The 58960-nt window shown below is 31.9% G+C and overlaps 11 protein-coding genes across 15 annotated transcripts; 8 read left to right on the plus strand and 3 right to left on the minus strand.

Annotated features, from left to right (window-relative positions):
• The first annotated feature begins 819 nt into the window (after window positions 1-819).
• LOC105636038 (sodium transporter HKT1) lies at window positions 820-4456 on the plus strand. Its single transcript, XM_012219214.4, has 3 exons — window positions 820-2024; window positions 3767-3994; window positions 4123-4456. Exons 1-3 carry the CDS (start codon window positions 820-822, stop codon window positions 4319-4321), a joined length of 1632 nt encoding a protein of 543 aa, XP_012074604.1. The 3' UTR covers window positions 4322-4456.
• Window positions 4457-6747: 2291 nt separating this feature from the next.
• LOC105635989 (sodium transporter HKT1) lies at window positions 6748-11605 on the plus strand. Its single transcript, XM_012219145.4, has 3 exons — window positions 6748-8017; window positions 10640-10867; window positions 11061-11605. The coding sequence occupies exons 1-3, from the start codon at window positions 6807-6809 to the stop codon at window positions 11266-11268; spliced, it is 1647 nt and encodes a 548-aa protein (XP_012074535.1). The 5' UTR covers window positions 6748-6806; the 3' UTR covers window positions 11269-11605.
• A 743-nt stretch (window positions 11606-12348) lies between these two features.
• On the plus strand, window positions 12349-14244 carry ABCI17 (non-intrinsic ABC protein 3). Its single transcript, XM_012219144.3, has 4 exons — window positions 12349-12619; window positions 12696-13031; window positions 13522-13709; window positions 13857-14244. Exons 1-4 carry the CDS (start codon window positions 12565-12567, stop codon window positions 14109-14111), a joined length of 834 nt encoding a protein of 277 aa, XP_012074534.1. The 5' UTR covers window positions 12349-12564; the 3' UTR covers window positions 14112-14244.
• Window positions 14245-15161: 917 nt separating this feature from the next.
• Window positions 15162-18599, minus strand: LOC105635987 (neurofilament heavy protein). Its single transcript, XM_012219143.4, has 10 exons — window positions 18309-18599; window positions 17948-18012; window positions 17800-17861; window positions 16778-17701; window positions 16609-16684; window positions 16409-16531; window positions 16161-16280; window positions 15978-16073; window positions 15673-15875; window positions 15162-15591 (listed from the first exon to the last, which is right to left on the minus strand). Exons 1-10 carry the CDS (start codon window positions 18463-18465, stop codon window positions 15333-15335), a joined length of 2085 nt encoding a protein of 694 aa, XP_012074533.1. The 5' UTR covers window positions 18466-18599; the 3' UTR covers window positions 15162-15332.
• Window positions 18600-20005: 1406 nt separating this feature from the next.
• On the plus strand, window positions 20006-23341 carry LOC105635986 (uncharacterized). 2 transcript variants are annotated; one of them, XM_012219141.4, is made up of 2 exons: window positions 20006-20183; window positions 21191-23341. In XM_012219141.4, the coding sequence occupies exon 2, from the start codon at window positions 21389-21391 to the stop codon at window positions 23141-23143; it is 1755 nt and encodes a 584-aa protein (XP_012074531.1). In that variant the 5' UTR covers window positions 20006-20183; window positions 21191-21388; the 3' UTR covers window positions 23144-23341. The 2 variants fall into 2 exon arrangements, with proteins under 2 accessions (XP_012074531.1, XP_012074532.1); XM_012219142.4 differs by having other exon boundaries at window positions 21237-23341.
• Window positions 23342-23567: 226 nt separating this feature from the next.
• AGD2 (Pyridoxal phosphate (PLP)-dependent transferases superfamily protein) lies at window positions 23568-29362 on the minus strand. The gene is made up of 10 exons (XM_012219139.4): window positions 29129-29362; window positions 28964-29040; window positions 28746-28813; window positions 28351-28467; window positions 27982-28044; window positions 27492-27596; window positions 27352-27402; window positions 26603-26923; window positions 24110-24316; window positions 23568-23992 (listed from the first exon to the last, which is right to left on the minus strand). Exons 1-10 carry the CDS (start codon window positions 29206-29208, stop codon window positions 23699-23701), a joined length of 1383 nt encoding a protein of 460 aa, XP_012074529.1. The 5' UTR covers window positions 29209-29362; the 3' UTR covers window positions 23568-23698.
• A 1835-nt stretch (window positions 29363-31197) lies between these two features.
• On the plus strand, window positions 31198-34942 carry LOC105635984 (G patch domain protein). The gene is made up of 4 exons (XM_012219138.4): window positions 31198-31448; window positions 33088-33304; window positions 33840-34113; window positions 34462-34942. Exons 2-4 carry the CDS (start codon window positions 33136-33138, stop codon window positions 34766-34768), a joined length of 750 nt encoding a protein of 249 aa, XP_012074528.1. The 5' UTR covers window positions 31198-31448; window positions 33088-33135; the 3' UTR covers window positions 34769-34942.
• Window positions 34943-35463: 521 nt separating this feature from the next.
• Window positions 35464-42076, minus strand: LOC105635982 (CBS domain protein (DUF21)). Of its 3 annotated transcripts, XM_012219137.4 has the most exons (11): window positions 41315-42074; window positions 39817-39893; window positions 39655-39738; window positions 39162-39275; window positions 38990-39076; window positions 38582-38721; window positions 38400-38487; window positions 37552-37625; window positions 37312-37436; window positions 36219-36484; window positions 35464-35706 (listed from the first exon to the last, which is right to left on the minus strand). In XM_012219137.4, exons 1-11 carry the CDS (start codon window positions 41490-41492, stop codon window positions 35662-35664), a joined length of 1278 nt encoding a protein of 425 aa, XP_012074527.1. In that variant the 5' UTR covers window positions 41493-42074; the 3' UTR covers window positions 35464-35661. The 3 variants fall into 3 exon arrangements, with proteins under 3 accessions (XP_012074527.1, XP_012074526.1, XP_037491139.1); XM_012219136.4 differs by having other exon boundaries at window positions 39655-39893; window positions 41315-42076; XM_037635211.2 differs by lacking the exon at window positions 39817-39893 and having other exon boundaries at window positions 41315-41478.
• Window positions 42077-44936: 2860 nt separating this feature from the next.
• LOC105635981 (putative pectin methylesterase CGR3) lies at window positions 44937-49395 on the plus strand. Its single transcript, XM_012219134.4, has 7 exons — window positions 44937-45109; window positions 45490-45618; window positions 45830-45869; window positions 46109-46150; window positions 47781-48152; window positions 48585-48640; window positions 49085-49395. Exons 2-7 carry the CDS (start codon window positions 45496-45498, stop codon window positions 49235-49237), a joined length of 786 nt encoding a protein of 261 aa, XP_012074524.1. The 5' UTR covers window positions 44937-45109; window positions 45490-45495; the 3' UTR covers window positions 49238-49395.
• A 1422-nt stretch (window positions 49396-50817) lies between these two features.
• TBL13 (TRICHOME BIREFRINGENCE-LIKE 13) lies at window positions 50818-54524 on the plus strand. 2 transcript variants are annotated; one of them, XM_089722860.1, is made up of 6 exons: window positions 50818-51252; window positions 51684-51861; window positions 52445-52585; window positions 52824-52944; window positions 53615-53749; window positions 54177-54524. In XM_089722860.1, exons 1-6 carry the CDS (start codon window positions 50865-50867, stop codon window positions 54438-54440), a joined length of 1227 nt encoding a protein of 408 aa, XP_089578986.1. In that variant the 5' UTR covers window positions 50818-50864; the 3' UTR covers window positions 54441-54524. The 2 variants fall into 2 exon arrangements, with proteins under 2 accessions (XP_089578986.1, XP_089578987.1); XM_089722861.1 differs by having other exon boundaries at window positions 51113-51252; window positions 51679-51861.
• A 150-nt stretch (window positions 54525-54674) lies between these two features.
• Window positions 54675-56820, plus strand: LOC149495364 (basic form of pathogenesis-related protein 1-like). The gene has a single exon (XM_089722862.1). The coding sequence runs from the start codon at window positions 56204-56206 to the stop codon at window positions 56684-56686; it is 483 nt and encodes a 160-aa protein (XP_089578988.1). The 5' UTR covers window positions 54675-56203; the 3' UTR covers window positions 56687-56820.
• The last annotated feature ends 2140 nt before the right edge of the window (window positions 56821-58960 follow it).

Genomic DNA, 58960 nt, shown 5'->3' on the forward strand with positions numbered 1-58960 from the left:
GTTTCACTAATAGTGGTGTCATTTCCTTATAATTGAACAATATTTAAAAATTATTATAAGATATAAATTGATAAAATTAAAATAATTATTCACAATTATTGAAATGGTTATAATTCAAATATTTTTTCCGTCATCAGGCTTAAAAAATATAACTTAACATAAATTGATATTTAGATTTATTTCAAGTTAATTTTTGTTATTCGTTAGGAGGTCGAATAGGGTAAAATAATACAATAAACTATATAATAGGGATCGTCTCTTTTGAATTTATAAAATTGGTGAAATTCTTATAGTCAAAAAGACTCGAACTCAAAATATCACACCCCTCGCATTAGTTAGAACATCAATAAGACGTATCTAATTGACTTTTGTTTAATAAATTTAATATTTGAATAATGCTAAAATTAATGCCTATACATGGAAATAAAGATGGTGTCGTTTTATTAATTTTTTTGGATAAAAACTTTCACAAAAATATGGGAATTCCAATGATTTAGATTCGAGTTTTTTTAAATATTACTATTATCAAATAGATAATTAATTATTCAATTATTAAATTAAATAATAATAAAAGCTGTTAATCGCCATGATCTCTAAAATTATTTATACGATTAATTTATTTTAACAGAATTTATAAGACCAAAAAAAAAAAAAATCATAGGCCCTCTATTAGGGAGCTGGTCCTCCCCTTGCCACTATATTTAATGCATTTGATGAAGACAGGCAAACTAGCACTGAAACTACTATTACATTATATAAACACCATCAACCTCATAATAATAAGACAGACTGAGGCTCAAGCAATTAGGAATAATAAAGATGGAGAGCTTTTCTTATTTTCGTAAGATCAAATCAAAGCCTTTTTGTAAATTCTCAAGCAGCAGATTATGTTGCCCCTATGTGTCTAGCAAGACTATAATCGAGTCATCTTTCCATATCTTGCTCTTTCAAGTAAACCCATTTTGGATTGAATTATCCTATTTTACAATCATTTCTCTTTTTGGGTTTCTGGCTTTGAAAGCTTCAAAGCCAAGAAATACTGCTACTTCCTCGTTTAAACCGAGCAGTCTTGATATCTTCTTCACATCAGTTTCCTCTACCACAGTTTCAAGCATGTCAACAGTAGAAATGGAGTTTTTCTCTGATACCCAACTTGTTATTATGACTTTTTTGATGTTTATAGGTGGTGAGGTCTTTACTTCTTTGCTTCGACTTCATTTCCAAAGATATATCCATAAAAAAGACCTAATAGTTACCAATACTAACCCTAAAGAATTGGTTGTTTTTTCTGGTTCTGTTGGGGTAGAAGAGAATGAGAAACCAATAGAAAAGAATGACCTAGAAAGTAATAATAATAATAGTAACCTAAACAACTCTTTATGTAGTGATGGTTTAAAGTATGACTCTGTAATTAAGAGTTTGAGTCATGTGGTTCTTGGCTTTCTTGTAGTGGTTCACTTGTTGGGTATTGCGCTAGTTGCTTTATATATAAGCATAGTTTCAAGTGCAAGAGAGGTATTAAAAAAGAAAGGCATTCACCTACAAACATTTGCATTTTTTACTGCAGTTTCAACTTTTGTAAATGCTGGTTATGTACCCACAAATGAGAATATGATTGTTTTCAAGAAAAATTCTGGCCTTCTTCTTCTTCTAATCCCTCAAACACTATTAGGAAATACATTATGTGCACCAAGCTTGAGATTTGTGATATGGGTTTTGGAGAAGATTACAAAAAAAGTGGAGTATAGGTATATATTGAGGAATAATACAGAAATAGGTTATAGCCATTTGCTTTCTGGTGTACATTGTTGGTGTTTGGTTGGTACGGTTCTGGGGTTTATAGTAATACAATTTGTATTGTTTTGCTCTATGGAGTGGAACTCAAAAGTGATGGATGGCCTAAGTGCCTTCGAGAAGGTGATTGGTGCTCTCTTCCTCGTGGTGAATGCAAGACATGCTGGAGAATCCGCTTTTGATATCAGTCTTATCTCTCCAGCAATTTTGGTTCTCTTTGTGGTGATGATGTGAGTCCCTCTCTCTCTCTCTCTCTCTCTCTGAATTATACTTCAAAATGAACTGTTCGTATAGATAGGAACTTGAAGGATTGACTTGGAAAATGATTTAGAAAGAAGTAGCTCCATATAAAAGATAAATGTACATCTTCAATCACATCAATGTTAAATCCATTTTTAGTACATTCCGAGGAATTTCAATATTGTTTATAACCCATAAATATTTTTTTTTTATAGACTAATTTTGTTTTGAGAAATGTATTTCTCTCTTCGAAAGTGATTTTTCACAAATTGATTCTTTATAGGAATTATTCGCCGAATTCAAATATTTCTTACCATTTGAACCACTTTTTATAAAATAATAAATTTCACATTTTATGAATATTAAGTGTATTATTTTATTTTAATGCATCTAGTGCATATGCATTAAATAATTTTCAGGCCTAATATAATTAAAAATAATGTATTATCCACTCAAATTCATGCGAGTCAAATAGTATTGACATTGTAAAGATTTTTAAATTAGAGTTAATTTTGAAAATTTGAAATTAACCCAATCATTAAAATCATACCACTTCAAGCATGATGTTATAAAATTTCAATTTATTTAATGAAAATCACTATTAAAAACCCAAAAAACCTTATCTATAGTAAATATTTTATCCTTACAAATAAGAGTGAAATTAAAAAGAAAAACAATTATAGTCCCTTGATATTTAAATTGCATTCCATTATCACTTTAAAATTCATATTTTCATGTGATTTATCCATGATAGTCTAATGATTTAGCTAGGGAAGTGATAGCAATGAAAGAAAGAGAAGAAGACAAATAAATGTGAGATGATAATAATGATCCATTGGCATTTCTAATAAAAATTAGGGAAACGAAGATGTCCAATTATATGACTCCATATTCATAGATATTGGGATCCATTTAACTCTGAATGTGTTGGTCGTTGGAACTCAACTTTTCTTAGATGCCCACAACTTGATCAATGAGGCTGCGTATATTAGTACAGATTCATCATCAAATGACTCTGATAACATTTGTTAAAGAGGAATATACTCTTCCTCAACAAGAATTAAAAAAAAAAAAATGATAAAATATAAAATAATTATTGAATAACAATGTTTTAGACGTAGTGGGGAAACCACTTGTAACAGAAGGAGGATTGCCTCTCTTCTCTTTTATGATTATTATTATTATTATGATGATGATGATGTTTGAAAAAGATAGTTTGAGAAATAAAGTGTTTTAATAGCTTGTTTTAGTAGTTTTAGCTATTATGTTGAGAATCTGAGCCCTAGGAGCAATTAATCAAATTAAATTCAATTATATGTTTAATGTTGGGCTTATAATGAGTTGAGCTTACCTTTAACACAAAATGATCTAAGCCATTTTGGTTAGTTCACCTTTCACATGATATGCCCTTTAGTTAGTTATATTTATCTGATGTGGGATTACCCACATACTTCAACATAGTAATTGTTTTAGTAACTTTTTATAAAACGCTAAAAGCTAAACATTATCTTAACCTCTAAAAATTAGTTCAAATGCTATATATGTCATCAAATACTATAAAAAATAGGGTTAAAACGCTAAAATTACTTAAAAAGCTGTTACCGACTCCGGTGAAAATAAAATTCATTATAATAAGTAATCTCCACAAATTTCATAAATATCTTTTAATTATTTGTCCCCCTTAAATTTAGTTATCAATCCTTCATGCCGAATTTAACTTGCTGATTTGTAGGTATCTTCCACCATATTTTTCATTTATACCTACAAAGCTACAAACAGAAGTTCCAAAAGGTGGAAAAGAAAGCAGAAGCCATGGAAAGACAGTAGTGGACTGCTTGTTGTTCTCACAACTGACATATCCTGTTATCTTTATCATCCTTATTTGCATAGTGGAGAGAGAGAGAATGAAGACAGACCCTCTTAACTTCAATGTCTTGAATATCACCCTAGAAGTGATAAGGTATAACTCTTTTATTTTCTTTCCAGATTTATCAAATCCTTAATCAACTGTAGACAAATTAAATATCTCATTTTTTATAAGTGGCTAAGCTACTGATAGCTAACAAAAACACCATTTTTGGGGTGTAGTGCATATGGAAATGTTGGGTTCTCAACTGGGTATAGCTGTGAAAGACAAATGAAGGCAGAAAGTTCATGCAAAGATGCATGGTATGGATTTGCAGGAAAATGGAGCAATTTGGCTAAGTTCATTCTCATTATTGTCATGTTCTTTGGAAGGCTAAAGAAATACAGCACCGATGTTGGTAAAGCTTGGAAGATCACTTGACATGCGTAAGTAAGCTCATGCACACACAAACCCTAGCTAGCTTCCCATAACACAACAAGAAGATAAGGTTTAGTTATATAGTGTTGAATCCAGTGTTTGTAGCTTTTTTGTGTGAATATCCTTCGTATTTCCATAGATCCAACTTCTAATTTTTCCATAGTTAACCTTTTTTTTAGGAAAAAAAGGGTAAACTTTTTTCTTTTTGCTATGTATAGAGTACCATGTGTAATGTTTAATATGTAATTCGTATTTTGTGTAAATGGAAAAAGTATCTTAAATATTTAACAATAGTCTATATGTCTTTTTTCCTTTTTTTTTTTTTTTCTTTAAGTAATGGAGATCAAAATGAGCCGCATAATAACATAATTCTTCCTTTTTTCATAAATTTCCTTGCCTCATAAATGTTTAAATATGAGCTTAATAAAAATCTCTAACTAGTCTCTTTAAAAACTAAGAGTGTATTTACTTATTGAATTTTTTTTCTAAAAAAATAATTTTTAAAAAAATTAAAAATAAAAACAGAAAATGGAAAACACATTCACATTTAAATAATAAAAATAATATTTCAATTAAAAATTAAACAATATCATAACTTACATAATTAATAAATATCGTCGGTTTGCAAGTTAGGGATGTTTGGGTTAGGGGAAAAGTAGCAAAAATAGTGAATTTTTGGTTTATTGGGTTAAGTTAATCCAAGGTAAATCAATGGGCCTCAATAAATATCACTTAAGTCCTTTTATAGTTTAATTTTTAAATTAGAGTGTCAATATTTCAAATAGGAATGTTTGGATACAAAGGTCGTTTTAGAGTAATGTTGCAATAAGTCGTAGTTGGGCTGATTTTGATAGTTTAAGCCATTAATTATTTTATGAACTATAGAATAATATTAATATAAAATATTTTACTCTATGATCTACAAATAGGATTTATGGTTTAACTTGTATTATAAACCGTATATTGTTGTATATATATTATATTATTACAAATTAAACTATTTTTTGAAAAGTCAAATTGAATAGAAATCATCTAATTGGAGTTATAGTTTTATTCCAGTACAAATAATTCACATATGTTAATTGAGTTTAAAATGAATTAAGTTATTTTTGACATAAAATGACTTAAGTCATTTTGATTAGTTTACGTTCTCTATTTCATATAGTAAAATATAAAAATTTTGGAGTTAGAAGACGTAGCCCAAAATTATTCTAAAAGGCATATGTTGAGGTGATTCAAATTCCAAAATGACTAACCAACCCAACCCAACCCATTTGCAGCTTCTTTTATAACCAAATATTAAGAAATTTTAATAAGGATTTAGTTAATTAGAAATTATTAATTATCATTATGGTTATGGAGATTGACTAGTCCAAAACTCAAGTACCATATTTGATCCACTCGTCGAGTGGAATTATTAATTGCCTGCTAATCCTACAGAATTTTCTGATGGAATCGTCGACCAGGTAGATGGTAGGAAATTGGAATCAACGACTTTGATAATGGTGGTTGTAGCAGGCAGAAAAATGGAGAGAGGTGGTACGGGTGTCACGGTATTTATGTGTGTTTTGGAAGGAAATAGCAAAGTTTTGTCTATAAAGATCGTTCAATCTCAATTTTTGGTATCAAATACCCAAATAATCATAATGGAATCAAGAATTCCTTGTCATGTAATATGCTTCAGAATAAATTTAATTCCCTTGACAGGGAATTCAATTCCCATTCCTCTCTGTACTATTATATACGTCCATCCATCCAACACCTTCTTATACTTGTGAAATAATATATTGTGTTGTGGTGTATTTGATAGGAGAGGTGCTATAGTGGGATTCCCAATCAACTGCTATGGTATTAGGAGGTGGGACTCGTTAATAGACACGTCAGCTTGATTCTAAGCTGTTTGTGATGGACGTCACAATTTTTAATAAACAATTAAAAGAATCGATTAAAATTTTATAAATTCAGAATTTATTTGGACATTGGACCTATTTTTTTCTATCAGCAAATTGAATAATTTTATTATAATAGAACCATAAATAACTTAGCATTTTCAAACATCTAAATTTAAATCAGTAATTTTCCATATACACTCAAACCTAACCTGAAATTCTAAATACAATAGAATTCATTAACTTTTCTTGAGGCAGGAAAAGTAATACATTCCAATGAAATCGAAACAGAAATACTGTGCTTACCAATATTTATTGATATAATATTATGGATTACAGAATTAATTCTCTTTTTTATTCATTTGAAGGCCTGAAGAACCTGAATATAATTGTGATGGATAAATACTGTACATGGATGATAATTGTAGTCAAAGTAACACGGTAACTACACGGAGTTCTTTTTTTTTTTTTTTTTTTTTTTTTTTTTTTTTTTTTTCTCTCTCTCTCTCTCTCCCCTTTATAAACACCATCAATCTCATAACTCGAAGGCATGCTCAATTTCATGCTCTAAGCAATTCTTTTTCTTGGGAATTATAAAGATGAAGAGCTTAGCTTATTTTGGTAAGAAATTAGTGCATCTTTGTAAATTCTCATGCACCAAAGTAAGTAATTTCTACATATCCTGCAAAATTTTAATCAAGTCATATTTTCATATCTTGCTCTTTGAAGTAAACCCAGTTTGGATTCAATTATCCTATTTTTCCACAATTTCTCTTTTTGGGTATTTGGCTTTGAAGCTTTCACAGCCAAGAACTATTACCCCTAATAGTACTAGTGCTTCCCCATTCACACCCAACAATATTGATATCCTCTTCACTTCCATATCTGCTGCTACTGTTTCAAGCATGGCAACAGTGGAAATGGAATTTTTCTCCAATACCCAACTCATTTTTATGACCATTTTGATGTTAATGGGAGGTGAAGTCTTCACTTCTCTGTTTCGACTTAATTTGAAAACGTTTTTCCATAGAAATGAATTAATTACCAATACCAACACGAAAGAGTTAGTTTCTTTTTCTGGTTCTGTTGGCGTAGAAGAGAATGAGAAACCAAAAGAGAATGACTTAGAAAGTAATACTAATTATTACCTCCGCAACTTTTCCGTACGCAGTGATGGTTTAAATTATGACTCAGTAATAAAGAGTTTGGGGTATGTGGTTCTTGTGTATTTTTTAGTGGTTCAAATGGTGGGTGTTATCTTAGTTGCTTCATATACAAGTCTAGTTTCAAGTGCAAGGGAGGTACTAACCAAAAAAGGCATTTCAATACAGACATTTTCTATATTCGTTACAGTATCAACCTTTTCAAATACTGGTTTTGTACCCACAAATGAGAATATGATAGTTTTCAAGAAAAATTCAGGCCTGCTTCTTCTTTTAATACCTCAAACACTTTTAGGAAATACACTTTTTGCACCAAGCTTGAGATTTTTGATATGGGTATTGGAAAAATTGACAAAAAGAGAGGATTATAGGTACATGTTGAAGAATAGCAAAGAGATGGGTTATGGGCATTTGATTTCTAGCGTTAAATGTCAGTTCTTGGCTATGACAGTTTTGGGGTTTATAGTGATACAGTTTGTATTGCTTTGTGCTATGGAATGGAACTCACAAGTGATGGATGGTCTAAGTTGGTTTGAGAAATTGGTTGCTGCTTTCTTCCAAGTGGTGAATACAAGGCATTCAGGGGAAGCTGTTTTTGATCTCTCTATTGTCTCTTCTGCAATCTTAGTTCTCTTTGTGGCTATGATGTGAGTCTCTCTCTCTCTCTCTCTCTCTACCTTCCTTTTTTTTTTTTCTTTTAATTATTTGAAAATGGGATGATTGGTATAGGCAGACATTTGAATGATTAGTTGGAAAATAATTCAGAAATTGGGACCACACTTGATTTTTTTGTGACATTATTGTTCATGTTCTGTTACTTCATAGGAAAAAATTATTCAGCATAATCAACCTTTCTCACATTCATATGAGGCTGACCACTCTTCAAACTTTCATGTTAGTCTCACATGGATATGAGTATATATTCATGTTATAATTATTATATATCATTTAGAATTTATCGTGTTACCTTACAATTTATTGTCTTATTGCATATGAATTTCAAACTTAATATAGTTTAAGGGCATGTTCGACGAAATAAACTACTAACTGTTTTAATAGCAATTAGATACTTGAGTAGCTAGTAACTGTTTGAGTAGTTTTTCATAAAATGTTAAACGTTATAGAGTTAACAATTTCTAAAACGTTACATTAATATTTAAAAGTTAGTTCAAACAATATATTATCGAACATTATAATAAATATCGTTTAGCGTTTTGACCTATCAAAATACTCAAAGTTATTTAAAAAATTGTTTCTAACACAGACTAATTCAATCTAAAACAAATTGTCTAATTTAATAATTAACTCTAAGCAGCTTAGGATACGCATTTTGGAAAAGAGAATGAAATTGTACCCACAATAATTACAAAATTGTCTAATTCTTGTCCTTATATATGCTAATTGATGTGAAAGGATTTTTTTTTTTTTTTTTTTTTTTGGAAAATAAATTGATGTGAAAGGATTAATTGATAGTGTCTGATTTTGATCATATAAATAATGTTTATGAAAATGTGCTCCATTGAAATTTCAACTCATGCGTGGACCATACGTCTGAACATAGCAACATGTGGTAGGTTTGTTGCCTCGCGTCGATATCAAGTTCATTAAGTGTTAATATGTGAAATTTAATGAAATATCAAAACTAAAGGTCATATAACTGAATGACATAAAAATTATTTTCGTGTGATTTGATTGGTCTTTTCATTTATGTGAATATTAAAAATTTTAAAATCTCTAAATTACAAGAGTTTTCGTCGATTTAATGAACAATTAATAAATATGAACGCTACTTCCTAATTTTAACAGTTCTTTAATCATATCCTTTTATGTTGGAACTTACGTTGAGTAATTGATGAAAGTGATGGGTTAGCCTCCATTATAATCGTCTTTGATCCACATTTTTTTCCCCCCTTTACGGCATTATCCCACCATCGCCACTAAGGTAGAGCTTACGTTTTTGCGTTGCATACTTTTGTTACTGACTCTATTTTCTTTTTTCTTTTTTTTTTTTTTTTTTAATTTCCTTTCTTTTTCCATTGAGTGAATAGAGATGAGAAATTCTATTCTTCAGATTTCTTCTTTTTGGATACAAAACTAACATCATTTTAACATCTTCCTGTAAGTGTTTTCCTAAAGATTAAATTTCTGGGGTTGCAGAGATCTTCTGTTCAACTCAAATATACTGTATCGTTTGAGATGCTCTTTATAAATTTAGCACTTGAGTGACGCTTTATAGTTTTCTTTTTCTTTTCTATAGAATGAAGGGATGGAAAGGTGGGAATTAATTATACTTTTCAAATTCTTTTTTCCACTTGTTTTCTTTCTCTAGAGGAATATTCATTGCCACGTGATAGAAAACTCATTTGACTTACCTTTGACAGTTTTGAATAACGATTTTTGAGATAATTTTTTTATATTTGAATAAATAATTTTTTTTTTTCAATTGCTGTCTTTAAAAACCGCACTTAATCTCTCTTATTGTTTTTATAACTTTTAAAAATCATTGAAAAGTACTTTATTTAATTAAATTATTTTAGTGTTAAACTTTGAATAAAGTCATTTTAACTTTTATATGTATTAAGGATTAGCCAAATATATGAATCTGATTCTAAACTTTCCACGATTTTCGTTGTTTGCGGCTACGCAATCACGATCTTATATTTTTAACATTTCGGTAATGACTACATTTTTCGCCAAAATAAAATAATTTTATGGGATTCAATTATAATCTACACTTTCATATTTCATTTTGCCAAGTGGTATAGTTATTACTGAAATGTGAATATGTAACGTCGTGATGGACCTCCGTAGTTTAAAAGCTGCAAGGATAATCACTAAAAATATATAATCAAATTTATGAGTTAGGTCATTAAAGACATGCATCTTCCCACTCTTAAAATATATCATCCCAATTGCATTGGATGAGTTTTTCAATCTTATGATTCTACTAATTTATTTATTCTTATCATATTGAGTTTAAAAATAATTTAATACTTTCATTTTATTGATTGAGTTTTTTTTTTCTTATAATAATTTACTTTTTTAATTAACATCGGTAAAAGAAAAATAAATAATTAATTTATATCTAAATTATACATATGCATTTATCGTTAAATTATGTTCAGGTATGCGTAATAATTAGAATTTTGAAAATTCCTCATGCATGGAAAAATAAAATTTTATCTTATTGTGCTAATAATTCAAAGTGCCTATTTCAATATTTTTTTTTTTTTTTTTTTGGTTTTTAGTAATATATAAATGTTTTACAGGTATCTCCCACAATATTTTTCATTCATGCCCATAAAGCCAGAAGAAGAAGTAACAAAAAGTGGGAAAGGACACAAAAATGAAGGAAGGACAGCAATGCAGTGCATATTGTTCTCACAACTGTCATATCTTGTCATTTTTATCGTTCTCATTTGTATTTTGGAGAGAGAGAAGATGAAGACGGACCCACTAAACTTCAATGTCTTAAGCATCACCCTAGAAGTGATAAGGTAACCCTTTTCCCCCTTAAATTTTCTTAATGCATGGTAAAGAATAAAATTTCAATACTAAAATATACCGAAATGCAGCAGGAATTAGGGGTGAGCAGTGTCGTTTTGAATTCAAATATACCGAAATACATTTTTATATATGTATAGAAAAATTACGATTGATAATTGATAGTATGATTAAATTTGGATTTAGTGCGTATGGAAACGTTGGATACTCAACTGGATATAGCTGTGCAAGACAAATTAAGGCAGAAGCTTCTTGTAAAGATAGATGGTATGGATTTGTCGGAAGGTGGAGCAACTTGCCTAAATTCGTACTCATCATCGTCATGTTGTTTGGAAGGCTAAAGAAATTCACCTCCCATGGTGGTAAAGCCTGGAGAGTTTCCAAGTACAGTTGATCACATCATAACACAATAAGCAGAGACAGCGGGACAGAAGCTTTTGTGTTTTTGAATTTCAAGTTAGCGTTTCCTTTCTTCTTCTTCTTCTTTTTTTTTTTTTTCCTTTTTGATATATATATATATATATATATATATATATATTAATTTTGTTCTCAATGGGGAAATGATATTAATAATTATATATTTTTTTTTCCAAGTAAGCAGCAATACTTGAAGAGGATGTTTGGTTTATCTTATTTATATTCAATAGCTAAGTTGCAAGTGGTTAGCAAATTTTTTAATGAACAACTTATAGCTAATAAAAATTTCAATCAACTCTTTATCTTATCGATTATATTTTGGAGTCTTCGCGCAGCGGTCGATAGTTTTTGTATTTATATTATTTTTAGACTTTATTAACCTCATAAAATAATTATTAATAATTTTTTAAAATTATTATCATTTTATGTGTAATTATTTTAAAAAATAATTTTTTATTAAATATTATTTTAAAATTTTAATTAATATTTTTATTTATGTAATAAATCAAAATAAAAAATATATTAACTGTAAGGATTAAAATATATATAAATATTATACATTATAATATATAAAAATAATTATATCCTATATTATTTTAACTTTTTTAACAAATGTGTATGAATGAAATTTGGAGATTAACTGCATCTTATGATTAAAATATGGTGCAATTGTAATAACATGCAAAATTTAAAATATTTTTATACAATCAAATGATTAATCAATTTTTATATATATATTTTTAATTTCTCTTTAGAAATAGTTGAGCACTTAAGCCTAAATCTTATTCATGACTCTGCCTATTAACTAAATCAATAAAAAATTTTAAAAATTATATATACTTTTTTTTTTACGCATGACAAGAAATATTCTTATTTTAATAAAATTTATAATTGCGTTGATTTGGTCTATAGTAACTTGATCTAGGCAAATTAATCGCTTAGTTAATAATCCATTATTTGGATCTATTCAATTTTCCTTCATGGGAAGTGAATCAAAACCCATGAATCGAATTTCAAAAAAATCAAAATCAAAACCGAACCAGCGTTGGTACGGCTCAAATTTTCGGTTATAACCGAGATATGCTTACTCCGACTTGCTGCAATTTTGGACTGTTGAAATTGCCACTGTGTCATTGTCCGTACGACACCAGTTATTACTTGTTAGTGGTCAACGCTCTCAATAGTGTCATCGTCTGGTGAAGTGAAGACTAGAGGTAGGCTTTTCTGCTATTGATTGACTGACAAAAGGACTCTGCACTCTGTTTCTCTGCTCATGCAACCTTCATCTATGGCTTTGGGTTCAATTTTGCAATCACAGACCTCTCTAGGTACACTCTTTTGCATCAAATTCTTACCTTTCAGATGTAATTCTTTTGTTCTTCATTTTGATTTTTGATTCTGTAGATGGGGACCCTCGAGAGCATTTATTTACTGTGGACGATTTTGAATCGGATATCGGCGGTTCTCAAATCAAGTTCCGGATAAAGAATTTGATAAAGAAATCGGATGCTGGAGTAACTATTCTTAACGGAATTAATTTGGATATACCTAAAGGAGTTATTGTTGGAATCATTGGCCCTAGTGGTAGCGGCAAATCTACGCTTTTGAGGTCGCTTAACCGCCTATGGGAACCTCCGTCTGGTACCGTGTTTCTCGACGGCCGTGATATCCGGGATCTTGATGTTCTTGGCCTCCGCCGTAGGGTTGGCATGCTCTTCCAGGTTCCGGCTCTGTTTGAAGGTTAGTTTTTTGTCTTTTTGTGATCTTGCATTTGAGTTTGTAAGTTTGTGATTTTCGGTTTTGGATATTGCCATAAATGATTAGAAGTAATGCATAGACCTAATGATTGTGCTTCTGCTACTATTTGAACAATTCTTATGATATTTCATGTTTGATGCTAGCTATAAGCTGTAGAAAGATCATAACTTGACTGTGTCCTTGACATTTTAATTAAAATTAAATAAGAACTTCCCACTGGGGGAATTTCCTCATTACGAAAGCTGCTAATTTGTAAATGCATTCTGTAAAATTTTGTGGAATTCATTTGAGATTTTGTATATTTGATTCAAATGGAAATATTCAATTTGCTCCTATGAATTCAATTTTATGAAATTCAGAATAAATAAAGCAAATTCTACCATTTGTACTGAATTCTATATTTTAAAATCGAAGTACATAATAATGGTTGATTTATTTTTAGTTGCTTGAATGTTTGATTTACATCTGTTAGGTACGGTTGCTGATAATATAAGGTATGGACCACAATTGAGGGGGAAGAAACTTACTGACCATGAGGTTCACAAGTTGCTTAAACTTGCTGACCTTGATTCTACTTTTCACAAAAAGAATGGTAGTGAATTATCTGTAGGTCAAGCTCAAAGGGTTGCACTTGCAAGAACCCTAGCTAATGAACCAGAGGTAAAACCTTCAATGACAATATTGCAATTTGGACCTTTATCTTTTTTTCTCTAAATGATACTTCCATTTCTTCTTTTTTTGCTAGAATGTAAACTATCTATCGGATCTTTTTGTTTTGCTTTGAAAGTTATATGCCACCTTTGACAGGTTTTGCTACTAGATGAACCCACGAGCGCCTTGGATCCAATATCAACGCAAAACATTGAGGATGTTATCGTGAAACTAAAAGAAAACCGGGGAATGACAGTTGTGATGGTTTCTCATAGCATCAAACAGATACAGAGGGTTGCTGATGTGGTTTGCCTTGTTGTAAATGGAGAAGTTGTTGAAGTTTTGAAGCCAAATGAACTATCAGAAGCCAAGCATCCCATGGCACAAAGGTTTCTTCAACTAAGCAATTGAGACTTTGTGCTGTAGTACACTTTATTTCTTCTCTTCATGTTTAGGAATATTATCCTTCAGACTGTTTCTACAAATTTCAGTCTGTAATACTTTGATGCGTCACCTAGAAATGCCTAGAATACATTGCTTTCAATTGTTACTGTTATACCATATACTGCTCAGAAAGCAAAGTCATAAAATCGATGTGCGAAATTACAGCCATTCTGCAAGGCTTCTTAGATCATTTTAATTGAAGGTTGGTTAGTCTTCAGGTTCATCTAAAATTTTAAGTATTGCTTTAGATTTCATTATCAGAGTTAGTATCCACACATAAACTGAGAACTTTTCTTTTCATCCTGGTTTGCTGGAACTTAATGAATCTTTAAATAGAGAAATTAGAGTGAGAGAGAGAGAGAGTTGCTTGAGCAATGACGTAAGGATTAGCTAGAAACATAGTAATGAAGTAAAAAATAACAACATAAAATATACATTAAGTATTGCTTTAGATTTCATTATCAGAGTTAGTATCCACACATAAACTGAGAACTTTTCTTTTCATCCTGGTTTGCTGGAACTTAATGAATCTTTAAATAGAGAAATTAGAGTGAGAGAGAGAGAGAGTTGCTTGAGCAATGACGTAAGGATTAGCTAGAAACATAGTAATGAAGTAAAAAATAACAACATAAAATATACATTAAGTATTGCTTTAGATTTCATTATCAGAGTTAGTATCCACACATAAACTGAGAACTTTTCTTTTCATCCTGGTTTGCTGGAACTTAATGAATCTTTAAATAGAGAAATTAGAGTGAGAGAGAGAGAGAGTTGCTTGAGCAATGACGTAAGGATTAGCTAGAAACATAGTAATGAAGTAAAAAATAACAACATAAAATATACATTAAGTATTGCTTTAGATTTCATTATCAGAGTTAGTATCCACACATAAACTGAGAACTTTTCTTTTCATCCTGGTTTGCTGGAACTTAATGAATCTTTAAATAGAGAAGTTAGAGTGAGAGAGAGAGAGAGTTGCTTGAGCAATGACGTAAGGATTAGCTAGAAACATAGTAATGAAGTAAAAAGTAACAACATAAAATATACATTAATGATTGAATAATCGAGGAAGCTAATGTTATAAACAATTTTGGCTGCAAAACTTGCTACGTTTCGAGGAAAGAATACATAATAATTCAATGAATCAATTGAACGACAACAACAACAATACAAATTCAGAGGATTTACTTAAGCCACTCTTCTTGTGCAGCTCCTTGGCACATGAATGCTATGAAAGTTTGGTTCCTTAGGTATGGTTGCGAACCTTTTCTCCTGTAATGAGGGTCTGGAAGCAGGAGAAACAGAAACTTTGGTTCCCGGAGAAGCACCGCTTTCACCTAGATTCATAGTTTCCTTGGTTTTCAAAATGGTAGGGGATGTTTCCTTTATGGTGCCAAGTATACAAGTGGTCATAATAGAAATCGTTTCCTTTCCATTTGGTGGTGCCCTGCAAGAGAAACTCATTTAAGTTTTGAGGGATATAAATTCTTCGTTGATCAGAACCCATTTTAAAGCAGGAGAAACTCACTCTTGAGGCCTTGCTAGTTGTTTCCTTGATGGTGATTTGATCCTTTTCAAACTCTTACCCAATTTTGGAGTAGATTTGTCCTGGGTGCAGTCTTGTTGTGAAGCCACAAGTTTCTGCTGAGAAGAAATTGTATGTCTCTGCGGAGTTGATATTTTTCTTCCTATTTTTTCTTTCGAAATCTTCAAACTCAAATTCCGATTATTCTGCACAAAGTATTATCATTTAGATGCTTTACTCGATGTCTGTATAAACCTAAATGCTCTTAAGTTTCATTTCCCCGTTCAGAAAAATATATATAGACTTACAGGATGATGATCCTTATGTGCTCTGTTTGTTTCCTTTTCCTTGCTTTCATATGTGTCATTATGATTCTCAGTTTGCTTAAGGCACCTCTCATTTCTCTGTAATAAGAAACAGAGTATTAGTGAAGATATAGAACCAATAATGCCAGCTATCATAAGAGCTCTACACATTTTAAGGGAACTCACTTGAATGGCACTTCGATATTTTTTTTGCGAGCTCCCTCCTTTAGGAACTGGCGTGATCTCACTAAGTGGTGCAGGACAGAGTTTCTTCTCCAGATTAGCTTCCTTGAGAATTCCCCTTTCCTATAATAACTCAAATATTCTTAGATTTCCCTTTCCTATAATAACTCAAATATTCTTAGATACTATGTATTTCTGTTTGTATAAAAGCATTTTGAAATCAAGTAGCATAAGAAAAAGGATACACATACATCAGTTCTTAGCCGAAAAGGTTTTGGATTTGTAGGCTTAGGTTTTTCATGCTTAAGCCTTTGACCACCAGTAGCAACCGCAGTTAAGGCACCTTTAGATTGCATACTCTTTGCCTTACTTATCTGCCATTTTCAAATGCAGAAAAGAAATCAGAAACTGAAATGAGAACTACATGAGAGCAGATTATGAATCCACCTACCTTTTGACTGTCCTTTGGAGTATCATGCCTTCCAAGAATTTTATGTTCTGTTTGTCCAGTCTTGATATCCAATTCTCTGCACATACAAAATTTGCTTTAAGTCGTTAGAAGAATGCATTAAAATGAAGAAAAACTATGAAGAAAGAAGAAAATGAAATGAGTTTCTAACCTGTTATCATCAGAAGCTGAAGCATTTTCCTTGTCATCACTTTCCATGACTTCATCATCATTCTCCTTGTCATCAGAGTTCATAGTATGCCTTTTATCATCAAACTCCAGGGTTTCCTTAGAAGCTTGAAATCTCTTAACATCATCATCATTTCTCGAACTCAATTCACTTCTGCCAGCGTCTGACAAAGCTTCAACTCTATTCTCATCCATTGATGATTTTACGACTTCTGTAGTCGTTGCAGGGTCTTTGGAAGCATTTCCTTCATCGCTCTTGGAAGTAGAGCACACCCGCCGAGAATCATCATTCTTCATTTTCTCCTCAATCTCTTGTAAGGTCTCTTCCTTGTTACTCTTCTTCAAACTTTTAGAAGCTTTAGCTTCGTGACCCTTGTGCTTTTGCAAATTTAACCCATCAAACAATCTACTCTTAACCTCTCGTCCTCTTAATTTTTTTCTGGAAGCTGCAGTATCACAAGGCAGAGGTCTATCATATCCCAACACTTGTTTCTTCGCACTAGTGATCTCAAGCTTCTTCATTCCAGCACATAATGTCTTTACCGGCGTATTCAACTCTAATGAACTCTTTGTTCTCACCGACTTCTTAGGCGAATCAAATACCAAAGTCTTTGCTACTACTCTATTCTTTGGCATTGCAGTAGCAGTTGTCTTTGGGTTCCTAACACTTCGAAATGCTTCTGGATTCGACAGCTGTTTTTTCGCTCGTGGAGTAGTCAAAGCCTTGGCTATAATAGAAGGCTGTTGTTTTGCCTTTGCATTTGGGGTTGCATTCTGCTTAGAAAGAGGTTTGACCTTCACTTTGGGATCAACTATTCTCTTAGATATTGAAGAAATAAGCGCTAGTCGCGATACTCTAGGCTTTGAAGGTTTTGCAGGAACTGTCCGCGGACATTTCAGATCAGTACTACAGCACAGATATCAGCAAATGGTAATTTTAGCATAAAGTTAAAAAGAAGAAACATCTGAAGTGTAGTTACAGAAAGCTTTGTGCAGAATGCAAACCTTGAATCCTTTTTATGCAATGCTTTTCGAAGCCGAATGTTTGGACTTCTTGCAGCCATTACCTGCAGGATTCGATAGCTTAATATCCATTTCTGAATTGGGTCTATTCTTTAAACCATTACAGGAAAGACAGAGAGTTTTAACTAACCCGAAGGAGAAAATTTTTGTAGATTGTTTCAGAATCCATTTCTTCTTCATGCTTTTGGTCACATCCTTAGAGGTAAAATAAATAGACAGAGAGAAATTGCAAATTTTAGAATTTGATCTCAAACTATGTATAAACTACTAAAAAGATAAAAATTTCAACTTCTAAAAACCAGGGACTGTTTTACTGAAATTGCATTTTTCATGACCAGCAGAGATATAACAACACCACTAAAGCAAATCCTCAAAACCTTAACTTCTTTCCCTTTCCTTAAAGAATTTCCAACAATAAAAAACAGAGCATATATCATAACTTTCAAATTCAATCCCAATCCAGAAAACCACAAAAGGAAATTAGAACTTACCTACTCGCATGCAGAACCAGTAGCAATCATCGCCATGGTGGTAGGGATCGGGTGCGTTGAGGTCCACGAACTTAGGGGCCTCAATCTTCTCGTAGAACTCATCTCCATTAATCTCTGCTTCTTCAGCGTTGATCTGCACAGACTCCGTGTCGTCCATTGCTTAGAGAAAATAAAAGAGAGAAAGAGAAGGGGTTTTAGAGAAGGAGCGTGAGTTATCGGTTATGAGATTGTTGAAGTTTGGTAATGGCGAGATACCCAAGAAGAGATTTTAAAATCTGCCTTCGGTGCAAGTAGCCGTTGGGAAAGACTATACCAGATTCGGACAAGATGGTTATAATAACGGATCTAATGGCATTTTCGTAAATTAATCATCAGACCATGCACAATGCACAAACACCTCTGGCCTTTGTAATTAGATTAATCTTTTTTCCCCACGATATCACCACTAATCAAATTTTTATTTTTTTAACACGTTTTTTACTCACTAATTTTTTATATATATATTATATAATATTGTATTAATTTTTATCTATAATATGATATTACAAATCATTTAATTAAAATATTAATATTGATTTTATTAACTATAAAATTAATTATGAGACAAAGCTTTTATATATATATATATATATATATATATATATATATGAATTTGTGTTGTATATGAATCTGATTATGGCTTCCTTCATAAAGGTTAGGTTAGTGAAAAAATGGTGAAGAAAACTCCACACATGTTATTCAGATCTATAATTATAATTAGAAAGTCTATAATTATAATATTATTAGTATATATTCTAGTGATAATTATAGTTTTAGTTATAATTATAATATTATTGTTATTATAATATATGGATAAAAATAATAAATATATTGATAGAATTTATTAATATTTAGTGTTATAAATCTTTTCAAGCTGAGAAAGTGAGTGGTTCAATTAAAAGATTTAATGATAGTGTTTAACTATGAACTAATTAAGCAATTCTTTAAGTTTCTTTAAAGTTAAATAATTAATTTTGTTTATCTGATTAAAGAGTTTTTAAGTTTTATTCATTAAACATTATCATAGTTAAATAATTGAAGAAAAAAATTTATTTGTTTTAGAGTGTAATTTTATTTATATATACTTTCAATAAAAATGTTATATTAGAAAATCCAAAAAACAAAATGAGAATATTTCTGATGGAAGAAAGGGATTACTATTAAATATTCTATGGAAAATAATAAGTTGATTCCTAAATTATAGTTAAATTAACACTTGAATATTTTTATTTTCAAAAATTGACTATTAGGTCCTTAATCTGATCTTTAGTTAATATATTAATTTTTTCGTTCAAAATAGCCAATTATAATTGTCAATTGATTAAGAAATTAGTCTCTAAAATATGATCAAACTAACTATAAATTTCTTAATTTATGAACACCGTTTATCTTTCTAATTCTTCTCTTGTGATTTACGTTAACATTTTTAGATTCCTCTTTTTTTTTAATAGGACCGAATTATTAATAGCATTATAATAATTTAAGGATCTCAAATTTAGTTTTTAGAAATAGAGATCTTGGTGTGTTAATTTGATTATAAATCATGAACTAATTTATTATATTTCCATATTCTCTTTTTTTTAAAAAAAAAAAAACAAAAGAAAAACCTTTTTTTCACTAAAAAAACAATAAAAAAAACATTGGCCTGTTAGGACGAAAAGCAAGCATTAGTAATTGTAGCATCAGTGTGACACAATCAACCCTAATCTTTCTTTCGAATTCCAAAATTGTTCATACGCCCATTGCCTTTCTTCTTCCAAGTTCTATACCCTGCACTTTGCTTCTCTATTGCCATCTTCGAAAGTTCTGTTCTTTAGCCTCTGTTTCGAATCTAAGGTACGGCAAATACCAGATTATCACAAACCATTGACACATACCATCATTTACATGTTTTCTCTTTTTTTTTTTTTCTAATCTCTCCTTTTTTATTGGACTGTTGTCTTCTATCTGAAGGAGAGAACTTTAGAGGTTTTTTTTATATAATTCATAATCTTTGAATTTATTGGTTTTTTATTGTGATTTGATTTCTGGGTTTTTGTTTTAAATTATGTTTTTACTGATTAATAGTTGTGTAGGTTGATTTTGAATTTTATCTGTTTAACATTTTCTTAGCCAATTAATTTAATCTTTTTTTATCTGCTTGCTCTACTAGCTTCGAAAGAAGTCTGTGTTATGTCCAAATAATTGGGTAATGGCCTTTTAATTTGAAAGAGCAATATAGTCTGTTGCTTTGAAATGGTAAATATCTCGCTCGTGTCTTGCTTTTTGGAAGTGTATTAAACTTTGACGATTGTTAATTAGTTGGAGAAAGATGGTGTTAATGTCCTTAACATTTTGAATCTTAAATAGTAACCATTGGCAAGAAAAATTTATTTCCTTGGATTTGGTGCTTCAAGTTTATATCAAATTTTCGAAAAATTCTTGTTGTGAGAAATGATTAATCCAATTTGATTCTGTACTTAGTCCATTAGGTCTTGACTTGAGAAGTCTCATAATCCAATCATTGGCCATGCACTGAATTAATGATTTTTTTTTTTCGGTCACTTATTTCATTGAAGATTTCGGGATAAGTTGTTTGTTCTGCAGTTCAGAATAAAATAAATGTCCACCATGAACTTTCACGTATAGACAAAAAAATTGTTTGATATCAACATTTTTTGTATAGTATATTTCTATATGCTTTTCCATTATCCCCTGGATTATACTTCTTTTGCAATTGTCTGAACTAATTTCTGTTCTGCATCTTACTAGTTTTGTGATGTAAAAAAAGAAAAAGTAGTTATCCATTCTTTTGAGGCTGAATCACTCGAGTAAAACCATTTTACTTTTATGAATGAATACAGTGCCTACCGTGCAACCATTAAAGTATATTGTTCTGGTGAATTTCAGGCCCTATCTAGATGATTTCTCTGAAGAAATCTCATGTTCAAACATTTGGTAAAACATGCATAGATGCCTCTTTTGTGTTCGCAAAATTTTTGTGGAGTTAAATGACTTATCATTTTATTGAACACTTGTACTGCATTTGATTTTGTTGCCAAATGGAGGACCACACTTTTGTTGTTGGTCAAGAGTTCCCCGATGTCAAGGCTTTCCGTAATGCAATTAAAGAAGCTGCAATTGCACAACACTTTGAACTTCGTATTATAAAAAGTGATCTGATTCGATACTTTGCAAAGTGTGCCTCAGAGGGTTGTCCATGGCGCATTCGAGCAGTTAAGCTTCCTAATGTTCCAACCTTCACTATAAGAAGCCTTGAAGGGACTCATACTTGCGGGAGAAATGCACAAAACGGTCACCATCAGGCTTCTGTGGATTGGATTGTGAGCTTTATAGAGGAACGACTGCGAAATAATATCAATTACAAACCAAAGGATATATTACATGACATTCATAAGCAATATGGAATCACTATCCCTTACAAGCAAGCTTGGCGTGCAAAGGAACGGGGACTTGCAGCAATTTATGGCTCTTCTGAAGAAGGATACTGCCTACTTCCTTCATATTGTGAACAAATTAAAAGAACTAACCCTGGAAGTATTGCAGAGGTGTTCACTACTGGCGCAGATAATCGGTTCCAAAGGCTCTTTGTTTCTTTCTATGCTTCCATATATGGCTTCTTGAATGGGTGTGTCCCTATCATTGCACTTGGTGGAATCCAACTTAAGAGCAAATATCTTGGTACCTTACTTGTAGCCACATCTTTTGATGCTGATGGTGGATTGTTCCCGGTAGCGTTTGGTGTTGTCGATTTAGAAAATGATGAGAGCTGGATGTGGTTCTTATCTGAGTTACAGAATGCATTAGACATGAACACAGATAATATGCCACAGTTCACCTTTTTGTCTGATGGACCGAAAGGCATTATAGATGCGGTAAGAAGAAAATTCCCAAGTTCTTCTCATGCATTTTGCATGCGCCACTTGAGTGACAGCATTGGTAAAGAATTCAAAAATTCAAGGCTTGTCCATCTTTTGTGGAAAGCGGCATGTGCTACCACTACCATTGGATTTAAAGAAAAAATGGTTGAAATTTCAGAGGTTTCATCTGCAGCTGCAAAGTGGTTGCAACAGTTTCCTCCCAGTCAGTGGGCCTTGGTGTATTTTGAAGGAACACGGTATGGTCATCTGTCTTCAAATATTGAAGAATTTAATAGATGGATTCTTGAAGCCCGAGAGTTGCCTATAATTCAGGTGATTGAGCGAATTCACAGTAAACTAATCGCAGAGTTTGAGGACCGGCGTTTGAAGAGTAATTCTTGGTTTTCAGTACTGGCTCCATCTGCTGAGAAACGCATGATTGAAGCTATTAACCGTGCATCAACGTATCAAGTTCTTCGATCTGATGAAGTTGAATTTGAGGTTATATCAGCAGAGCGCTCAAACATTGTGAATATTGGGACCCATTCTTGTTCCTGCCGCGATTGGCAGCTTCATGGAATACCATGTTCACATGCTGTTGCAGCAATCATATCCTGTAGAAAAGATGTATATGCTTTTGCAGAGAAGTGTTTTACTGTTTCTAGTTACCGTGAAGCATATGCAGAAGTCATATGCCCTATCCCCGAAAAAATTGGGTGGACAAAAATGGGTGACACACCTATGGATGATGATGATGCTCAAATTGTACTGCCACCAAAATTTCGTCGGCCGCCTGGACGCCCAGAAAAGAAAAGAATTTGCATAGAAGACCTTAATCGTGAGAAACATACTGTGCATTGTAGTAGATGTAACCAAACGGGTCATTATAAGACAACTTGCAAGGCAGATATTATGAAGGGCATTGAACAGTTTTAGGAGTATAATTTTGTAAAGTAGAGATCACCACTATAATGCTGAGTAGAGTAGTGTGCAATGCTTAGGGTATGCTTTGATATTTAAGTATGTAAAATAGGAAATTGTCCATTGTACCACAATGTTTGTATATTTTATATGTATCATAGGCTATCTAGATCCTGCTTTTTGGTTTAGAAGGTTGGAAAGCTGTTTGAGTTATATTGTCTACATTTCCAAGCAAACACCTAGAGAACTATTGTGGTTGTAAACATTTTGTTCTTTATGCTTGGGCTGCGGCTTTTCTGTGCTATAATGGAGGGCCTGAAAGTATGCAAATTAATCCGTCGTAATGAAATGCTTGGAAAGCCATTCTGATTCAGTACAGTTTTGAAACAAGTAAAAACGCAACATAGGAAAAATCTAGAACAAAAAACTGAGAATAGTCTTTTCTAATTGTTATATGTTTTGCATTTTATTGCTTGAAATGATAATTATAAATAACAAAACAACATAAGGGGTGAATACAGCAATGTTGATCTTTTAGCCAGACACTACAGATACAAAGAGTTATCTAGTTTACTTGTAAAGCTGCTTGAACCTTCTGCAGGCTTCTAAAATATTTTCCCTGTGACCAAAAGCACTAACCCTGATAAAACCTTCACCACCAGGTCCGAATCCGCTGCCAGGTGTGGTAACCACATGAGTCTTCTCTAGAATCTCACTGAAGACATCCCATGAACTCCGGCCAGGGAAGTGGACCCACACATATGGTGCATTCACCCCACCGTACACATTAAAACCAAGCGAATTAAATGTATCCATTATAATATCAGCATTTTCTTTATAGAATCCAACCACCTTTTGCATCGCCTGTAAGAAGATAGAAATCCATGAACATGAGTGTAATCATACTTCACCTTATGACCATATCTGATGAGCTTAAATACAGTGGAAAACAATAAAATAAGCAAAGATAACAAGATTGACATTGCGGCCTTCTGGAGAAAGGCAAGCCAGACCACCAGCTTGGACAACATTGGATGCACCGTTAAAGCAAGTACAAACAATACGGTTGAAGTCCTTGGCAACAGGGAAGCCATCTGAAAAGAGAAGCTCTTTTGGAACCACAGTCCATCCCAGACGGACTCCAGTAAACCCAGCATACTTGCTAAATGATGCAGTCTCAATTGCAACCTGCAGAGTTCAGATACCAATATGTTATTATTGATAGTGAGTGCAAGGTGTCAATACTCAATAACAATAAACTCCTCGCATCAGGAGATGTAATAGGCTCATGCAGACCAACGAACTAAGTTACAGTTTTATCTAGTTATCTCATCAAATTTTAACAAACGTGTGCATTTATCCAACAAATTGACAATCAGGTATAAACATTCGAAGAAAACATTGAATATGCATAAGAATTGTTTTCCCTATAAAAAAATATGGGTAATGGGATGATTTTGATTCTTATGAACAGACTATTCTGTTGCTAAAGCCAAAAAAGAACAAATGCATAGTTCCAAAAAGAAAACAGTTTCAAAATGGAGTGAAGACATAAAGGACCTGCACAGTGACTGAAAATTAAAAAATTAACACCAAAGCTTGCCAACATTTGGAAGTCAGGGAACCACGATGAATAGGAAAATAAGCAAAGCTTCCAAGAACTTGTGTCATTTATGTTCATAAGCAACAAAATTCATTTCATGTCCATGTAAAATTTGTTAGATAAACAGTAGATAATGCTCAAGTCAGAGACTTTATTGCCAAATGGTGGAATGAGTCTGATGCTAAATGTTATCCTGAAAGATATCATTCCAACATCACACATGATCCACGCAATTAATTACATAAATCAAATCCCAAGCTTGTTACAAGGTAATAGTTGAAATGTCATGTCAAACACATACAATAGCCCATTTCCTAGTCATGCCCTATTTTGTAGAAAAAATACTGTTGAGAGAATATATTGTAGGTGTATTTCTTGTATCTCATCAATCGATTACATAGGTCTATATATAAGGAATTCCTAAGCTACCTAGCTATTTAGGAATAGAAATCATAAACTAATTAGGAATCTAACTCCTAATAAAACTCTATTTACAACTAATCCTTAACACTGCCCCTCAAGTTGGAGCATAGATGTTAATCATGCTCAACTTGTTACAAACTACTACTTTCAGCAAAGCACAATACCATATTCAGCAACTGTACCCACTTCATTATAGCAATATAGAATCCCAAACCAAATAATAACAGCAGAATTAAGACAACACACTTAGGTTGTCAAAACAAATCTCACTGAACCAAAAAACAACTAACAGGGCTGTTTCAAGCTTCCATAATCAATGCCTCAAAGAGGAAGCCCAGTTGCGCAGATATTCAGAAACGCAGCAAAGGAAAATCTAGCAAATGGAGCACACCACTGAAGGCCAAGAACACAATGCAACTCACTGGGTTGCACTGCTCTCGACAAAAGAGAAGGTTCAAAAGCAGAATACCTGTAACTGCAGCAAAGGCGCAGTACTAAACCCTAATGCAAAAAGGAATCACTAGCAAATCACCGAAAATTACCTAAACCAATTGTCACAGCAAAGGAAAAATATGTTTCCTCAGCAAATTAAAGCAACAACAGTAGCAGAGGACTGCCCGACACAGCTGCAACAGAATCGCAGCAAACAAACCTATTGAATAAGCCCAAGAATGACGATGCAACTCACTGGGTTGCACGTCTCTCTTCAAGCCAACGTCGGAGAGAGGAATTGGAGTGAAAAAGACCATTGGACATGCGCCAGCGCGTGAACCAGAGCAGGAAGAAAGAGGTGGCGAGTGGTGGCCATTCGCTTGGAATCAGGCGACCGGATTCTGGGGAGTCGCTAATCGGCAGCTGGAGAATATCCTGGGGTGGGCGGTGAGGCAAAATACTAACCGTAGAAAGGCTTCCTAGGGTGGAAATGGCTTCTCGTAAGGGAAGTTTCGGGATTTTTTTTTTTTGAATGGAAGGCTCTAATACCATGTTGAGAGACTATATTGTAGGTGTATTTCTTGTATCTCATCAATCGATTACGTAGGTCTATATATAAGGAATTCCTAAGCTACCTAGCTATTTAGGAATACAAATCATAAACTAATTAGGAATCTAACTCCTAATGGAACTCTATTTACAACTAATCCTTAACAGCTGAATTTCCAAATGACAATATTTTCAAACATCTCTATGGTAGCATGATCTAGAATCCTAATCATGATAATAGAATTTAAACAACTAATCAGGGATTCATTTCATAACCAGGAAATTACAAATAGCAAAATCCTAAAACTGTGTTCAGTTTTACACACAGCTCCTACTTCTAATTAAAATATCGTATCTTGATAAGATGACTGAAGGCACGTTAAAAAAAAAAAGAATCGGAACAAATGGACAATGAAATCAATGCCAGCTAGCAGGGGTCAGAAAGTAAATTGTCAACTGAAAATTACCTCCTTGGCTCCAGGAATTTCAAATATAGACCGTGGCTTATCATCAGATATATACATGGCATATGCTGAATCATAGACAATGATTGAACCATTGTCCTTGGCAAACTGTACTAATTGCACCAGTTGCTCTCTTGTTGCAACAGAACCAGTAGGATTGTTTGGTGAACAGAAAAAAATGATATCTGTTCGAGAGACCTTAGACAAATCGGGAAAGAAACCATTCTCTGGACTACACCTCATGTATTCTATGTTTGCATATTTCTCAGCATCCTTTTGATACAGTCCAGTCTGGCCCATAATGACGCTCGAGTCTACATAAGCCTGCAATTTGACAGACAGCATTTAGTGCAAAGAGTTCTTGACTTCTTATATAGAAACTTTAATTTTCTGTTCCCATCCCCAACCCCCAATTCCACCCCTCTTTTTCCTTTCTATTTGATATGACCATTTGACATATACCACATAAGATAAGATAGAGCAAGTGATCCAATGATGTAGATATCTAATACTAAAAGGGCACCTATATCAAGAGAGTTGGGATGCCAGCCCTATCACCTTCAAGTGCATCATGAATATTGGCCAAGATATAAATAAGCAAATCCATGAAACTAACAAATGAAGTGACTGAATTGTTTATACAATGTTCAATTGAACATGACAGGGAAGGAGGAACAAACAGAAAAGGAGATGGAAAAGAAAACATATCACAAATTTGACAACTATAGTCCTAATAGAAAAACATAAATTACCGGATATGATGGATCTTGCACCGCCATTGTGACATTAGATCCAAAAAGAATCTGTCACAAAATTAATCAAGAAAGTTAACCAAGTCAAACAAAATATGAAACCAAACAAAGTAAAAACTTCCAAAACAAAAATAACGAACCTGCAGGCGGGATATGTCACATTTTGCACCATCAGAGACAAATATATCATCTTCCTGAATGCCAAGGTCTCCATAAAATGTTGAAGCAATTGCAGCTCTCAATGGCTGCACAGTATAACAATCTGTTATTCTAATATTCTATGTCTGCTACATAGTTCATAATCCAAAGAAAAAACCAACGCCTGTGAAGCTAAAGTCCTACAGTTTGCTTTCATTATTCAATATACCATTTCCAATTCTACAGAAAAGCGTTCTAACAAAAAAATATCCAACATCTAAATTAGCAGTGCAAATAAGAGCAATAACTTTTACAGGAATTATAATATTATCCAGGCATATCCTTCCTAAACTACCAATTACATAGCCTGTGCTACTGCTATATTTTTGTTTCTGCCTCTAAGAATGTTTGACTGTAGCTGGACTTCCAATCTCAAAATTATCAAAAACCTAAAGGTTTATAAAGCAGCTACTTCTCAAGATTTCAACGTACTTTTTCACCCTGTTCAGCTCCATAACCACTATAACCCTCAAGAGTGGACAATGCTTCTGATCTCTGTAAAAAGGGGAATCAATTAATAAGCGAAAAATAAATGCAATAAAACAAAATTTGTAGTTATAAGCTGCAAGCTCATTCAAAAGAATCAGAAAGAGGTGAAAAAAAAAAGAATTGTTTGAAAAACTATAATCATGCTACCAGTTTAAATTATTAAAATTTTTAATTCAACAATGCAGACAACAGTGCCAACAACAATGCCAAGAAAATAATTTGGACTAAATTGCTAATAAAAGCATAATTAATATACAAAGAATGCAGCAATAGTAAATAAAAGTTAACAAGTTAAATGGAGATGAACGAAACCTTAGATATTGCAGAAGTTATGACTTCTGGAATGGGCTCAGTGGTGTCACCAATTCCAAGGCTAATCACTTTTGAGTCAGGGTATCTCTGCAAGTGGGCATTCCTTCTACGAGCAATCTTTTTGCAAATGAGGAAAAGAACATGAAAAAGGAGAAAAATGAATGGCCAATACGAACATAATCTACAACACATCAGAACACAAATAAATAAATAAAAACTCTAAAAATGCCACTTGGTTAACTGCCATTTAAAAGCGTGGATAAAAACCTCAATGATAACAGAAAACATCAACTGATAGAATTGATTTCAGTTGCATGCCAAATGAAAGGCATTCAAGCCTATGGTAAAAACTTAAACAAGCTAATAAAACCTCAGAGATAGGACCATTTACAGACCTCTGGAAATAGGTATCCAGCTTGAAGCTTGGCCATGTTTTCATTGCGAGACACCTTTGTCTTGTAGGCTTAACAACAAATATGAAAATACATATACATGTCCAATCAAATATCAAATTATTAGAAAGAAAAATAACAAAACAATCCCAAGAACGCTCAAATAACATCAAAATGCAGCTTCTTTTCTATTAAACCCAAACAAAAAAGGGAAAACTCACTGGTCTTCTCTTCTTGAAGAATTGCTACACATCTACAAATCCCAAAATTTTTTGAGGGAAGCGAAACATCCCGGTTCCTAGAAAGATGATGAGAAATGGAAAAAAAGTTTAAAATGTTGTTTGGTTCTGAGAAAGCAAAGAGAGATTGCAAGAAAATTAAAATACCTATAGTTGAAGCTTGAAGAGGCTAAAAAAGCAGAGGAAGAAGCGGAGATAGAGGTAGAGAGATTCTGTGTTAGCGACATTGGTGTTGAAGGAAGCTAAACAGCAAGAACCTGTTGCAGGAAGCAGAGACTGGGAAACGGTAAGCACAAAAGTGACTGCACAAAGCAAAGGTTTTGTTTCTTCTGCTTGCTTATTTATCAATTAGGAAAAACCCTAGGCCATCAAAGTCCTTAATCAGTCGATCATTAATCGGTCAACACGCCGTCCCATTTTGTATTTTGTTTGCATGGTTGAACCAAATTTTTAGTCAATACAAATCAATTTGCTTTTTTTTTTTTTTTTTACCCTTAATTTATTAAAACGAAAAATAAAATTTTATAAAATGAAAGAAACTAAAAATTAGAAAATAAAATAAATAGAAAAACTAGATAGATATTCAAAATAAATCTATGGTTTCGTTTTCATAATCAAAAAAACTCATAATCGGAAAAAACAAACAACCGTGCCAATGCAAAGGTAGATATTATATAAATATATATATATATAATAAATTTGACAAAATATATAAATTCACTATTGTATCTTTTTTTTTTTTAAAAAAAAAAAAGAAAGAACGCTTGAAGTATTTTCAACTTATAAGATTCTACTTGTTAAACACTTCAATTTGACTCGTTAAAGACTTTAACTTATAAAATCAATTAAACACTTATTAGTAAGTTGAATTTTTTTTTTTTTTTTTTTTTTTTTGTAGTTAGTTGAAAGTTGTGAAAAATTATCATTTCAAAATTGCATTAAACAAATAAGAAATCAATTATTTATATAAAAATTAAAAATTTTAAAATTTTATTATAATATGCAAAAATGTACTATGTTACTAAAATTTTAATTCAAAAATATTAAAAAACACCTCTATTATTTTAAGCGTTACAAATATTTTTAAAAAAGTATACCGTTTGTTTGAAACAAACGAATTCTATAAAATTTTATGGAATTTATTTAAAATTTCATATATTTTATTTAGAAAGAAAAAAATATATATAAATTTTAATCTTGCGAGTTCAATTCTATGAAATCCAATATAGTTAAACCAAATTCCACAAAAACAAGTGGAGTTTCTAAATGAATTCCATAACACTAACTAACCTAACTTTTTATTATAAAAATACTCTCTTTCTTCTACAAAGTCAAATTTTCAATTTTTTGCATATTTAATTTGTTAATTGTATCAAAATTTGATCAAAATAATTTAAAATTAAGTTTTTTTAGGAAAATGTACTCATTGTTTATTATTAAAAAGATAATTTTTTTTAAATTAATCTCCATTTCTATATTGATCCGAAAATATTTCGCACAAAAATGAGAAAACAAAATTTTTGGGAACTGCTTCATTGATAATATTGATAAAACTTTTGAAATTAATTTTTTTGAAATTGGATATATATATATATATATATATATATATATATATATATATATATTGAACACTATTATTTATATGAATTTTTATATAAATTGCAAGACTATTATTCCTATACATATCTAAAATAACGTGAGTATATTTATTTATATAGATTTTTATTATTTATATTTGAATAAAAAAATAAAAATATTTGATTGAATATAATAAATATACTTGGTGGTTGTCATTTCTTTTTATTAAATTATTATGTCAAGGTATTATAAAAAAAATGACAAATGAATTTTATTTTCATTTAAAAATTTCTTCCGATCATAATTTCATGAATTCAATTAAATTTTTTATTTTAAACTATTACGTACCAAATATAAGATTTAATTTATAAATAAATTTTACATAGAATGTATTTATAAATAAATTTTATATTTATAATTTATTTATTCCAGGTATAAAGTGAATTTATATATTCTCAATTTGAATTGAATTTGTTGAGCATTAAAAAAAAAAAATTCAATTTTGGGTAGAGAGTCCCTCCCTAACGTTCTATTGATTTTTCTTTCCCCTAAAAGCCCAAAAAGCGTTGAAGCCCAGCCCTTTAACTTTGCTTAATTGTTGAGCTGAGATCTATATTAAGTATATAATTTTAAGAAAAAAATAATTCAAATAGGGAAATTAGGGATTTCATTGCAACTCTCTCAGTTTCTCCTCCTTTTCGAAGAAATTGCTGCGACTAGAGAGCTCCATAAATAAACGCTTCTGGTTTTACACTGAATAATTTCAGTGTGCAATCGGGTTTGTCAGATAAAATATTCAGCTTTATACTCTCAATCGCTCTTCTCTTCTTGCAGGCTGAAAAAGAGTTCTCGTTTTTTTCCCCTTCTTCTCTGCTTCTTTCTTTCTAACGTACGTGATTTAAGTTTTAGCATTTAGTTGATGTTCTGTCTTTTCAATCTTCAATTTTTATGTACTGGGTTGGTTCTGTTCTATGTGGATACGCTGTGGAAATCCAGAGAAAGGCAAAATTTTGATTTTTTCATATCTACTATAAATTAATCTATCTTGAAGGGGAATTTTTTTATATATTTAATTTAGTGGAATTAGTTGCTTAGATAATGTGATTTGGTGGCACTAGACCAATTGCTTTGGCAAAATGTTTGTAGAAATACTGAGTGGTTGATGTTACAGTTAGGTGCGCTGATTATATCCAGTTCAATTCAATTGTTTATTAATATGATCAGCATCGTTAAGAACCCTAATCTCAATAGTAATTGATTAATAATGTTCTTTTGGAAATTTTATTTTGCTTGTTTACTGCTTCAGTTCTGTCTCTTACCAATTGATGAAAGGAAGAAAATAAGAAAATCAGTAAAAAGGGAAACAAATCTGCATTCTGTACTTCAATTAAGTCCAGTTCTCTCTTTTTTTCTTCCAATTGTTTTGTTCGTGTGTTAATTTTGTAAGCCTTTTTCTGTCAAATTCTCTTTGTGGGGTTTATGAAGGTCCTTTTGGGTATTCCCCATAGTAATGCCCATTCAAACTTGCTTGTTCCCTTTTCCTCAGCTTCCACTCCAGTGGTTGAAAATTGCGTGCTTCTCTCTCTGTCTTTTTTTAGTTTCTATACTTTTCAGCTGTTAAGCTATGCAGAAATGTGGTGGTTGGGACTCCGAACATATAAGACTAAATGAAAAACTGGTTTATTTTCTCCTCTTGTTTATTGTTTTGTTTGATCCTTAATATCTTTTGTATCGAGGATAGTGTCCAGTGTTGAAATATCATCTTATTATTTTATCCTCAGTATTATAGGCTGCCAAAATTAGTGTGCTCACGAGTATTCATGGTTATGATAATTTTATTTATTTATTTTATGGATTCCAGTATTTTCCCCTTGTGTTTCTTTTTATTCTTCCATTTTGATGAGGGAGGGTTGGGCTAATTATTTTGGATTATCACAATTTGTAACAATGTGTTTCACACTGTAAAATATGAAATCTGTTTTTGCATCTGATGGAAGAATGAAACATATACGTTTACTGGAATGAATTTTTCTTTCTAGTTTTCATCTTTTTTCTGAATCTGGATTAATTTGATGTCCATTGTTAGATGAGTTTGTATGTGATGAAATGACCCTTATGATTGGTCTTCTCAGGAAATTTGATTCTTTGGGTTCAAAATTTCTTTCTGCAATAAATTTTACTCATTGTTATATTTCAGAGTAGAAATATTAGGACTCTTCTAAGTTTCTGTTCTTGTCTTATCACAGTTGAAGTTTATTGTCTGTGCTTACTATTGCTGACTAATGGTCAATGAATGCCATGAACTTCAGTTAATGGAGCCTCTAGCATCACGCTTTCACTCTGCCATTCCCTGTTATCTCCCTCATCTGCCTGTTTTATTTTCCTGAGAAGTTTCCTCGTTTCTTGCTTTGAACCTTCTATTACTCACTAATTGTTTGCTTGTAAAACTTAGATTGGAAAGTTTTAAGACAATGGTTGTTTTGTTTTTTTAATTTCACTAATCTCTACCATTTTCATTGAATTTTCAGCATCCATAAATCACTCAGTTACACTCTGAAATTTATCTAAAGGCTCTTATGGATCTTGAGACGGAAAACAGAATAGCTGCAATTCTTTTAAAAGAAGCAGCAGAATTGCGGCGACAAGCTGAGAGCGAAGGTGTGCATGTCTATCTTCAAAAACCTAAAGCTAGGGGTCGGCCGAATTCTCGATTCCTCACAGCAACAGTTCTTGGGGTACAGCAAGGTTGGTGTTTAGTTGCTTATTCATCCTTGCATTGTCTTTTGTCAGTTTTTATTTTTGAATATTATGTATGATGAATGTGAGCTTTTGTGGCATCAATTATATGGAGGCTTGGGAAGATTTCATGTTTCTTATTCTATAGTGAACCTGTTATTAGCTGGCTGATGTGTGAAAGAAATCTGGATGATTGTGAACTAAAAAGTGATTGTTAAAAAAATCACAGAAGCTGTGCTCAAGTCATTTTAAATAATGAGAGAAAGCAACCTGTTTTACTTAATGGCACCTCAAATAAGACTCTTGCATCTAAGGCTGCATCTTTTGTTATTAACTAGTCATCAAATAGGTGGCATACTTCTGATGTGTATGAGGGTGAATTCTCATGCATACTAAATGGTGCTATCTAAAAGTGATTGTGTTCACCATTGATTTTGTAGTGGCTTACTATTCCCTTTCTGTTCTGTATTTGCTTTGTACTGTGATTAGTATCTGTATGTTTTGTCCTATCTAATTTATCTCTTATTTGTCAACTGTTTTTCAGCAAATCGAGCAGTCGAGGTCAATGAGATGTGGCGAGTTCGGCAGAAAGAGATTGAGCTTGATGATAGGCTTAAAGATAGATCAAGACATGAAAATAGCAGCAGCAGTAATCGTAGGGAAATTGTCAACTCCCCTAGAAGCGGAAGTACAAGGCATGCTGTAAATGATAACAACACTATTGCTTCATGTTCCTCAAGCAAAAGGGCATCTGACTGCTATTCTAGAGAAGATGAAGGTTTAAGGGATGAAGAGGTTGAGGAATTTTTGAATTCAAGGTAACCGTATAAGCTTTTTTTTTTTTTTTTTTGTGTGTGTGTGTGTGTGTGTGTTCACATGCGTGCATAAAGGGAACACTGTTGGGGCTGAGCCTCATGCTTGGAATGTCAAATGCTTGTTGGCGAAAGGTATGAGCATAATGCTCACATGCTATGGCTGTGCTGATGCGTGGGCAGCGCATGGCACACCAGCACATGGTGTGATGCGCTTCAAGGCTGGAAGCAAAGCACATTGTTGTTGGGGTTCAGCCCCAGCTTGTGTCCCATAGCATGTGTTTGCACATCTTCCATTAGGTACTTGCATAGAGCAAATGTTATCCAGTTGTTTGACATGAAAGCTTTTGATAGGGTCAAGCGTGGTCGCGGTGCAGTAGGTTCAAGGATGGACGAAACAGGTCCTTATCTTCCTTCTAGTCCAGAATCCAAGGAAAAGCCATCCACGAGCCTAGCCTTGCGGGAACATCGCATCATTTTAGGTCCAGAGAGGCCTTTATCATTGATATCTTATGATCCTTCAGAAGAGGAGCTCGATAGGGATAGGCAGAAGAAGGCCAAGAAGGTTCACTCGAGGAGTTCAGATAAGCACTCTAAGAAACACAGAACAAAGGAAAAATCTAGAGATAAGAAAAAGAGTAGGAAGGAGAAGAGGAGATAGCACTAGTATGCACTCTTGTTTCCACATAATTTACAGGTTAATTGTGATGAATTTGTACAACAATACATTATTCTTGTTTTGTATAGTTGTGATGACTAACTAAATCCAAGATTATTTGCGCCTGAATTGTTACTAATGCAATTATTTTTGTATTGTCGTTATGTTTGCAAAGAACTTCCCATGCCCTTTCCATCCTTTTTTATACTTGATCTGGCAAATTTTTATTTGTTATTTATAATTATTTGTAAGAAGAAAGTTTTTATTATTTATTTATAAACAATTTAAGTGTTTCTCTCTTCCATGCGGGAATTCATCCGTATTTTATTTATTTCATTTATAAATAAATTTTCGTATTTGGATTGACTATAGAATTTATTTTAAATGTATAATTTCACTAATTTATGAAAACTTGAATTAACAAATAAATTTATAAAATTCATAAGTAAAGCTTTTTGTTTTGACAGTCAGTTTTTATCCGTCTGGATATGTGTCATGGTAACAAAAGTTAAAATTAACATCCATTTAATACCAATAATGACTTACAAATTGTCAATACTTTCAACAAGGAAAACAGAACAGAATATAACGTTTTTCGAATTGGGGTTTTTGAGTTCTTTGCATACACCTAATAAGTATATAAGAATTAGTCTTAGTTTTAGGTATTCTGCAACAAAATATAAATGCAGCCAAAATCGTGGAAAAAACATTTCCATTACCAAATGTGTCCAACTTACATGTATCCAGAACCAGAGTACACTAAACAAAAGTCATCCTTTGATCATTTCTGTATTCTCTGTTTTCAACACTAGCTCAAACAGTCCAACTCCCGAAACACGTGAAATATTTTGTGGTAATCTATTCCGTAATTATTCTGCTTCTTGTCAAAGTCTCTGTCATGAGTCCTCAACATGATGATCTGTCTCGTCGTAGATCTCCTCCTACGTTGTACAAAAACCAAGTAAGAATAACAGCCAATTTACACAAACTTTTCTTGTTCCGTTATTAGCAAAAGGAAGACTGATTATTGATAACAGACAACAAATATGGTGTCACTGCCACCTAAGTGAACAGAACCATACTCTTGAAGAGCATTCACATATGTACAAAAATGAAATTACCATAACCAAATAATCAATTAACCCAAAAATGAAATGCATACAACAACCACCCAATTAACAACGAAGTAAATAATTCTCCAATTCCCTTTTTCCTTGCAAATAAAATATCCACGTTATCTCTCTCTTCATTAAATTATCGATCATTAAGATTATTCCCTGAGAGACTTCTTCCTCAGCAGAAAAAGGACTCCATTGCATTCAAGTAGTTTTCAAGGAAAAATGTCTGATTGAATAATTTCATACTTCTTTTTTTTCAACACCCACTTTTCCTGGTCAGAAATAAAGGAATTTTGGATGGAATTGGAAAAACAATGATAAAACATAATTAATACCTGTAGAAGCTCTTCAATGACATCTTCCATTGTTATTATGCCTACAGCTTCTTCTTCTTCAGGAAGTTCTGGGAGTGGATTGCCATTTATATTCAGGATGTCAGAGTCAATGTCCTTCATCCACTTCCTGCTCCTTGTGATCCTAAGTGACGGATTGGAACTATTGGGAAAGCTTTTCGATTTATGAAGTGGCTTCTTGGTCTTTAAAATCCTCTCTGGAGTAGGCTTTTCACCATCAATATCAACTCTAACTTCTTTTACCGGATCTGTTTACATGAGAGAAAGAAAGCAGAATCATGAAAGTGATTTTCCATCATAGAAAGTGTGTTAGATATATTAAAACCTATGATTAGGCCCTCAACTGCAAGCTTAAACCTTTGATACTATGTTTGTGGAAAATATCAGAGGAAAGAAAATAGTACAAATTTTCTTTCTTTCACTTGTTTGGGAATGGAGAAAATATGGGAGGAAGAAAAATATGAAGGGAAAATAAATATGGGACCCACATGCCATTTTCTCTCCAATTTGGGAGGAAAGTTGGAGGAAATAAGATTACAATTTTATCCCTACTTATTATACTTTTTTGAAGAAAAGTAAAGGTTAAACTCATAATTTACTTTTCATAAAATCAATTCCTACTTATTTTCTTCTCAAATATCCAAACATTAAGAGGAAAATTCCTTTATATTTTCCCTCTTTATTTTCCTTCAATATTTTCTTTCTTCCCTAAATAGCTATCCAAACACACTCTTAACGTTGAGTTGGATCTTTGTCTGGGTAAACATGGAACACTAAAAGGTCTAAACCCTAATATTGAGCTCACCGCCGTTACTAATTAGATTTTGCCACAAGGTAGTGACAAAACTGTGCTCATCCACATTTCTTAGCCCAATAAGCTCTACTTGAAGGGCATGCTAGCCATATAGAAACCTATTATTGGCTCTAACCTACAAGTTTGAGCTTTTAGGTAGAGTCATTCTTTGATTAAAGAGTAAGAAGATTTTCACATGAAAATTTGTTTTTGGTACAGCTGAACAGCTTTTGTTAACATGGATAATGAGGACAGATAACAATATATGGAGTTGGCACTTACTGTCAACAACACTGCTAACTGGCTGCGGCTCTATCCCGTCACACTTTCTTACAACAACAGCCATGTGGCTGTGACCTTTCTGAAACTCATTCAATATATCATACAATGGCATAGTTTCTGGAACCCTAGAATATAAAACCAAAAGAACATCAGTTCACTACAATATAAATCACATGGAATGCTATCCAGAAAATAATTAGACAACTGCTTGAATTGTATAAACAACATAAAACAAAGTACCTGGGAATCCTCCGTATAGTAACATTCTTCACAGGTGTTGCATCTTCTGGGTGAATTGTCAACAAATTCTTCACCTAAATGATCACAAAGTGTTTCATTTATTATTACAAGAAGAAAGTTTTTAGGAAAATGCATTCATAGACAAGAACATAACTAAAAAAAAAAAAAAAAAAAAAACGAGTAGAAAAAAACCAAGAATTTCTGGTGATATGACATGGAAACTGATGGCCACACCAAAGTGCAAGTCAAAAAGGACATGAGAAACATGATGTTTTAAACCCAGCAACATTCCAATGCTCATGATGCTATTTCAATATCTATAGAAACTTATAAGAATTTCTCCTCCCTCATCATCTTAGACCCATATGTAGAACTTTCTTGAAAAATTTTTAACACATATATATACATATATTACTTCAGGCAAATAAATAAATAATCTAAAAAATGTTTTGACTCAAAAGCTAGTTAAAATATGTAACTTCTTGCTCTATTTGTTGATTTCCTAGTTTTGTAACAAATGCAATAAGCTAATGAGTTCAGTAATACTAATGTAATTCAGTGAACAATTTCTTATGTAAAATTTCAAACAGACAACATTTTATCTAAAGTACAGATAAAAATTTCAAGTAAAGATCTCATCAACACGTTAATTCTTTTTGCACCATATCCACTTAACATCCAATTTAGTCACATAAAATGCAAAGAAGCAGAAAAGAACAGAACCAAATTTTCAATAAAAGCCAGTTGCAAAGAGAATATTCCATACAGGGGAGGGGAAAAAGACTCCTCCCAAAATATTTCCGCTTTCATCTCCATTAAATATCTCATTGCTATCAATTTACATTTACCAGTATAAGTCCAATTATATTTGTAGGTTGCTCATAATAAACTGGAACTCTGCTATGACCTTTCTCCAATATCAAATTCATCAATGCCCTGTACAAAAGAAGTACGCAGTGCAGATAATGAAGATGAATTTAAGCATCAGAAGCAAGTTTCTTTTCAGTCTAATCCTTTCAGAACATCATACCTGTCAAGTATGGCATTAATGTCGATTGCAAAGGTTTCAGAAATAGGTGTCATGGCATCACTAGCTGTTTTCTCAGTAAGCTCAAGTGCTCCAGCTATAATTGTGGTCTCATCATGGGTCAGTTCTCCGCCTTTTCCAGCCTAATAAAGATAAATAATCGGAATAAACAGAGGAACGCATAACAAGAGAATGTATAGGCATATCAGGACTTTAGACAGAAGAAAATTGAATAATAATATATAACAAAATCGGCAAAATGATTAATGTCATGAAATCAAAGAGCTAGAGAAACATTAAAAAAGAGAAGGTAATGGAATAAGGTGCAAACATCCCACCTTTAGAAAGAGATACAATTGGAAAAGCATATAGTAGTCAATACTGTAAAGTTCCACTATGTACAAAACGCACCTCATTGCCATGAAAATTTACGAGTGTTTTCAATTCAGCTCTGCGAAAAAGTGCTACATGCCCATGACCCAGTAGAAAATCCAGAAGCTGGAATAATAAAAATAATAGGCAATTATTTTACTGATATAAGAGGGTTAAATGATTAGCGATCTCTTAAGCGAACAAATATCACCTTGCTGATTGGATAGGCAATAGGAAAGCAGATCCCAACAAGAATGCGAACAAATGGAGCCACTGCTGCACCAATTGCCAAACCGTATCGAGAACAAACAGATTGAGGAATAATCTGAACATCCAAACAAAGAGCAATTAGTACATCCATTGTTATTAGAGTTCCCCTGCAGCATCTCAAGAAAAAAAAAAAGCTGCATATCATCAAAATTCTCAGAAGAGTTATCTAACTCCACTTCTCAGTGAGTTTTTTTTTTTCCAACAAAGACAACAGATTCATTTTCGACACATATTCAGCAATGAAGATCCATGCATATTGTGGATCTGCACATAAATACCTCATTGGCTGAGAAAATTCAATGAGTAATATGCAAGTGGTACACACAAACAAGTCAAACTCATAAACACAACTCTCAAAGTTCCACTATATGTCTATCCACCTGTCTTGACTTTAATAACTCATCACAAATGTAAGCTCTAAATGGAATTCTCACCTCACCGAATAGGAGAATCAGTGTAACCGAAATTAGAATAGCACCCCAAGCTGTTACCAGACTGTCAAGAAAGATTGGAAGCGCCTGATAAAGAGAATAGTAAGATATCATTTTTAACTGTGTAAAGCAAATATCATTGCAGATATTCTGATCAAAAGGCACCTCCATAGCAGCAGCATTGCAAATGAGTAGTGTGCATAGCAATAAATGCTGATTTTTGACAACTGGCAATATCTTTGCTGTTTTATCACAACAGACAAGCAATCAGTTTTTGTAACATTAACATATTACCATATCATTGTAGTATAAAATTTCCACTCTAGTAATAGCACTTACACAGACTTAAAGCATTGTCTAGGGAGATGCAACATAAGCTACAAAATAGTAAACACTTGGATTTCCCAACAATGATCACCATGCAAAACTCAATATTAGACTATATATATATATATATATATTCAAAAAAAAAAAAAAAAAAAGGAAAAATTAAACCCCTCAATAGTATCATCCTCATAGTAGTATAAGTTTTTATTCCTAAAGTGAAACATCAATTATGAACAGTCACTTCCATGTTTCTTGACACAGCATTACTATTATCAATATCATCAGCCTCAAAACTTTCATACAAATTATGAAGCCTCGGAGGATAATTCAACCAGCTTCATCACACATCCTTTGACATTAGAAACCTAAACTAGTGACTGCAGTTATGTTATCAGTTCACTCATTATTAAATCAACAACTGAACAATGTCAGTAGCTATGTGGTGATGTGAATTTCCGTAGCAAGTCACCAACCAATTTCAAAAATTGCACGATTTTCCTAGTGGGAACTATCACTAAAGAATTTCCAGGATAGCAAACCCTGCAGTCAACTAAAATAGCTAAATTTGGAAATTTTTTGGTTCATAAGGATGTCATATGAACCAAGCTGATTGACAAAGTTAATGTCTGATTTATGCAAGTGATGACTAGAAGTTGAACAAATATGTGATTAAGAGAGTAGCAACAGAGAGGTGATAACAACAATGAAGTAGACCTCTCCAATATTCATATTCTACGTAACTGGTTTGCAAATTTAGGCACACCAACAGACAACAAATGTCAGGTGAATAGCACAACAACTAACTCCTACTTATCAGAGGATAAAATAAATGCATACTGTGAATAATAAGCCACAACTAGCAGTAAAACATTAATATCTTACTCCAAAATCTCAGTATTTTGCTCAATCATTTGAAGAATCAAGTGATTTTGAGTGGCCAAGGCTATGGAAATTCTCACCTAAATTTTTTTTGTTTTTATTCTTTTATTTTCTGTTCATCAAACTCATTGCTCCGAGAACAAGATCCACTTTAACCCTTTATTTTTGCCATTCACCTCTGTTTTTAAAACAAATGTGATTTTCTTTTTCTTTCTGAATTGATTGTCAATATGAATCTGTCAGGACACATTCTAAACAATTCCTTTTCTTTTTTTTTCTTTTTTTTTTTTTTGCTTAAGCGGGTCCCACGAAGAAAACACCACCGTCTAAAATCAATCTCTCAAATTTCCTCATTTATTTTCTTGCATTTTCTAGCTATCCAAACAAAAGCATAAAAGGGTCTAAAAAGCACAAAAACAAAGTAAAAATTGAGACACAGAAAGGGAAAACAAAGTACCAGCGTGTTTGCGGTCATTCGGGGTCCCAGACTGAGCAAGAACTTCAAGATCGACAGTGCTCATAGACATAAGCCCCAAAGTGAGCCCAGACATCAATCCAGCAAACACCACCAGAAATACTATTACCACAATGTTTATAAAGAAATTTGTTTCGCAGCATTTATACTCCACAGCCATTCAAAATTCCCGAAGGAAAGAAAAAAAAAAAAAAAGGAAAAAAAGAAAGAGACCCCCTTTATATAAAAAGGATATACAAAAAAACAGAGAAAGATAAAATAGAGAAACCGTATATTGTTTTTCGTTAGAGAAACGACAACCAGAGGTCCATCAACCCCATAAAATTTCTAACTTCATGCACAAGCTAAAAAGAAAATTGAAAAAAAAAATACGTTTCGAAACGAATTTCTTTCTTATATTTTCAAGAATTGAACTAATCTCTAAAGAATAGCGTGAAGCAAAAATAAGTTTCCCTGTGCAACAAAGAGAAGAGTGCAGAGAAAGAAAGAAACGGAGAGAAGAGACTATTGCGCCAAATACAAATTGAGGTAGATGAAAAGGCTTCGCCGGGAAAAGGGAGAGACAGATAATTTTCCGGCGAGTTATGATAACAAGTAGGCGATGAAAGCGACGGGATAGAGAGAGGGAGAAGGCGTAGAGAGTGTTTTTAGCGCAGTTATGGTGAAGGCGATGGGTTGATGGGAACTTGGCTGGCAGAGCTGTGAGGTGTGTTTGAATGAGGGGTGTCTGAGGTGTCAGAATATGCGACTTCAGTGTCTGCTCAACAGTTACTTAATTATTATTAATTAAAACTATTTACTATTTATCTTACTATTTTATTTTCAGACAAAATATATATATATATATATATATTTTTTTTTTTTTTTTTTTGAAACTAGATAAATAACACTTGACCAAAAATGCACGTTACTTGTAGTTGGAGGGATAGTAAAAAATACCTTATACCAACAGAATAAATTACATCTGAAGAGTAATTTAATACATCTGAAGAGTTATAGTTATATATGAAGATTTTTGAAAATGAATTAAGGTTGAAACGCTTACTAATTTTTTATTGTTAAATGAGATATAAGAAGATTTCATTGTAATGCAATAATAAATTTTAATTTTATTGCAATAAGTTAATTTGATCGATCTTAGTGAGAATTCTCAAATTTAAATTCTTTTGATCATAAATATTTTCACCGATTCAGTGAGTTCAGGAGAGGACTACCTCCGACTGTTCTATTATAAATTTATAACTCTGTTAGATCACGTTACAACATGAAAAGACCAGCATTATAACCTCCACCCGTGCAAACGAAAAGACCTTAGATCAACTCCACTTACTCTATACTCTCTACACTCACAAAATCTTCAATCCAACAATTTGTCCATTGCAGTCTGAATTTAACATTATTTTCACAAAAACCCTAGCCACCTTCAATTGCTCAAAAAACGCAGCCCAGATTAGATAATTCCTTCGGAAATCATGGCAGAAGGATTATGTATGAACCATATGTATACAGCTAGTGCTTTTATAAGATTTTACACGTGTGTATCAACCATTTAGATTTAGTTCAGTGCATTCGAACTCAGCCTTTTTAACTTTTAATTTATGCTGAACATGGTTCGACGTACCAAAATAGGATTGTTCTGTGTGTAGTATATATATTCTTTTTATTTTTAAATTTCAGAAACTGATGGTGAGTGTTTGATTACTCATGACCTATTTTATTAAATTTTATTATTTTGAATAACTGTTCATAGTCTTTTTCTTTATAAGCTGTGGTTTCTTTTTTTCTTTTTGTACCTTTTCTTTTCATTTCTTTAATTTTTTATTTAATAAAACAGATTTTTTTAAAAAAATAGCAATTCATCAATTAAAAAAAAACAGAGCAAGCATATACATCATAAAACATCTTGCAAATTGCTATAGATCTTTTTTTTTTTTTTTTTTTTTGAATGTTTTTAGGAAATTGCAGCAATCAAAGCTAGTTGGTTCTCCTTCTCATGCTTTTCCAAGAATTGAAGATATCAAGTATCTTGATTGGAACATTCGATTGAAATGTTGGACTGCTCATGAACTTCTAGCCACTCGAACTTTTACATGATAATCGAACGAGTTCTGAAACAAAACCGGGCCGGGCTTCAACGATTCATTAAAATGAGTTACACTTAAGTGATGGATTGAGCTAAAGTACGCTTATAAAAAGCTAAAGTAACTGACTTTTGTTGTTTTGTTCCTTTCGGTTCTTTCAATCAATCAGCTCCTTGTCTTTGTCCCATCAAAGAGATCATTTTGACATGTCTTATGTGATACTTCGTGAATTTCATGGGCCGTAATGTAGTGGAGATGGCCGCCATGGATTAACAGTGACAAAGAAAGGAGGACGACGACTCATGCCAAAAGCAACATGTTAAACACAAAACCCGGTTTTTACGGGTTGGTTCACTTCCCGGATTTACGGTGGATATTTGTTTTTTTAGTTTTTAAAGTTGAATCAAATTAGATCACTATTAGTTCGTGAATTAATCGGTTCGACTAATCAATCTGGTCTAATTTTTAAAACATTAGTTAAGGATGATTGACAGTGGTAAATAATAATTGATAATTGTACTTATCGATGATCAATAGATTATTAAATATGTATTTATAAAATTATAATTTATATTTATGCGGCAAAACGCATAAATGAGTCTCTAAAAAGGGTTTATTGATTATACCATGGATTTTTATTTGTGAATTTTAAGTCTTCAATAATAATTATAATAAAAAGTTAATCATTTTTTAACTGAAACTTAATGAGAATAGAAAAAAAAAATGCAATTATGAGTTGCTGTGTGGAATTTTAATTTTTTTAGATGAGTGAAAATCTTAATTTTGACATGTAAAATAAAAAAGAAGAAGGGATTTTACTATCTCACCTCATCCCTCGAGGCTTATTAATATATCTTTTCAATAAAATGCGTAACAATTAATATAATTTTTCAAAAAAAAAAAAAAACACATATCAATAAACAGTTTATAATATTATATCATAGATAAAAAAATAAGTAAAAAAAATTAAAATATGAAAAATTATATTATGGGTATTATGAATATGTACAACAAATACAAATAAATTTATAATAAGTAAAATAAGTATGTTTTAAAGTTTTTTTTATTGGGCAGTAGCTAATTTGTATTTAATTATTTTTCAACTTCATTAATTTTATAAAAATAATTAATAATAAAATTATTTTTAAGTTAATATTCTTCATGATCATTTTATTTTATAATTATTTAAAAATAATAATTTTTTATTAAATGTTATCTAAAAATTAAAAAAATTACTGAACATTATTTATTTATATAATATATCACCTTAAACACTAGAAAAATGATCGTTAAGTATATAATTATTTATGATATAGCATGCATATATTTTTGAACTTTCACTGGTGAGGAACCCTTCCGGTTTCATGCCGATCTCACAATTGGCCCAGTTTCGGTATTGAACCGGCCCTTAACGGTTCTAGCTACTATTTGGACCTTTCCGTTTCACAACGAGACTAATCTAAATAGACCATTTCCCAAATTCCCAATCTAAAATGGCAGTAATATAAAAATAAAAACCCATAAATAAATAAGTTTTTTTTTTGAGAAGAATAAATAAAAAAGTCAGTAATAACAAAAAATAAAATATTAAAGAAAGCAAGTCTAACTGAGCTGAAAATGATACCGTAATTAGATCTGGTTCTTGATTAAAAAGATCTCAGAAACCCATCTTTTTTTTGTCATTTCTTGATTTGAGGTAAGTAACTGAATACTCTATTGAATTGCTTTCACTTTCACTCTTTCTATCCATTTCTTCTTCACCCTCTCCTTATTTTCCTTTTCCTCGAGTGATGATTAGATATTAATCCTTATCACTTTTGCTTAATTTCCGAATTTGGGTTGTGTTTGAATTTAGTTACAGTTTTGTATAATAGTTTGCTTTGTTATGTTGTTTGAAACGAGAAATGAAATGGGTAGTGAAGTTTTAGCTTAATATAATTGTTTTTTGGATATTTGGTTCTGTACATATGTCAGTGTATGAAAGGATTTTATAGATACAAATCTTGTTATTTTGATTGAAAAAAGAAAACTTTTTGAGGGTAATGATTATAGTTTTTATGGAGTGTTCATAATTAGATAGCCATGTCAAGGAGGCCAGGAAATCCAGCTAGACGCTTAGCTGATGGTGGAAGCCTTCCTTTTGTTGGATCTGTCCATTCAAAATCACGTTCACCGCCTTTACTGTCTATTGGCCTAGTAGTTGTGGTAATTTCAATTGCTACTCTGCCTTTTTCTTTTAATTTTCAAAGCGTGGTATTACTTCACAAGATTTGTTGGGTGTCAGTCTGTTGACTAAATATTGTCTGTTTTTCACTTCTTCTTCTTGGTGGGGGTCTGTTGTTAACAAGCTGGCATTCAGTGTTTTGACTTGTTTGATTTAGTTCTACTCTGAAAACTACTGATTTTTTTTTTTCAGGGTGCAGTGCTTCTGATTATATATTGTTATAGTGGCTCAGGTTTGCACTTTTCCTGCAAATTTAATCTTTCTAACAAGATGGAGTAATTTGAGTTTCCAAGTTATGCCTGTTTCTCCTGCTAAGATCAGAAGGAGTGACCTCTTTGCTTCAAGAAAAAGAAAAGAAAATGAAATCATACTCAACATGGGCAACTAATAGAAGGACCTGTGTGTTCTAGTTTCAAGTTTATATTCTATTATTATTACTTTTTATTGAATTTTTCAAGGTTAATGTCTCAGGTGGTCATATCAGTGAAAGAGAAGCTTTCAATAAAGGGGAAGGTAAATTGCACCAAACATGTGTTTTCATTGTCTTACTTTCTAGATAGTAATATATAAAAAGAATGCAGTCTGCAATTATATTGATAGATTTGAAAGGGATTTTGTTGAATTAGTGATATGAATATTCTTTTAAAACAGTTATTTTTCTAGCCCTGATCCTTACTGATACCATAGTGCTAAACCATGTAAAATAAAGCAAAGGAATCTATAGAGCTGACCCCATCTAAACTGGAATTGCATTATAATTGTATTTCATCAAAATATATCTACCATCTAAATGGTACCACAACGAGAAAAAGAAAATTATGAGTAAATGAGTTTAAGATCTCCTGGGATTCAACTTATTAGTTTAGTCTTGGACTCAATTTCATCTTTCTTTACTTTGACATTTAAATATTCACATCTTCGTTGCCTTGAATTCAATATTTATTGCAAAAAATGATTATTGCACATACCTTTCTTTTGTTTTTCTCCCTACTGTTGTTATTGTACTTTTTCCCTATTGAGTTACTAGGAATAAGAGAATAAAAATGGATTGGGGGCTTATTCTCTTCCTGATTTTTTACTAACTAGCACCCACATGGGGATAAAATCAAATAATGGAAGCCTTTGTATGTTGACTTCTAATCTTATTCGATTTATTCCATGTTGCTAGGGTTGTTAAGGAATGTGAAATGAGTATTTGACTCCCATTCTTGACCTCTCATTTCTGATAAGCAACTAGTCATAAGAAGTTGTCTGGAAGCTTTGATCACTGATTATCATTTCTCAACTGCCCTTCTTGTCCAATATACTCTGAGCAATTTACTTGGATACATTTCGGGTGTGCTCAAAGGTTCTGTTTAGAAGAATCAAAATCAGATATCAATGATGCTTATTGCCATCTCAACTTGCCAATCATTATCTTTACTGATATCTTTGATAATTTTGTTTTGTAGTGTGTGGTTTCTATTAGTTATATTTTTGTTTATTGCTGATTGAGTTATATAATTGGCAATTTTGATGAAAGGTTTCTTTTTAGATACTTGTGGTCCTTTTTTTGTCTTATTCTGTAGGATTTATTGATATTTGTCTGCATCAAATGTTCTTAACGATACATTTTTTCAATTTCTATGAAGCATGCTTACTAGCCAGATACATGGATGCTAAAAGAATAGTTCATATCTAATTTCCAACTGTCAAAAGCTAACGTACTGCTTCAATTCATTTGGACATTCCATCTTATGAGAACAATTGGGCACTTTCAAAATTCATCTTGTAGCTATGTTAAATTCAGAAACAACTTGGCATTTGGGGCTCATTTTGGTGTCTATACAAACAAGCAGCTAGTATCCTGTTTTGGACTTAGTAAATTAGGATTATGCAGTTATGATTGTAGTATCATGAAGCAACTAATTGTATATTTGAAAATGAAGGCTTCTCTTCAGGACTACAACTCAACCATGACCCTGGATTTTGTGCACTAATTGTTTCTGTTAATAATATTTTTGAAGATTAGGAATAAATAAGATGAACATGTTTAAGTTTGTTAACTTATATTTAAACTATTATTATATTGTTGTGGAATAATGTTGTTATGAGAATTATTGACTAAACAATTCATCAATCTGAAGATTTCATGTAAATGCAGCTGTGTCATGCACATTAGAAGTCCAAAGAGCAATCCCCATCCTGAAGAAGGCTTATGGTGACAGCATGCATAAGGTGTTGCATGTAGGTCCTGACAGTTGCTCTTTAGTATCAAAATTATTAAAAGAAGAAGATACAGAAGCTTGGGGTGTGGAACCATATGACTTGGATGATGTGGATGTCAGTTGCAGAGGTCTTGTGCGCAAAGGCATTGTACGTGTGGCAGATATCAAATTTCCCCTGCCATACCGGGCAAAATCATTTTCACTTGTTATAGTTTCAGATGCATTGGATTACTTGTCTCCTAAATACCTTAATAGAACTCTTCCTGAATTGGCAAGGGTTTCTGCTGACGGCATCGTTATTTTTTCTGGTAATTTGCTACAACGCTCATGTTTGTTTATTTTGTTATAAGACCAGCAAGCAAGGAGTTTTTTGGACACTCAATCTGACCTTGAAGATTAGCTAATGACCTACACTAACTTGGCTATCGCTTTTAGATAAAGAGATTAAAGAGTCTAAAAAAGCAATGCCATTTTGTTAACTTGTCATTACAATGTCACTCCTAAGTATCTGATTCCAGTGAGAGGGACATATAGAATCCACTCTTATTCTTTTGTACATACTTTTGCTTTGAATAGGAAACTGTTGCCTCTTCAAAAGTTGAATTGTTTAAGCCAATATTTATGAACAATTTCTAAATATAGTTCGCTAAATGCTTTTGTCTCTTTCTTCAAAATCTAATGTGTCATGAAAAATAATTTTTTCCTCTCAAAAAATTGCTGATTTCGGTTTCCTTATATAGGTTCGCCAGGTCAGCATAAAGCAAAAGGTGCCAAGTTATCTAAGTTTGGTCGGCCGGTAAGTAGACATTATATTCTAATGTTTCAATTCATAATGGGGTTACTGTTTTGCGTTTCTTTAACTGTATTTCATGATATTTATGTGTTGTCTTCCAATTTTAGTTCATTCCATTTGGCTTGACATTAGGATGCAAGGTCTTTGAAAGTAAATTATATGCTATGTATTTCACTTTTGGTAATGAACCTCTAAAACGTACATCTTCAGAAAACTGCAGCAGCTGCTGCCCTTCCTTTTTTTTTTTTTTTTTTTCACAAAAAAATTTTCTTGGACCTTATTTCTTCTTTTCAATTTTTATTTACAATTCACTATTAATATCTAGATTTCTAAATGGTGTGGCTTTTGGTGAAAACATTCATTTTATGATGCTTTCTTTTTCTGTTTCCTATTGAAAAAATGACATGCTCAAGAAGTATTACTTAAAATGTTGACATTTTGCTGAAGGTCAAATACCGAAGCTCAACATGGTGGATAAGGTTCTTTATTCAAATTAGCTTAGAAGAGAATGAAGTTGCTGCAAAGAAGTTTGAGCAAGCTTCAATCAAGAAGTCATATGAACCAGCCTGCCAAGTTTTCCATCTCCTGTCATACCGTTAAGAATCTCTGCACTTATAACATCTTTTGCAGTATCTGCACCTTGGCGAAAACCACACCAATGAGCACCTTAAACACCCGTAGGGTAAATTATTTTGTGGAAACTAAAAACTTGCATTCTTTTCTACCATTATATATAGTAAAATTTTTGTTATCATTTATTTCATTATTTATTTACTGGGGAAGTTGCCATGCATGAATTTGATTCTATGATTCCTTCATACTTTTCCATACTTGCTGTTGCTGTGTTTGTTCTGTTACTGAACTTTTACTCCATAACTCATAAGAGAAATCTCTTAGTGAATGCTTATAGGATAGAGATTGGTGTGTTTAGATGTTGAAATGAAAATCATCTTACCCTCTAGGATAGGTTTGGTTGTCTGAAATGGAACAGAAATGAATGTTTCTAAAATTTATGTTTTGTGTTTCAAGATTTGATTCACAAAACTAGATAATATTTCCCAACAAAAAGATTGAAGCTATTTAATATGGAATGTATATAAGAACACTATAATTGGTTGGGTTTGTACTGTGCATCGCAAATGTTTGTCTTAGCTCAACCGCTACAACGCATGTCTTCTACCCTTTGTAGTTTATTAGGTTGTTTTGATTGTGAAAGTGCTTATTCTTTATTTTCCCTTAATTAACTAATTAATAAGATTTTTTTTTTTTGCCTATATTTTTAACTGTTCGAACACTTATTTGCAATAGCCCGCAGTCAATGCACCTGAAAAAACACTAATAGCGTGTTTGGATAACAATTCAGGTAGGAAAGAAAATATGGAAGGGAAATAAAGAAGGAAAATATAGAAGAATTTTTCCTCTTGATGTTTGGATATTTGAGAGGAAAATGAGGGAAAATGATGTCATGAATAGTAAAATTATGAGTTTAACCTTTATTTTTTTTAATAAAGTACAAAAAATTGGAGGTAAAATTGTAATTTACATCATTTCCCTCCATTTTTTCTGCCAAATTTGAGAGAAAATGACATATGAGTTTCATAATTTGTTTTCTTTCTTCCCATATTTTCGAAAGAAAATTGGTACTATATTCCTCCTCAATTTTCTTTCCTCTCCTATTTTTCACCAATCCAAACATATTATATCTAACGGTGAAATCTCCAACTTCAATTAGTCTAATTGAAAAGCAATACGGTATGTAGTTTCAACAATATAAACATTTTTCTCCAGTACCATAATAATCTCTATCTTCACAGTTCCTCAAACTCAAAGGAATATGCAAAACTCATAGAGTTAAACTTCTTCAGAAAAAATCAAAGTCAAGAAATTTTTTAATGTTTTTTCGCTCAATTTCTAGACTCAATCTGCGTATTAAAGGTCCAAACACAGCCTTTTAAAGTTATAATATATTTTGATTATTTTTATTTATTTTAAACTTAATGATTTCTTTTATTCTATGAATACGAGCATTTTAAAAGTTATTAAAAATAAAATTAATTAATACTTTCTCAAATTTGCATTATTTTTCTTTTCGAAAAAGACTTAATTGATGCATGACACGATCAATATAAAAGTAAAAAAAAAAAAAAAAGTGAAAATAAAAAACATTAATAATTACACTTATAAGATGGAGAAGCGCTAACGTGCGCTGATCTCTGGTGTCTCCGCTATGGCCACTGGAGACCAGACAAAGAAACTTCCACTCTTTCCTTTGGTTTCTCTCCTCTGCTTCGCTTCCATCTTCTTCGTTCTCTCTTTTTCAAGAAGACCTCCACTCTCTCACCAGACTTTTCAACTCAAACCGAATCTCATATCCGACCCGACTTCACCACCCGAATCCTGCGATTACACACAAGGCTCCTGGGTCTACGATCCAAATTGGAGCTCCGACAGGTACGATAGTACTTGCAAGGAGCTATTTAAAGGATGGAATTGCATTGCTAATAATAAATCCAATGCTAGAGAAATCGTCAAGTGGCGTTGGCAGCCTAATGGCTGTAATCTCCCGCCTTTCGATCCAGTGCGGTTCTTGGAGACGTATAGAGACACTAAAATTGGTATTTTATTCTCTTTGTAATAGTTGATTTGGTAACATAACTAGCATCAGTGTTTGTTGTAATACGGAGCTTCTATAGTAGCTAGTAGCGATCGATTTCTGTTTGGTTACTGAGATAAGGTGAGAAAAAGTGGAGTTACATAATTGTGAATGACTATGCTAATTCATGGTAGACAGCTTTGTTGAATGTTTTATTTTCAATAGTTAATATTTGGCAAAAGAATTCTCATGAGTTGAATTTCTTGGGCGTTCTAGTCATGGGGCGTTTCTGTTGCTGCAATTTTTGGCTTACCTCATAAATAATTATAGTCTTGGTGCTAAATGTTTAGACATGTTGATAACTTTTAATAATGATATGGGCTTTTTTAATAATATATCAACTTGTTGCATTAGTCTTATGTTTGTAGACCTTACGGCTGCGTTGCAGTGCAGGATTTATTGGTGATTCCTTGAATAGGAATATGTTTGTTTCTCTCTTTTGCACATTGAAGAGGGTGTCGAGTGCAGTGAAAAAGTGGCGTCCTGCCGGGGCTGATCGGGGGTTTACATTTACTGACTATAACCTTACTATTGCATACCACCGAACAAATCTTCTGGCACGTTATGGTAGGTAAGTTATATACTGTTTATTGTTATTGTGTATGTTATCATGTTTTCAGTCTTTCAATGTGATAATGATTGCCTAGATTGTAGTTCCCCTGCTTCTGCTTCATTTGTTCATTTGACCATTTCAATTTCCTTCTAATAACTCCTCAAGGATAGTAATCTAACTTGAAACCAAGCCTTAAGTTAAAAAATTAGGACTTTTATATAGTCCTTGTGTATGAAAGCTTTAGGATTTGTACTAGGAGAATTACCCTCCCGATTTGTAGTAAAAAAAGGCTCAATATGGCAGTAATGATATATGAAGGACATCCATGAGAACCATGTAATAGGGGCGTCATGCATCATGAGATATGGCAGATATCAGTAGATTACCTAAAGTTGACGGGCTATGTCATTTGCTTCCTATCTTGGTCGTTTGGTTGATCTGATTCACACCACAACTATTTTATATGTTGCTGTGAAAAAATATGCTGTTCTGTTTTGTTTCTTGGTTATATTGCTGATTCGATTTGAATTTATTAGAATATTTCTTTTTTAAATTTGAAATTTTGGATTGATTTAGCTTGTTTTGCACCTGCTCAATGCAGATGGTCTGCTAATGCTAATGGTGGAGAGTTGGAATCTCTTGGATATAAAGAGGGTTATAGAGTTGATGTGGACATTCCAGACGGCACATGGGCAGATGCTCCCAACTTCCATGATATTCTGATCTTCAACACAGGACATTGGTAATTTCGTTTAGTCAGTTTTTTTTTTTTTTCTCTCTTTTTGTGATAATCTGGAGTGGATTAATGCTGTTAATTTAAATAAATTGTGATGCATAATTGTCCATAACTGTTTGACTCTATTCTTCATTCAATCACTGTCAATGTTCTTTCAATAGTTTCCTTCTCGCCTGTTACTTTTATCAGCTACAGATACTCTTTTCACCGACAGTTTTTATGATTTTTTGCTTCTTATTAATAGGTGGTGGGCTCCTTCAAAATTTGATCCTGTAAATTCACCCATGCTTTTCTTTGAGAAGGGCCAACCTGTTATCCCACCTATACCTCCTGATGTTGGCCTGGACAAGGTTTTGAAAAGCATGGTATGTTGTTCGAGAACTTTCAAATTTTATTGTTTGCACATTCTCATAATGAGTAAAGCAATGTGTTATATGTTGTATTATTGTATTTAGTTGTTTACATTCTCTGCTTGCAGTGTTCATAGGAATTTGAAAGATAAAGAAATTCACTGTGTAAAATTTATAATAGCTTCTTCTCTTTTTTGACTGGATTTAATTATAATACTATACTATAAAATATACACTTCCACGAGTACCTTCAAGAAGCACCTAATGCTATAAGAACGGAAATTACTTTTCTCTTTTGATTTATTGGTACTTTTACTGTTTTGGAAATTAGAGCAACATTCGATTAAAACATGAGTATGCCTGCTCGATTGCTTCATGCCTGCTCGATTGTGAAGCAAAATCGATGAAATGGTGACCAACATTAATCAGTGGAAATAATCAACTGTATTTGAATGCTTAAACCCATCCATATCTACGTTAATTAAATGTAATGTGATTCCAATGCTGTGCTGTAATACAATAGGGAGTTTTACTTCCTTTTATACCTTACTTCCTAACGAGAATAGGACATAATCCATTGGTATCACATCAAGAGACATAGCCAGCTGAACTGGCACAGCCTTTTGCTTCTGCATGATTTAATATATATCTTTATTTTTCTAAGATTTATTTTCCTTCACTCTAGATACTGTTTGTTGAGAAAAGATTGCGTCCCGGTGGGATCAAGTTCTTCCGTACAGAGTCACCTAGACATTTTGAAGGCGGTGATTGGGACCAGGGTGGTTCCTGTCCACGTGTACGACCTTTCTCGTCTGAGCAGGTGAATAACATCTAGAATTATAAGTTTGAACATCATAATTTGTTGAACTTTATACCTTATTTGGTTCACTTCGGAATTAGAAATAGAATTCAATTCCTGGAATAAGATTCTATTTTTTTTTATTTGGTTTAAAAGGAAATCATAATCTTTTGCTATTTGTATATTTGAATAACTTCATTTTATCTTGAGCTGAAATTAATTTTTAAGTATGGTTCTTAATATAATGACATACTATTTAATTATCATTTAAGAAATAAACTTGGAGTAGCATTCTTCGGATCTACACAGGCATTTCCATTCTATTCCATTTTCAAGCAAACAAAACTTGCGTGAGTGCATTCTTGAGTAGCCTGCATAGATGCTTGTCTTGTGTTTCATTTTTCCGCTGCACTGATGCCAGGTCTAAAATTGATAATTTCTCTTATAGGTCGAAGATCTCTTTTCTCTGGAGAATAATGGGACAAATGTAGAATCACGCCTGGTGAACCAGCATCTATTCCAAGCTCTCAATGGATCTAATTTCCATATCTTGGATATAACCCACTTGAGCGAGTTCAGGGGAGATGCCCATCCATCTACAGCAGGTGGGAAGAGACATGATGATTGCATGCACTGGTGCTTGCCTGGAATAACAGATACTTGGAATGACTTGTTCATAATGCATCTAGACGGTATTAAGGTCAGAAACTGATGCATCACTAATTATTCTTTTTCCATAATTGAGTGTAGGTTCTTTGAGATTCTCCTGCTAATGATATCAAGTCTTTTCTATTTATATTTTGAAAATTGAAACACCCACGAGGGCAATGACAGTCGCATAATTAATGGCAAAAAAAAAAAAAAGTAAAGAGGAATAAAATTAATCTTTAGCCATAGTATTATATATTCATTCTTAAATAGAATGCTATTTTGCATATATAATTAACATAGATATGAAAAACTTAATAAATGGGTTGTGCATATCTTCATAATCCATCAAGGGAAATGTCTCTATACGGAATCTGGGAATCGGCCGATCAAAATTAAATTTATTGCTCAAAAATTAATCTCATAGTGCAAGCCATTTGATGTTTGAACTTATAATATATTGATATAGAGATGAGAAGCTCAATCAATCAGAATGGTCCATCCTTTCTTGTGTTCGACAAGACTGTATCCCTGTCAGAGTTTTGCACAGCCTATAACACGCTGCAGGTTCTCCTGTTCTATATTCAGCTCTGCATTAACATAATTAACTAGCTAAACTATGACATAATTTTGCATGCTGTTTCATACTGATATAATTTTCAGTTTTTCATAATGAGTTAATTTTCATGTATATTAGTAGCAGCAGCTGTGAAGCTTGTTATCCAAGAGATTCACATAAAAGCCCTAATCTTGTACAAAATTTAACAATGAAAATAGCTAGTAACTACTTCTATACGAAAATTTTAGAATTATATTGAAGTAATTGGAATTTTTAAATGGATTAAATGTAATTCTAATTTCTAAATCACCAATCTGCTGAAAGCTGAAAGCTGAAAGCTAAAACGTCTAACATCAGTTCCAACAGCTTATTCAAAATGGATTCTGAATTTATATATAAAAGTTAAATAGGCTAAAAAATATCTTATTAATTTTCTTTACAAATAATAAAAAATATTTATTAGCTATTGAAAATTGTTCATATTTATAACTTGAACTAACTTGACATCTTGTTCCTCTACTTTAATTTATTGTTATTAGGGGAAAGAATCAAAATTAGAAAACCAAGAATACAAAGTCATGAAAACACTAGTGTATTATTAATATATTATTTATTTTATGTTTACACGAGGTATTCAGGCCCGTATTTGTTTTAATGGTCCACAATAAACTGAGGATCTGGGACTGATACGAGAGAATTTGTATTGTAGAGACAGGATCGAACCCATGACCTTATTATACTGATCAACCGCATAGTTGCTTTTTCCCACTGAATTATTCCATTTGAGTTATTATTTTTATATGTTGTTTCTAATAATTTGTCTTCGTTTTATCGGCAGCTATACTTTAATCTTGTATCATGTTAAGACAGTGACTTGTGCGTTCACATGATTTCACTATTAAAAGCATGACTTTCTTTAATCAATTAGTCTTACTCGTCTCTTAAAGTCTTAATTACTTGCTGAAAACCTGACAAATACACAAAACTAAACACAGAATCTAACCGAATTATTCTTTACATTTTTGTACAAGAAATGCTTTTGTCCCGTGAACTTCCGGAATACATGCCTGTAATACTGGACTTCTGTTTTCTTTTATCTATTCTTTTTCTTCACCGTGAAGTAAGATTGGTAAATAAAATAATGAATTAATTGTCTTTATTTGCTTAACTTTTCTATAAAAACCCAAGATTCTATGCCCATTTTAATCAAGAACAATTAAACTCTCTCTCTCTCTAGACATTTTCGGTTTCCTTAACTTGAAAAAAATATGTCAAGCAAGCTCTTATTATTAGCCACAGTTTTAGTGGGACTTACAGTTTTATTCGAGCTCTCCCTAGCACAAAATTCTCCTCAAGACTATGTTGATGCACATAATTCAGTTCGTGCACAAGTAGGAGTTCCACCAATCACTTGGAACAGAACAGTGGCTGCTTATGCTCAAGAATATGCAAATTCAAGAGTTGAAAATTGCGAATTCGAGCATTCCTATGGACCCTATGGGGAGAACATTGCAGAAGGTTATGGTAATCTAAACGGCGTTGATGCGGTGGCGATGTGGGTTACTGAGAAGGCTAATTATGATCATAAATCCAATTCTTGTGTTGGTGATGAGTGCTTGCACTATACTCAGGTTGTTTGGCGAAGCTCAGTTCATCTTGGTTGTGGGAGGGCTAAATGCAAGAATGGGTGGTGGTTTGTTACTTGTAATTATGATCCTGTAGGAAATATTGAGGGCCAACGTCCTTATTGAATTCATATTTCCTAATATAATATATATAAGTTGAATTACATAATAATTGTTTTTTTTTTCTAATTTAACCTATTCTTGAATAACTTTAGAGGAATCAATGACGATGAAAAATTAAAGTCACAAGCTTCTTGTTACACCTAGTTTATTTTATTTCATGTTTTATGCATTTTGTTCTGCTATATATTAAGAATAGGATTGAAAGCAGATATAATTGAGATATCGGAGTAAAATTAATACTTGCATTTAAAGAACATTGAAATGTAGCAATTAGTTAATTCCCATCATTTTCTTGCTCTTTTTTTTTTTTTTTTTCTTTTAATGACAAAAATGCTACCTTATGAAATAAATTACAAATTAATTTTTTTTTTTCCAGTTTCTTAAACACTATTTTCTTTTAAGTCAAACAGATTTAGGATATAAGAGAAAAAAATATTAAGAAAATTAAAAATGCTTAACTATCAATAGGCCATCTATTTATTGTAAGAGAGATATAAATCTCTTACTAAATTAAAATGATAATAGTTACAAATTATTCAGTAACAAAAAAGAAAATAAAAATTATTATTAAGAATAAAACTCTTTGAAAACTCAACTAACAAAAAAAAAAAAAATTTCAATATATATAGATATATAAATATATCAATAAAATATTTATATTTTTTAAAATTAAAATTTCAATCGTTACCTTCCCATGTTTTATTATGTAAATTTTATTTGAAAATTTATTTATTACAAAATATAAGCAATCAAATATGACAAACTATAAAGAACAAAAATATTAATTAATATTCGTTTTTTATCTCTCTCCTAAATAAAATATTATATATATTCTATTTCAAAATTTATTTTTAAAAAATATATCCAATCATATCATACAAACATAAAGAAAAAGAATATTAATAAAAAATATATATTTTCTTTCTTTTTTTATATATATCCTAAAAGAATTAAATATTTAATAAATAGAATATAAAAAATTCTCAAATTTCTCATTATCATATATATTCGTTAAAAATAAATTTAGTAAATATAAAACTTAAAATTTTAAAATGCTTAATTATATATATGTATTTATTTAAAAAATTATTTTTTCGATTCATTAGTAGGCCTGATAGACCGAAATAACTCTGCATGCTACACAACAGTCAAATTGGTAACTCACCTAACAAAAAAAAAAGTTTAAATGTATATAGATATATAAATATATCAATAAAATATTATATTTTTAAAGTAAAATTGTCAACTATTTACCATCACATGTCTAATTATGTAAATTCTATTTGAAAATTTACTTTTTAAAAAATATATCCAATCAAATCTTACAAACAGAAAGAACAAAAACATTAATAAAAATAATATACTTTTTTTCTTGTTTTTTATCTCTCTCCTAAATAAAATATTATATATATTCTATTTGAATTTTTTTTTTAAAAATATCCAATCATATCATACAAAAAAAATATTTTCTTTCTTTTTTTATATATTTCCTAAAAAGAATTAAATATTTACTAAATAAAATATAAATTTTTTTTAAATAACTCATTATCATATATATTTATTGAAAATAAATTTAGTAAAAATAAAACTTAAGATTTTGAAATATTTAATTATTTATATATTTGTAATATATATTTGTAATATGTATCAGAGAAATATTTTTCTTGCTATATATCAATGAAACTGCGAACTTGCTTTAATTATTATAGTTTTTTTTTTTCAATTTTAACTTTAATTGAATTTTTTTTTTTTGAATTCATATATGTTAACTTATATGCTTTTGGTTAACTACTTTTTTTTCCACAATTTTTCAATTTATTGAAAAGTCTAATGAGTCAAAATAATACTGCGAGCCACGCAATAAATTGGTGAAAAAACCTTGTGATTGATAGGACTCAACTTGAGATATTTCATTTCTGACATAAGTGATAAAACTAACGAGTTAAAATATATTACCATTAAAAGCAACTTTTAAAATTTGCAATTCTCCCTGTTTATAGCAACTTATAAAATTTTTCTAACCTTAGCTTTAGCTAAACGAGATCACAGTTGTGAAACTGCTAATTTTGATTTTAAAGAAAGATGAAACCAAAATAGAATTGTTTACATATGATCCGAAACTATCTACTATGGTTTTGGTTAAGATCCCATATTTTTTTAAAAATTTTTTTTAAGTTTTATAGCATGGGTTAGAAAACATAGTCATTTAAATATTAAACCAAATTAACTTGTCCTCTGAATCTCAAAAGAAACATCAAAAGGGACAACAATACAAGA

Source organism: Jatropha curcas, chromosome 6, assembly GCF_041381405.1.
Source record: "Jatropha curcas cultivar XTBG-Jc1 chromosome 6, XTBG_Jcur_1.0, whole genome shotgun sequence".
Taxonomy (NCBI): Eukaryota; Viridiplantae; Streptophyta; class Magnoliopsida; order Malpighiales; family Euphorbiaceae; genus Jatropha; species Jatropha curcas.

Excerpts from the sequence above, each read along its gene's own strand:
- LOC105636038 (XM_012219214.4), top strand. The coding sequence starts at position 820 with ATGGAGAGCTTTTCTTATTTTCGTAAGATCAAATCAAAGCCTTTTTGT. Across the intron at positions 2,025-3,766 it reads GTTCTCTTTGTGGTGATGAT|GTATCTTCCACCATATTTTT; the intron begins GTGAGTCCCTCT and ends GCTGATTTGTAG. Across the intron at positions 3,995-4,122 it reads ATCACCCTAGAAGTGATAAG|TGCATATGGAAATGTTGGGT; the intron begins GTATAACTCTTT and ends TTTGGGGTGTAG.
- LOC105635989 (XM_012219145.4), top strand. The coding sequence starts at position 6,807 with ATGAAGAGCTTAGCTTATTTTGGTAAGAAATTAGTGCATCTTTGTAAA. Across the intron at positions 8,018-10,639 it reads GTTCTCTTTGTGGCTATGAT|GTATCTCCCACAATATTTTT; the intron begins GTGAGTCTCTCT and ends AATGTTTTACAG. Across the intron at positions 10,868-11,060 it reads ATCACCCTAGAAGTGATAAG|TGCGTATGGAAACGTTGGAT; the intron begins GTAACCCTTTTC and ends ATTTGGATTTAG.
- ABCI17 (XM_012219144.3), top strand. The coding sequence starts at position 12,565 with ATGCAACCTTCATCTATGGCTTTGGGTTCAATTTTGCAATCACAGACC. Across the intron at positions 13,032-13,521 it reads GGTTCCGGCTCTGTTTGAAG|GTACGGTTGCTGATAATATA; the intron begins GTTAGTTTTTTG and ends TACATCTGTTAG. Across the intron at positions 13,710-13,856 it reads CCCTAGCTAATGAACCAGAG|GTTTTGCTACTAGATGAACC; the intron begins GTAAAACCTTCA and ends CACCTTTGACAG.
- LOC105635987 (XM_012219143.4), bottom strand. The coding sequence starts at position 18,465 with ATGGACGACACGGAGTCTGTGCAGATCAACGCTGAAGAAGCAGAGATT. Across the intron at positions 18,013-18,308 it reads CTGGTTCTGCATGCGAGTAG|GATGTGACCAAAAGCATGAA; the intron begins GTAAGTTCTAAT and ends TTTACCTCTAAG. Across the intron at positions 16,074-16,160 it reads AATATCGAAGTGCCATTCAA|AGAAATGAGAGGTGCCTTAA; the intron begins GTGAGTTCCCTT and ends TTCTTATTACAG.
- LOC105635986 (XM_012219141.4), top strand. The coding sequence starts at position 21,389 with ATGGAGGACCACACTTTTGTTGTTGGTCAAGAGTTCCCCGATGTCAAG.
- AGD2 (XM_012219139.4), bottom strand. The coding sequence starts at position 29,208 with ATGTCGCTAACACAGAATCTCTCTACCTCTATCTCCGCTTCTTCCTCT. Across the intron at positions 28,814-28,963 it reads TCTTCAAGAAGAGAAGACCA|CCTACAAGACAAAGGTGTCT; the intron begins GTGAGTTTTCCC and ends TTTGTTGTTAAG. Across the intron at positions 23,993-24,109 it reads TTTCTCCAGAAGGCCGCAAT|GCGATGCAAAAGGTGGTTGG; the intron begins GTCAATCTTGTT and ends ATCTTCTTACAG.
- LOC105635984 (XM_012219138.4), top strand. The coding sequence starts at position 33,136 with ATGGATCTTGAGACGGAAAACAGAATAGCTGCAATTCTTTTAAAAGAA. Across the intron at positions 33,305-33,839 it reads AGTTCTTGGGGTACAGCAAG|CAAATCGAGCAGTCGAGGTC; the intron begins GTTGGTGTTTAG and ends ACTGTTTTTCAG. Across the intron at positions 34,114-34,461 it reads GAGGAATTTTTGAATTCAAG|GGTCAAGCGTGGTCGCGGTG; the intron begins GTAACCGTATAA and ends AGCTTTTGATAG.
- LOC105635982 (XM_012219136.4), bottom strand. The coding sequence starts at position 41,492 with ATGGCTGTGGAGTATAAATGCTGCGAAACAAATTTCTTTATAAACATT. Across the intron at positions 36,485-37,311 it reads AGTTAGCAGTGTTGTTGACA|ATCCGGTAAAAGAAGTTAGA; the intron begins GTAAGTGCCAAC and ends TCATGTAAACAG. Across the intron at positions 35,707-36,218 it reads TCATTGAAGAGCTTCTACAG|GAGGAGATCTACGACGAGAC; the intron begins GTATTAATTATG and ends TGTACAACGTAG.
- LOC105635981 (XM_012219134.4), top strand. The coding sequence starts at position 45,496 with ATGTCAAGGAGGCCAGGAAATCCAGCTAGACGCTTAGCTGATGGTGGA. Across the intron at positions 46,151-47,780 it reads AGCTTTCAATAAAGGGGAAG|CTGTGTCATGCACATTAGAA; the intron begins GTAAATTGCACC and ends ATGTAAATGCAG. Across the intron at positions 48,641-49,084 it reads TATCTAAGTTTGGTCGGCCG|GTCAAATACCGAAGCTCAAC; the intron begins GTAAGTAGACAT and ends ATTTTGCTGAAG.
- TBL13 (XM_089722860.1), top strand. The coding sequence starts at position 50,865 with ATGGCCACTGGAGACCAGACAAAGAAACTTCCACTCTTTCCTTTGGTT. Across the intron at positions 52,945-53,614 it reads ACAAGGTTTTGAAAAGCATG|ATACTGTTTGTTGAGAAAAG; the intron begins GTATGTTGTTCG and ends CCTTCACTCTAG. Across the intron at positions 53,750-54,176 it reads GACCTTTCTCGTCTGAGCAG|GTCGAAGATCTCTTTTCTCT; the intron begins GTGAATAACATC and ends TTTCTCTTATAG.
- LOC149495364 (XM_089722862.1), top strand. The coding sequence starts at position 56,204 with ATGTCAAGCAAGCTCTTATTATTAGCCACAGTTTTAGTGGGACTTACA.